Source organism: Platichthys flesus, chromosome 8, assembly GCF_949316205.1.
Source record: "Platichthys flesus chromosome 8, fPlaFle2.1, whole genome shotgun sequence".
NCBI classification, from domain to species: domain Eukaryota; kingdom Metazoa; phylum Chordata; class Actinopteri; order Pleuronectiformes; family Pleuronectidae; genus Platichthys; species Platichthys flesus.
The window spans coordinates 19,483,152-19,546,852 of NC_084952.1; the positions used below are offsets into that span (position 1 = coordinate 19,483,152).

General features: G+C 41.9%; 3 protein-coding genes across 4 annotated transcripts in view; 2 read left to right on the forward strand and 1 right to left on the reverse strand.

The window, feature by feature from the left end:
• Positions 1-750: 750 nt before the first annotated feature.
• Positions 751-36,821, forward strand: psd2 (pleckstrin and Sec7 domain containing 2). Of its 2 annotated transcripts, XM_062393526.1 has the most exons (15): positions 751-1,091; positions 9,536-10,088; positions 11,144-11,896; positions 26,184-26,381; positions 26,603-26,683; positions 28,201-28,313; positions 29,128-29,186; positions 31,061-31,150; positions 31,262-31,305; positions 31,426-31,616; positions 31,751-31,821; positions 32,266-32,423; positions 33,014-33,158; positions 33,466-33,609; positions 33,934-36,821. In XM_062393526.1, exons 2-15 carry the CDS (start codon positions 9,622-9,624, stop codon positions 34,162-34,164), a joined length of 2,745 nt encoding a protein of 914 aa, XP_062249510.1. In that variant the 5' UTR covers positions 751-1,091; positions 9,536-9,621; the 3' UTR covers positions 34,165-36,821. The 2 variants fall into 2 exon arrangements, with proteins under 2 accessions (XP_062249510.1, XP_062249511.1); XM_062393527.1 differs by lacking the exons at positions 751-1,091; positions 9,536-10,088; positions 11,144-11,896 and adding exons at positions 18,819-19,993; positions 20,087-20,257.
• A 3,439-nt stretch (positions 36,822-40,260) lies between these two features.
• Positions 40,261-46,934, reverse strand: purab (purine-rich element binding protein Ab). The gene has a single exon (XM_062393640.1). The coding sequence runs from the start codon at positions 46,749-46,751 to the stop codon at positions 45,906-45,908; it is 846 nt and encodes a 281-aa protein (XP_062249624.1). The 5' UTR covers positions 46,752-46,934; the 3' UTR covers positions 40,261-45,905.
• A 3,697-nt stretch (positions 46,935-50,631) lies between these two features.
• Positions 50,632-63,701, forward strand: part of LOC133958357 (pro-neuregulin-2, membrane-bound isoform-like) — a 49,176-nt gene continuing 36,106 nt past the window's right edge. The window contains exon 1 of the mRNA XM_062393103.1: positions 50,632-51,336. Coding sequence (XP_062249087.1) covers positions 50,925-51,336 — 412 coding nt within the window. The 5' untranslated portion in view covers positions 50,632-50,924. The remainder of the gene's footprint in view (positions 51,337-63,701) is intronic.

Here is a 63,701-nt window from a genome sequence, read left to right on the forward strand (position 1 = left end):
TCTCTTAAAGTTACATTGCAGAAATAGTTTAAAATTTTGACCTGCACTAACTGCCTATAGAGCAACTATATTAAAAGATAACAACAACCAGCAGGTCAAAGGTCAAGGTAGTGTGCTGTGATAATAGCATGTGGAATGAAATAGAATTTAAGCCCCATCGTAATTTATTGGTACCAAGTCAAAGCTGAGCTCCCTGTTATTTGTTATAATGAATGTATGAATATAAATGTAATTTATGCTGAACACAGTTAACTCCGGGTCGAAAGAATCCGGGTATTGACAGTTTGATGCATCATGTTTTCCCTCATACACCAAATTCCTATCTACCCAAACTAAAGTGTGACCAATAATGCTCAGTGCTCCCGGATATGACAGCTGCAGGACTTTAGACCTTGGACAGCACTATTTGGCTGTCTGTAAATCATCTTCCCCAAACACACACACAAAAAGCTAGACAAGTTCCAAATCTGATGGAGGAATAAAATCTATGCTTGTGAGGACATATATTGGGATCCTCTCCAGGTGGTTTGTGTACCCTTGGATCTCAAGTAAACATCAGTTCCTATGGGATGGAGCTAAAGTTGAAGCGGTTACTTGAACACACTCCAGGTCTGGGACAGTTATATGAGGAGAGTGACGGGTGTCAACACAGCTGCTGCTGCTTGGTGTTCTTTGCAGGCTACAGTGCACCCCCCCCCCCCCCCCACACACACACACACACACCGCGGAGGAGAGGAGAGGAGGAGGAGGAGGAGGAAGAGGAGGAGGAGGACGGTTCCGTTCATCCGTCCATTCATCACTACATCAGCTCCCCGCCGCCTGGACCTCCTGCATGCCCCTGCCAGCCTGCGCGAGACTGTGCAGGCTACACCACGCGCTCGGGTCGCTGTGTGGCGGCGGCGTACAACGGTAGCACGCGCATGCAGTTGTGAGGACGTTCAGCGGGGAGAGAGACAACAAGAGCTCGTCCGTCAGTGCTTGTCCCCCGGTGTGGATGTGGAGACCCGGCGGGGGGAGAGAGAAAGAGAGAGAGAGAGGACCGCGGCTGTAAAACTCTTCATCCTCAGCCTGTGACGGAGCGCGTTTCACCGGTGAGTGGAGACACGATGCGTCCATTTGATAAAGCACACACGGTTACAGTGTTGACGTTTTCAGCGAGAATGCCGTTGTTGGCGTTAAAACAGAATTTAACGGCTGATACCGACGGAGGAATATAAGCTATGTTTAGTCTATTATAATGGAGGCTGCGTTTAACGTCCTGCTGGTCTTTTTTTAATCTGACACCAAAAAATGCTCTGTCTCACAAACACACACACACAGACACACACAGAAACACACGTGCACACGCACGCACACGAACACTCACACACGGGCGCAGGACAGCAGTGTTTGTGGAGTTCTCGCAGGCTGAAAGATACGCACCGTGCGGGCCGTGGGATGTTGCGGTGATGTGTGTGTGTGTGTGTGTGTGTGTGTGTGTGTGTGTGTGTGCGTTTGTGTGTTTTTCTCCTCTTTCCGTGCCCCGAGAGGAGGAAAGAGAAAGAGCGGTTAGTTCCTGTCCGCTTTCAGGGAGGACAAGCCGATCTTGAAACGCGACCAAGGTCTATTTTGGAGGAAAAGAAAGACACCGGCCCCATTTGAGCCTGAGCCGTGTCTCCCAGCCATCCTGTTGTCATGGTTACTGGCTCGAGGAGGCTGGGAGAACATGGCTGTCTCGCGCTTGCCCCCCCCATCCCACTTCTCCCTCTCTCTCCCTCTCTCTTTCTCACACACACACACACACACACACACGGAGAGAGACAGACAATGAGCCCTGTCTATCTCCTGTTTGTTTATGTCTTTCGAAGTGTACTGGGAGACTCTTTGGGAAAAGGAGCAGGCACATTAACCTTTTAAAAAGCAAAGTGATTATTAAACAACACAACCCTTAAAGAGCATTGCAATTTCTATAAAACCCAGTGATGGCTATACACAATCTTACATGTGATAATATAATAGAGGCATGATGATTTCGTTTTGGGCCGAGACTTACTGTATCCTTGCCTCTTCAGGATGTGGGAGGCTTCTTTAAAACAGGTGTTTGATAGCAGCTTATTTTTCATCCTCAAAGCAAAGTCGTTATTATCTTAATTATAGACATTTACACGTCAAGTAGGTACATCGAGGCACATTCCTGCCCGATACAGCGGAGGGCTCTCCCAGGCTCAGAGTGCAGCTCCCGCTCCGGTGGAATCAAGTTGAAGTCAGTGTCAGACAGAGTCAGACACACCAGCAGCAGCACACTCCAGACCCAACTGTCTATCGCTTTCTCTCGCCTCTCGTCTTTCTCCATTTCATCCCTCTTAGTTATTTAAAAAAAATCATTGTGTACGTTGATAGAAAGCATTGTGCACCTTCAAGAAATTCTGAGAAATGTATTATTTGGATTACATATAAAATGAATCAATACTTTTTTAATATATACAGTATATTCATGTTGAAGTTTGAAAATGTTTTTTCCAACCATTCAGATGCCAGACAGGGTATGTTGTGTCTTTCTGTGTGTCATTACAATACATTTGTATGACAAAATTGAAGTGCTCAGGAAAAAAAACCATAACAAGATGAATCTCCATATAAACCCGTGAGCCTGTATTTAGATGTGGACATTTAGAGTGATAAAATGAGAGCGGCCGCTTGACCTTGACGACACAGAAGTGACATATTTGGGTGATTTGGGGGAGCTAGCCGAGCTGTTCTGCTCCAGTAGGCCGACGTGGCTGGTTGGAGGCTCTGCGTTATTGCTGGTGTGACTCGAAGGCAGACCAGGTTGAGCAAGGAAAGCACCCTGGACGTCTTCCAAGTCCACATTTTCCTGCACTTCCTGTCACAGGCTAACAAGCAGGAAATGATTCTTCTTCCTCTTCTCAGTCTGCAACTGTGTTTGTAGCACAACAGCATTTTTGAAAGGTGACAATGTATCTGAACCGCGTGTGTGTGTGTCTGTGTGTGTGTGTGTTGGGGGGGGGGGGGGGGGGGGCTATGGTGCCTGTGCCGCATCCAGCCTGTATATTATGAACAGGGTCAGTAGGTCATTCAAAGTATGAGATTGCGGCGTCTCTCAGATACAATAGGAGGGGCTGAGGAGTATGCTGAGCTGATTATCATCCATCAGAGTCCAGCTGAGTGCTTCATTAATTCATTTTGATTACTAATTAGCGCTTGATGAAAACTATTTAGAGGGTTGTCCTTCTGGTGTCTGTGGTTAAGGCAGCACCACTTGTAGTAACTTTGAGTGATGCCTTTCAATAAGAAACCGTCATGGTGGCACATGGCACAAACAAAAGAGCCGCCCAAATATCTCAGTTTAAAATGAGTGCAGGCATCATTACAAACATAATGAGGTAAAAAAAACAATAGATAGATAGATAGATAGATAGATAGATAGATAGATAGATAGATAGATAGATAGATAGATAGATAGATAGATAGATAGATAATTAGATAGATAGATAGATAGATAGACAGATAGATAGATAGATAGAAAGACATTACGGATAAAGGAGATTAAGGGTTTAAAGAGCAGAACATGAATTTCTATAATATTATGTTAAGTCTATAATTTCATAATTAGATTGTTTCAGAAAAGCCACAACCACATTTTCTATGCTATTGTGTAGCTCGGCCATTTGTTAAACTCTCAGGGAATCCTGGGTAATCCTCTCTTCCACTGCACCATCTTACATTCAGTCACTGCCAATAACATCTGGCCATGGTGCAACTCCACTTGAACAGGAAAGATGCCAAGTTCCACAAAAGTGTCCAGTTGTTATATTTTACAGGGTAAATTCATGGCGTTCGAAATACATGAACTATTTATAACGTTAATGCGTTTAAAAGTTCACATTATTTGGAGACAGAATCTGCACAGTTGTGATCCGTATTAACAAGGTCCTACCAATACACCGATTAACCCCATTTGTTTTGCCAAAAATACAGGAAAGCTGTACACTTCAATATACATCAGTGTGATAAAGTCTGCCTAGAATGACAGAGACCATCATCGTGAAAAATGTATTTGAAAAAATGGCCCATCTGTTAACATGGAGGAGGCAGAATTCCTGACCTATACTGCAGCCAGCCAATAGTGAGGTTTTGACTTCACTTTTTGGGGGCTGTGATGTGGTCCATCTTCACATACTATACTTTAAAATGTCAGTTATTGTCTTATAATGATAAATGCAGACTGAATCAGATAAACAGGTAAACCTACTGTTGTGTGGGAAAGTACCTACATTATTCCAAGCTGGTTATCCCCACTGATAATTTAGTTGTCTTATTATAAGAGCCTCACTGATATTTCTGTCAGTGTTAGCCTATCACAGATCTAATACTATCGTTGAATATGTTTAATAATATGTGTGGTTATCAAAACCTTTTATCTTAGAGTATAAGACAGAAAAAGATTTACTATAGAAATTGTGTCCAAATTATTTGCCCAGTAAGGAGCACAAACTCCTCTTATACTTTATATTGTTCTTATAGCCTTTGTTGTCCCTGTGCAGGAGAGAGAGAGAGAAAACCCATCATAAATCACCTCCACTGTAAATGGAACAGCAACCAAAAACAACCTATATAGATAATATTGGCTGATATAAAAACAAATCATTAACAGCATCAGCTCCCAAAATCCTGTATGGGTCAGACTCTATATACGGTATCATATTAATGAGTTAGATTTGCTACTTCTGCTGTGTCAGGTACTTGGAGTTTGTGAAGCCACACTCAAACTATGCTGACATGAACATCTTTGCAATCTTGGCTCCTCCAAGCTCTCATCCAAATGTTCCTAACCTGTCTGTTTGGAATGGGCTCTTTGCTTGACCTGTGGTTTCGCTGGTTGAAGCTTTCTTTCTGAAACTGTACAAGTGACCTGCAGCAGTTGAGCCGCAGCAAGTAAAGACTCAGTCCTCAAAACCCTGAAGCTGCACAAAAGAGCTCTTCATGTAATAGTCTGGCAATTTAGATTGTATTTGTCAGGCTAAATTCTGTAAGTGTTTTCTGTTTATCTGTTACATCTCTGTTGTTTATGTTTGAGTTGTTTTCATGTTTGTCCTCTGTGTTTCTTTTTCCTGCTTTATTTTGTAGTCTCTGTTCCTTGTGTGTTGTGTCCGTCTTCACTTCCTGTCGGTGATTGTCTTCCCCAGTCCTCATGTGTTTCACCTGTGTTTAATTGGCCCTGCCTTCCCTCTGTGTATATAAGCCTCTGTCCTTCCCTGTGTCCTTGTCGGATTGTTCTTGCTGTCCTTGTTCTGGTCCCTCTTGTTGTTCTTGTCGATGTTCCATGGTGCTGTCCTATCCTGCCCTGTCCTAATCTCCTGAGCCTCTTGTATGCTTCCTTGTGTTTTTGTCCTCTTGCTCCTGTCTTTCTAGTTTTTCCAATCTTTTAGTGTTTATGTTTTGTGTTTTTGGCTAGTTAAGATTCTTTTTATATTAAATACTCTTTTTGTTTAAAAACTCTGCATCTGGGTCCATCTACTTCCACATAACTGTAACACTTCAGCTGTTTATTCGAAGTTGGATGAAGCTTGACTCAGAACTCAAAACCCAGTTGCCATTGTCGTGGACGCGCCCTGTTGTCGTGATGGATGATGCAATTTATACTAATATTTAACGTATTGTTTGTCCAAATCACACCAAATTCAACACTGACCCTCGTTTTTAAAATCTATCTTTTATGGATTTGTCAACTTTCTGAAAGTGTGTTACTAAATAGCCAAGAACCATCAGTCAGACATGGCAAAGTTAAGTTAGGTTGCCTTTAACCGGTGAAAAACTTGAACATGAGAAGCAGGCTCTCTATTCCAGTAAGCATACTTTCTCTGAAGAAGTATTGTCTCTAATTTCTGAAGCTCTCAGTCTGATTACCTCAGTTGTCTTTCTCTGGTATCGCTGCTGCCAATAGAGCGCGGTCATGCTTATCGCTGGAGATTCCCAGTGGACTGGGGCTCTGTGTCTCGGAGAATCAATAAATTACACCATAATGTGTGTGTGTGTTTTTTGCAGCGTATGTTTGTGTGTGTGTGTTTCAGTGTGTGAGACCGGCAGAACAATAGAGAGAGATATACAAAGCATATGAGGACAGAGAATAGCTATTTAATGGCGACTTTGCCTATTATCCAGCATCATCCACTCTGGATTGCTGGTTTATATGGCTGGTTGGGCCATGATTTCAGAAATGTGTGTGTATGTGTGCGTGCGTGCGTGCGTGTCTGTGTGTGTGTGTGTGTGTGTGTGTCTATGCAAATGTGTATGGGTGTGTTGTTCACATGATTGGCAGATGGTCCGATCACAATCAAAGGAAATTGATAAGGCTTAAGAACCCCAATCTTCTGCTGACAAAGGTATACACTATTGTATACACAGAGAAAAAAAAGACTGACACACACACTGACACGCACACAGTTACACACATACACACACACACACACACACACACACACACACACACACACACACACACAGAGACACTAACGCTATCTCTAACATTGGCAGTGCTTTCTCCTCATCCTTCCATGTGGGTCGTCTGAGAACATCTGCTCCCTCTCTCAGCAGCAGTCGGACTCACAGTGCAGCCTCCTCTGTCTTCCTTTTTCTGCTGGCTAAGATCCATTTACCTCAATTACTGCAATTTAGAGGCTTAGACAGAGAAAAGAGAGAGCGGAGTTGCACTGTGAGAAAAACAGAGGAGGAAGAGAGAGTGGGGGTAATAACAGGACACTTGAGAACCAGAGAGGCAGTGAGAGAGACAGAGAATTCCCACTTTTCGTGCCGCATTTCATAACTGTTCCCTGTTTCACCGTTTTGTTCGTGTGTGTGTGTGTGTGTGTGTGTGTGTGTGCTTGTCTGCATGTTAATATGTGCAAATGTATCTTTGTGTAATGGCATAAATGGATGCAAATGGTACGTGTTTGCATATGCTGAGTAGATGTGCACGAGCGTGAGCTGCCAAAGACTCAAGTGGAAATATGTTGCAAATATTCTCTTCCTGACTTCAGGATTATTTGAGCTCATCCGAATCACAGAATGATCCATGCAAATGACTTTCAGATACCAGTCTCTGAATTGCACTTTTCCTTGTATGTCATCATGCAGTCAAATAGGTTATATTACCATGGATGATCCAGGCTGAACTGTGCTGAACTGTGCAGAATGATGATGTTTTTTGCAGATGGAATAAACTGAAACAAAATGTCTAGTCCCGAAAAAAATAACAGCAATTATTCCCATGCTCCTTTTTATTTTAAAAGTAAAAAATAAACAAGAATGAACGAGCCAATCACAGATGTATTGAAGGATCAGTCAAAGTATCCTTTGAGATTTTCAACAGCATTCAGAGTGAGAGGGAGTCTGATACTCAACCCGATTTCAGTGTGTGAAGAACAATCCCTTCACTTATTCAGACAAGGTGTTTGCTAGCTTGGTCTTGAGTCCTAAAAAAAGCAAAGGTTAACTGTAATTTGGTGACACCTCTGAAATAAAGAGGAAGTTCCTCTTAATTTTTGGTTCTGCATAATTTGCATCTTTCCTTTTAGGACCTGTGATAAAACATTGAGTGGGCCTGTGGTGTCCTCGTTGCTCTGCAGATAATCTAAGTCACTCCCAACATTATAGATTGGCTCACATCCTAATATGCAAAAAAACAAAGATAAAAGGCTAAAGATTTTCCCTGAGAAACTGCTGAACTTTGTTTAATGTGAGTTTTGTCCAAACCAAGCCCTTACCTTCCTCTACATGCTGTCAGAAATTATCTGAATCCCAGTAAATATTTAACTGCAGTTGTGCTGCAGGTCCCCTGCTGTGCATGATTCAGCAGAGTAGGTAGAGTCTCTCAGGACTTTGTTTGGATCCGGCAGGCAGGGCTGTGTCCTGGCTGCACTCTGCAACAGAAATAGAACCCCTTCAACTCAGAGATCTGCTTTTTTAAATATGTGTCCCTATTTTGCTCAATTTACTTTATTTTAATAAGGGTTAGGGTTAATAATTAATGCCAATACAAAATGAAGAGTAAGAATGCCTACTCATACTGTATATACCTGCATTTCATAAACAAAGATTAAAAGATGAGATTATAAATTAATTATTGACTTTGAAGATTGTGACTTAATGAACTCACCTGAACAGATACTTGTTGAGATTGTGTTGAAATGTCGCGTCTTGTTGTGCTTATTGAGCTGCTGTTAGCAAGGTTAAGATAAAAACTCTGTCAGTCAATTGGAATATTTTCTATTCTATGTGCCATCATTTATCGCAATTATATCTCTATAATGAGGATACATACCCACTTCCTGTTATAATAAGGAGTTTGATTTAAACCATAACCATTATCAATGAATCTGTCCTTTAATTATATTAAGTGAGAATGCCACAATCACAATTTCTTAAGGGTCAAGAAAAATTCTTTAAATCTGTTTGCCTAAGAGTTCAAAACACATTCAGTTTACAATTTAGAATGCAGGACAAGATGTTGAATATACATTGTACACACCATTAGAAGGTGTTAATGGCCACCAGCAGATGTTGGGTACATAACGTTAGTTGTGCACCTTAGCGTCATCAAGTGTTTTGGGCTCGTAATCGGTGATACTTGAGGGTAAACTGAGGCTAAAGGTAAATCTGAATGGGAATAAATCCATCATCCATAACATGCTGGAACGAATCAATATTTTTTTTACTTGAGAACCCTTATTCCATCATTCATCAAAATTGTTGGCAAATTTCCATTTTGCACATACAGTTCATCAGACTGAATCTATTCCACCTTGTATCTTGTCTTATTTTCCAGAGAAAATAATATTATATCAAACACCAGCATTAACTCACATAACTAGTTCTGCAGAACAGTTATTGAGAGCTTCTCATGAGCATTTGTCCTTGAACCTTAGTGAGGATAGAAGACGATAGAAGAAGACCTGCTGCCATGATTTCTTCTCCAAAAGTGCAAGTGAAAATCGCAGAACACCATTAGGACACATGTTCAAATCTCACGGTACTATGTTGCATTTATCCAAAGCACAACCAGAGCAGAGCTGGAAACATAGTTAGTTATTCAGCTGTGAAATCTTCATTCAGACAGATAGTGGATGAGCTGGTAGGATCATTCTGACAGGAATCTGTGGGGCTTTATTAAACCAGTCTCTCTCTATGGCTGCCTGCATGTGTGTCTCTGCTCCTTTCTGCTTTATCTACCTTTTCCTGCCCTCCTTTCAGAGGTGTTTGGGATCATCTGGTGCAGAGGACAAATAGTTCCAGCCATGTGCATCTCTCTGTGTGTAACACACACATGCACACATAGAAACACACTGCATTGCACACACAGCTGTTTGTTCAAGGTGACCGCTGTGACTGGTAACTAAGACAAGTAATTATCAAAAGACTAAATCAGCACCTGCTATAGTCAATGAATGTTCTCAACTGTAACACCTCCTCGGAAGTTTAACTTGGTGCTTTGTCTTCATTTCATGCTGATTTTCTTCTCTCCATTTTTACCCTGCAGAGAGTCCTCTCCAGGTGCTCATCTTGAAATCTGGCCCCCATCTCGGGCCTGAGTGGACGGGTGCTCCCCCCTCAGTAAAGAGCACCATGACCCAGGAGGGGCAGGCTCTGCCCTCTCCCACCCCATCAGAGAACCCAGCAGAGGCCAGTGCAACCACCACCACCGACTCACCCACAGAGACCCCCAATCTGACTGAGCAGGACAAGCCGGGGGCCGAGGAGGGGAAACAACAAGAGGAGATCAGAGAAGGGGATGAGGAGGCACAGGGGGAGACACATGGGGAAGGAGAGGGGAGAGCAGAAGCAGAGGAGGGGGAGTTGAAAGAGGTGAGGTTAGATAGCAGTGGAGGTGAAGATCAGCAGACAGATGGAGGGGTGGAGGGAGACAGGGAAGGCACAAGAGTGGATGAATGCAGAAATTCAGAGGCAATCTCAACAGGGGAAGAGGCAGCAGCACATGAGGTGGAGGAGATGAAAGAGGAAGAGGAGGGGAAAGAAAATGAAGAGATGCAAGGGTCGACAGAGGAGGCAACACACCCTCAACAAGCTGGGCGGTCAGTTCACTAAATCTTCTTTACTGTCGCACTCTCTCCAAATATATTCTGTACTGCTGTCAGGGCATGGGAATCTTGTGCCTATATCTCTTTGTGACTTATGTCAAAGTGTGATCTAAAATTATGAAACTGTCTTACCCCTTGGTTAATTACAAATGAGCTGTTAAATCTAAGATTCATTAGCTTTTATCCCAAAAAAGTGAAAGATAAACCCACATATCCACACCTTGTTTTCTTACAGATGACATTATATAGTAACCCGAGTCTTTTGTGGTTGTGAAGACTGTGTTAATGTTTTCCACTGACGTCTCAATACATGCCACTTTTACAAACTGAATATTTTCAATGGAATTTTATTTCCTGACTGTGGTTTTGTAGTACATCATTAGAGTAATAACTAAATGGAAAAAAAGCCTCAACTGAAAAGAAAACAAACAGAGCAAAAATGCTAATTTATTTAAGCTGGAAGATCCAGTCATCAATTTTCGAACCGCTTTAAAATAGCAGTGTGTGTGTGTGAGCATGTGTGGGTGTTTGTGTGTGCGAGCATATGTGTAGGGAGAGGGGAGTTGAAAATTGCAACTGTGGCAGAAAAACAAGTCTGTTGGCTTGTGCTTTGCTGAATTACATGAAATAACAAAGCATAGAATGAAATAGCATAAGAACATAGTATAACATAGCACAGAATATTTGACATAACAAAGCATAAGGTAGTGTAAAATGTTTTAACGTCAGCAGCAAACACACTGAAGCTTTACAAAAGATTCACATTCTCTTAAATGAAAGGTATGAAACAGCGGAGGGCACATAAGCTTTGCAGCTATACAAAGATAGACAAATTGGACTGTGCTTTTTCATCTCTCATCTTGCTTCAGGTGTCAGTGTGGCTATTCAAGCTGAAATATTTGCCCATTGTGCATTCTCCTGAATAAAAAATAATTTCAGCAATGAATATCTTCTTTACATAAGAACCAGTCTCAATAAAGACTCTGCCATATGTTTAACTCATAAGCTAAATATAAACCCCCTTGCTTTTATCCCTCTTGTTGATACAGGCTTGCAAACGGCATAGGTGGGAATGAAGACGAAGATGAGGCTGGTGAGGAGGAAGGAGGAGATGAAGCAGGGACTCATACAAACTTGGATGCTTTCAGCTCTAACTTTGAGATGAATGTAGAACAAGCTGGTACAGAAGTGGAGGAAGAGGAGGAAGAGGTCCAGACAGAGGGAGATGGAAGAGGAACCCAGGACAGTTTCAGCTCGGCATTCGAGCAGATTGTTGAGCAGGTTGACGTTCAGGAGCAAGACGAGGAGGAAGAGGACAGGGAGTTGGAGGAGGAGAGGGAGAAAGGTAGGGTGGACAACAAAGATGGCTTCAGCTCCACGTTCGAGCGCATCGTGGAGTCCGCCCTGCTGAGGGGGGGAACCTGCTACAGCAGTCTGGACTCTCTGGATGTGCTGTCACTCACAGATGAGACAGACAGCTGTGTCAGCTTCGAGGCGCCACTGACACCGCTCATCCAACAGAGGTCGCTGTTACAGGGCCCTGAACCTTTGGAGCTGGAGCTGGAAACCGTCCAGGAGCAAGAAGGGGCTGAGGCTGGACCAGATGCCCCAGGTGCTGGAGAGACCACTGTCCGTGGAGGTGGAGCTGTTGCAGCAGGAGGAAGCCCACTGAGGACCACCATAACAGGGAGCAGATCAGAGTTTGTGCTGAGCCAGCCTGGACGCTGGGCTATCCCTAATGGATACCATGCAGACTCCCAGGGAGCCATTGAGGGTTGTGGAGCCATGATCAATTCTCTCAGGTAAGGAGGAAGCCAATTCTTGGTATGATTAGATATTTTACGTTTTTACAGCGTCCAGTGTCCTTAAGCAAAAGGTGAGTTTTTAAATCAATTAGAAAATCCTAGTGAAAATTAGTGCAGTTTACTCCTCCTTACCAGGTTGGATTCAGTGGAAGGTAGAGGCGATGCTATCAGCCCAAGTAGTCACCGAAGTAAGAAAATGGTCAAATCTTTGGTCTACGTAATACCAATTACATTTCTCAACTAGGACCTGAGGGGATCAAAACCATGTGGATGCTCTTACTTGTGTTGTGATGCAAATAACAGGAGTTTGGTTTTGCCTTATATTAGTCAATGCTTATGAATGGAATCTAAGTTATATGGTTATATGAGGTTTTGGCAATATATTTAAATCAATCATTGTACTGTTATTGAACCCTGGGATTCTTTTAAGTCTTCCTCTCCTTTTCTTTTCAAATTAGAAATACAGATTGCTCATTCAAAACTCTAAATCAGTTCCTTTATGTCTTCCAAAGCACTTAATGTGGACAAGTTGTATTGTTAACGTTTCACTCTTAGAGCAAAATCTTGATACTGGGTTATTAATTAATTTGCCTGGGTTGTTCACCTCACAGCATCACCACTGTGCTTCAAGCTTCTTCTCTAAAACCCATCTGAACTGGACTTTTAGGAGAATTAACTACATATCTCTCCTTTTAATCACGGACGAAGGTTAATGTAAATTGAACTACCCCATCACTAATGGCAGATTTCAGCGTGCGTCCTGCTGCACGTGAAGTCCTATAAGATGACGTGCCCTTGGCTTAACCAGCAGGTGGTGTGAGGCCAGCTGTGAGCCCTGAGAGAGAGGGGGCAGGGTGGTTAGCTGGGGGGGGTGTTAAGGAAGAGGTCTTGCTGTTCAAAATGAAGTAGTTTGTCCATATGTGCAAACCCAGAGGTCAGAGTAATGTTTGCCAGGAAAGGTAAAAAAAAAAAAATCTCAGCTCATGTTACCCAGGAGCAGCCGCAAGGAGAAACAGTTTAAGTGCACGGAAGGATAGGTCTGTGCACTCATGCATTAACGCTGCACTGCCACAACAGACTATAACAGCAGCAAGCAGACAGGATAGCGTTTTACATTTCAATTTTAAGTCAGTGGGCCTGTTTAAGGTCGACCGTTGCATTGAGGATGGAACAGCGTTGAGCCTGATAAAGACCTCGCGCAGCAGCAGCCTCATGAAGCAGCCCTGCACATTGTCACGTGGGTATTTGCTTTATTCAACGATTTTGCTCAAAGCAAACTCGCACAATTGTGAGAGATAAGCCCAGTGCTGTTAAATTACACAAGGTTTATGCTTGAACATGGTCCTCCTGTGACTGGAAACAGAATGTGTTGGACTAGTGTGGTGGTTTCACGAGGGAACTAACATTTATAATGTCTACAGTCGTATGGAAATAAGATTCAGTGCGCCTGTCAGCGTAATGAATCATCTCAGCAAGAGTGTCGCTCACTTTGTCTCTGATAGCCAGCTGATATATATAACGGGGAGAATTTTACGACACTGGGATATCTAATCCACTCTATCCATCTTTGCTTACACCCTGAGGAATTGTGGGAATACAATAACAGCTGACAGTCCTTTTTTTTATACATTTAATTATCTTAATTGCACTAAAGAGGGTTTGAAGAAGACAGCGTAGAGCCACCACAGATGAAATTGGTAGCAGGGGCCATATGGGAAAAGCCATGTAGTTTGAAATACAGCCGTGTGAGATCCCTGTGCCTTGTTCCCCAGCACTGCCCCCCCCCCCCCCCCCCCCCCGCACAGTTTCTACAGCTACAAAACTACTGGAATGTCAAATAGATGCTCAGACCTCCGACATGATCTGCTCAGATAAATAAGATCCCTGGTGCTTCCACAGAGCAGTTGGAGCTATGAGTGGACTTCAGGGTTTTGGACGTCGGCTCCCCTTCTCTTCCCTCTCTCTTTTTCTCTCTACCCCCCACCCCAGGCTACATATGTTGTCCCTTAAGCACGGTCTTGCTTCCTGACCGCCAGTGCCAAGCTGAATGAGCTATTGTTTATGTCATGACATCATCGTCTTCAGCTTTCCTCCGCCCAGCAGGGTCTTAGAGTCAATGTGTGTGTGTGTGTGTAAGAGAGCGATTATTACTCTATACTAGCCAGCTTGCCAGACATTTGAGCACTTAAGTCTAGAGTGGATACATCTGCTAGTCCGTCTTAAAGGGACAGCTGTACTTTCTAAAGTATCCAATTTAATCCATTTAGGTTTTTACGACATTGAAAAGGGAAAAGTAACAAGCATTAGTACAAATCACAGTGTACTTAAAAAAAAACCCTAACCCAATTTTTTCATGCTTATCAAGCTTCAATTTAACCTCTTTTTATTAGAATGAGATCAACACTGCATTAGCTTTTACTTCTTTTACGGATTTTGAGAGCTCAGGCTTCCAACGAAAATGAAGTAGTATGCATGTAGCTTCTATTTTATAATTCACACCTTAAAAGCTGTTTTGGTTCCTCGTCTATAAGGTGAACAGGTGTTTCAAAGCAAAAAGTATTACTTATAAAAGATATAAAAGCTGCCTGCTGTGCTGTGTTTCAGCTAAATGTCTACTACCATCATCCATTTGAGTGTATAGATGCATTTCCTTGTGTTCCATCTCTCTTTCTCTCCTTCCCTCTAGGTCTCTCCATCTCTTTGTTTGCTCCATCTCACCTCCTGCCTCTATTCATTTCTCCTCTTTATCTGTCTTATCTCACTCCATCTCATCTCCCGTCGTCCCCCTCACCTTCCCCCTCCTTTTTGTCTTTGCATCACCTCCTTCATTCCATTACCCCCGCTCCCCTGTCCCGCTGCTGCCACTGTTTCTTATCTTTCACTCCTCTACCTCGCTCTCTCGCCTGCGGGTAACCGCAGAAATGGCACTGTTAGACATTTTGGCACCTCGGCATCATGGACAACTAGTTATTTGTACTGCAGGGCAGAGCAGCTGCAGGGCGATGGATTCAAAATGGCAAGTCAGTCAGTCAGTGAGCTTTGCCGACATTTAGTCTGTTTATGGATCAATCAATCAGTTTGTTTGTCTGTCATTTAAATTGATGTTCAGTTTTTATTTTCTCCATTCGTCATCTATGTTTTTCTGTCACTGCTTCACTCATGTGGTTTTTTTTGTATTACATTTCCCATTGAAGTTTTGGGTTGGAATGTTACCATTTTCCTCCAACCAACTTTTACCAATTTCAGCTTAGCATTTAACACTGCTAATTACCTATGAACACAAAGTTCAGCTGATGCTAATTGTACCATCATTCGTTTTTGGAGGTACTAGTGCGGTGCCTGATAAAAGCATGTCTATTAGGTCTGGGCTGTATGCTTGGCCTGTGGTAACGCTCGCTGCCGCTTTCTTTCTAAAACCGCAAAACTGACCTGTAGTAATTGAGCTGCGGCAAGTTAACACTGGCTGCTCAACTCAGTACCCGGAACCCAAAAGCAGAGAGTGAGTTGCCTTCACCATTGTTGGGAACACGCGGATGAAACTGAACTATAGGATGAAGTCAAATTTAGACCTGGTGACAGCACTGGATGAAAACCGACTAGTTACAATTCTTCCTGATTTGTGTTTGAATCCATTTGCAATAATTATTGTAGTGTGATACAAACTAGGGGACCAACACTGTTGTCCTTACAGCCAAATGGCGTTTGAAGCCTTCCTTTGATCCAATGCTGGATATTCAGTTCAGATAAATAAGAGTCTTAGAACAAAGATAGTGTGTTTGCAGCTCTGACGATGACCACATGATAACAGTGTAACTTTTGACAAAAATGACACCACTGTCAAGACAGAGAGTAGTGTGTCTTCTCAGGAAAGCACTGGCATGTTGAACGGTGCAGTTGGATCAGCACATACGTCAGAAAACACTGCAAATGCTCTGTTAGTGACTCCTCAATCAGTTTGTGAACGTCTTAACATGAATAAAACTGACACAGTTTCCATGTCATACATCACTTATAATTATTACTTCCAGCAAGGAGGTTATGTTTTCACCCCTGTCAGTCTGTATGCTGGTTGGTTTGTTGGTAAGCAAGATTAAATAAAAACTACTGGACGGATTACCATGAAACCTATGCAGTATAGGTCAGGGAAGAATTCACAAAATATTGGTGCAGATCTGGATCGGGCTGATCTAGAATTTATTTCCCTAAAAAATTATTCATGGCTTTTGGTTGAAAGAAGTCATGTTCAGGGGACTGATATTTATGAATCTGGATCTTATCAATTGAAATAAGGTTCTGTAATGGGAACGTTGGGCCTTGGCGGAGGTATGCGCTCTCTGAGTGCCGCCTCTAGTCAAGGTGATGTTTCTTTACAGATTTTCTTGTTTAAATAAAAAGAGGAGTCAAATCTTGGAAACTAAAAGAAACACTGCTGGTTTTCATCAAATCCAAAATATTCAAACTGATTCAGAGGGCTTTCAGACATTGCATTAATGTGTTCTTACATCCCGAGTGGAAGCACACTCTCCGAAATCCAGGCTTCAACTTTCATAACAGACAGAGCTTTGATGATGCCCTGGGTGGAGAGACGAAACCTAATCTTACCTCAGCCAACCTCCCCCTGTAGATGCAATGTCTGCTGATTATTCTGACAATCTCTGGATAAAGGATGTAATGTAGGCGGCTGGCCACAGGGATAAAAAGAAAAACACTAGCAAGTATTGCAGATGCGGCACACATGCCATCGAACACATTTGAATATGAGGTGAAGGTTTTATTTCCACACAGACAATGATGCCGCAGTGCAGGAATCTTATTCAACATACTGGCTTTTTAGTTCCGACGTGTTCCAGTCAGGACATAGTTTATCAGCCTGTCACTCAGTCAGGTAGTACCTCGGTAAGTTTAGTTAGTCAAACAGTCAGTTCCTTCAGATGAGTTATGTCCCGGCTTTCTGTGGAAGCATCACTGACGTTTAAGCTTAACCTTAATCCACAGAAGCTGGTGAAACTGCCATGAAAACACACTGTCTGTCCGTCATACTAACTGTCTGTCTATCTTGCAGCCTACTCAGCACATAGCCAGCCAGATCTAGCCAGTTGAATGCATGTGATAATGGAAAGTGCAGTGTAGCATCCAGAAACACAAACTAGCGCACACAGAGAAATTCTCAACAACAAGGACATTGACACTGAATCGCCTCTTTCACACATCAAAGCGCAAACTAATAAAAGTCATGGCATGTGTATTTGTGTAGAAAACGTGCTGTGTGTAATTGTACGGCCCTCCCCGTAGCTTGTGAGCCCGCCAGATCAAAGCCCAGGCAGAGCAGATAAAAGCCAAACGCAGTTGTTTCCATATCAGAGAAGCAGCTCTGCCGTGTGCCCTAATCTCTTTCATATACACTGTCGAGTGCAGAAACGCAATCACACACAGAGAGAAAAAGGGACACATGGACCAGCATTATGCATGCGTAAACAAAACTGTGCATAACACTCTGGATTTTTCTCTTTTTCTGTCTCTCTCTCTCTCATGCAGAGACCACAGACACACACACACATACAAACACACACACACACACAAACACATCTTTCAGGATGTCACTGTGGGAATAAAACCCTTTGCGTGGCTCTACAACGGTGCTGAAACATCCCGCAGATTATCCTCTCCTGGCTCTCACTTCGGCAGCGATATGACTCACACACACACACACACACACACACACACACACACACACACACACACACACATACACACGCAGAATCACAAGCAGTAATACATACACATCATTTTCCCCCCTAACCACAGACAGACAATCACCAACTGAATAATTTCAGCACTGACAGATTTATCCCTGTGTATTTATAGCTCGACTGAATGTTTCATGACACATCCCACTGTCTTAATATTCCAATGACTGTTTTGGCTGAATGAGGCTCCTCAGACCACAGGGTTCACTTGTCTGAGCCGTCTGTCAGCACTTCCTGTATGCATTCAGTGGAAGTTGAGCCAGCACTGTAAAACATTTGCGTCTGACTTCATTTTGAATGCTTTTCTGGTTTAGCTGTATGAATCTGTTGATCAGATTTTTGTCAGATCAAGATGTTGTTGTCGTGTTCAGTGTTTCAGTCCCACACCTGAACCCAATTTGTCTGACTCGGCTGAAAGAGGTCACCATTGTCTATTGTCTGCCACTTTGTGGGTGTTTCGGGTTCCTTGTGTGGGTGTGCGTGTGTGCAATAAGAAGACAGAGAGAAAGAAAGAGAAAGAAAACAAACTATACTGGAATATTTAAGATTAGTGGTATCTGGCTAAATTAAAAAAAGCTTTGACAAGCCTTAAGTCTGCAGTATAATATGTAACTTATCTTAAATGAGTTGATTTTAAACATCAGTAGTGGTATTGACTGTAATATTACAACTACATATAGCAAAAATAGTTAAATTTCTCTCCCCTTATTAGTCATTATAGTTGTAATATAAGGTTAAATAATACCGTAAAGTGTGTTTTACCTCTGAACATGTTCTGAGGAAGTCAGATGTTCTGAGGAAGGGAGATTTTATGAATGGTGACACCTTGAAAAGAATGAAATGGACACACTGATGACAGTCTGTCAATTATAAAAAAAACATTGTGAGTTTACTGACATGAGAGGTGCATGATCAGCTACATCACAAAGCTTTAATGACACTATATCTGTCTGCTATGGAGGTATAGGAACATCATTGTTGCTGTTGTGAGTTGTCTTCCGTGACTTGTTTTGTATTGACTTTATTAGTTCCTGCAGATGACACATCTGGATGACCACTTCAACTACTTTCTGATTCTAGTTCTGGCAACATGAAAGCATGCCTGACTGACAGGGAAGCACAAAACAAGGACTCCTTTTAATAGGATGCAAAAAAACATCTGTCTTGTGTGTCCTCTTGTGGGTAACTGCAGAGGCTGAATCAGTTTTTCCCTTGTGTTGGCTGCTATGAAAAGATCACATCTGTGCAAGTACAGGTTTATAAATTCTGCTGTCCACGTGTACAAATGATAAAGGTTATCCATAAGTCATGGGGGTAAAAACACTGATGTGTTACCAGCGTTCAGGAGAGAATTCAGAACTCATTTCATCACTAAAGATCTGTGTTGTTACCGTCAAGGAAATGTAGTCATTGTTGTCTGCTCCTAATCATCTGCAGTCTTTTAATCAGGTTGCAGTGAATGCCTCATTGAGGTCTGAAAATCCCTATGAAACCTTTGCCTCAGTTACATCCACCACTGACTAAATGTTGTACTTTTGACCCTCCAGCAGCATGCATGCTTTTTCTGTTGGAGCATAGTTTTAACTTTCATTAAAAATAGGTAGCTTTGTCTTTTACAGTGCAAGGTAGCTTCTGCCGGTCTATATCACACACTGTGTATAAAGATTGACGACATGTCTACACTTCCTTCCACATTCCAGAAATCAAACCAAATATCCCCGATACGAACACACTTGGTACCATTGAATACACGATACACGCACTCAAACAATCCGTCAGTCTTAGCTGTCAATCAGGACATTTCGCCCTGTTTTCAATGCATGAAATAACTAAATAAAATCAAACAAACAAAGAAATGACATATTGGAGAAAAGAGATTAAATGTGAACCGCTAAAGACCCGTTTCCAATGTGGGGGAGGTGGGATTTATGACCTGTACTGCAGCCAGCCACCAGGAGGCAGTTAAAAGGCTTTGGGTTCACTTTTAGGGAGCACTCAAGTCGTCCACCTTTATATACCTATGGTCTACATCTGAATCTTGTGAGGCATGATGAATGAATACATGTCAATGATGCACAGAAATAGCCTCGTGCACTGATGGCTGGAGAAAGCAGCCTGTTGAGGGAACGTCAGGAAACGTCCCGTTGATATTGACCTGGTCTGCTCGCAGCCCCTCACTTTAACCCAGAGGAAGTGCTGTTGGCTGAGACACACTGGGCCATTGTGAAGCCACCACTACGAACTAATTCATCAGGAAAAAGTCGCTCCGCCCCTGACATCCTCTCCTGCGAGGAGCGCTCACCCAGCCAACTAACTTCAAGGAAAAGAACTCCACGCTCCTGCCCTGGTGAGGCTGCGGCGGATTAACGCAACACTCCGATCGATCATCACCATCGTTTATTGGCTGTGATTACACAATGAGTTGATTTCCGCTCTGTAGACGTCAGACCTGGCCTGAGGTGAAGTAACAGAGCGATGCAGTCTTTAGCGGCGGCTGGAGGATGAGGCGCTGGATCCGTAGCGCGCATACGACCGCTGATCCAAGATCCTGAGAGACGATCATGTGGAAAGAGGAATATGACGTTCACTTCGACTTTCTGCTGAATCTCCTGTGAGTGTTACACGTCCTCACACCAGAGGCTGTTGTAGGTTTCGCTTCCAATGGGAGGGAACATTAATGTAATGCTGCGTGGCAAAAAGGAAACAGTGAGGCAGCTATAACTTTACTCTGAGGAAAATCTATATGGTACGTCTACAATATTTCTGTAGAGACTTTTACCTTTGATGTCTTAAAAGTATCGTTTTAGTTCACAAATTACATGTCATTTGATGTATCCATAAGAAAGAAAGAAATAAAGAAAGAAAGTTCTTGTCAATCACTGCTGAGGATTTAAAGAAAATGTATCATACGTTTGTATGATACATTTCAGAATCAGAAAGATCTTACTTGTCACTATACTTTGGTAGAGAGGAATGGTAAGAGATAGATTTATTTTTAAAATAAAGAAAAATATAAGCATCTAATAAAAATATCCTACAACGAGTAGTAGCGGCAAGACATTCCATCCTATCTTGATTTCATCATATCTTTATCTGTACTTATTGGACTGTATTGCATGTAATAATGAGTTATGGGATTCATAAGCACTGCATGTATTACAAAGTGATACAGAGGTTAGGGGTACAACTAGCAATTATTCAGAGTATCACTTATTCAGTTGTTTTTGTGATTAATCCATTCTATGAACATTCACGTAATTGGTGAGTTCATGAAATGTCAGAATATAAAGACTAGTACCCATCACAAGCTCTTAAAACTCAAGGCGATGTCTTAAAAAAGTCCAAACAACAGTTCAAATTACAAATATAACGTTTATTATTTATTAGGTTTGATTGAGTTTATTAAATCCTCTGTGTAATTTACTTTTATATGGGTTTTGTAAATTCACCAAAGAAGAGCACTAATGTTGTATTCAGTGCTTACAATGACTATATTCTGAAAAGGATGTAAAAAAGATAAATACAATCTTTGATTTTGAGAATATGTATGTATGTATGTATGTATGTATGTATGTATGTATACAAATCAGTGTCTTATTCATATACTGTTGAAGAACTTATTTAGTCAGTTATTGTTTCAGCTTTATTATGGATTTGTAGCAATACTCAACCTAGAAATTTCCTCATTGCTCACAAACTACTACTTTTTATAGGGATCTTGAATATCTTGAACTGCAACTTGCAGTTTTGAAGACAGTAAGACTATAAAATACAGTTTGGCCTTGCCTGATGTACCATCACTGTCAACAGCTCTCAAACAAAAAAAAGACCCCGAACAAGATGCAAAAAACTAAATGTGCTGGTAATGTCATTGGTTGACCATCAGTTAACCAATACAGTTGGTTCAATGATCAGAACACTAGTTGAATGTAAGCCAGAGTCAGATTTTGTCACTGAATTTGTCTTATTTTACATTTAACAGTCCAGTGTTGCAACAGTGTTTTTGTGTTGATTGTACGTACAGGCCGCAGCAGATAACACAATTTAAAAAACTGACAAACATGAATGTTTGTGTTTCGAAAGTATGTTGACAAAACTCTGTTGACTGCGAATCAGTGTTTACGAAAATGAAAGAAACATCTGTCATCAAACAGAGTTTGATAATCCAGGTAATCCCGTAATTGTTGATTACGCTTGCAGCCAATGCCACTGAGACCCTCCCCTTCACACACACACACACTCACACACACTCACACACACACACACACACACACACACACACACACACACACACACACACACGGACAGACACACACCTTGCATGCAAGACACACCTGGTAGGTGTGGTTGGTGAACAGCTAAAAAGATTAACACGTGACTCACTGGCATGCACAATCATGCTGCCAATCTCTGACACACTGGCGCACACAGACTGTGGTCACAGTGGCGGCGGCAGCGTGTGGCCTGGGGATATAGAATTGCGCCTTTGGATGGACAAATAGATTTACTGTGTGCCACTTGGCCGTCAGTAACGCCAAGTGCTTTGACACAAAAAGCTCTCTCTAGATAACTGACACTTCATATTGTGTCTCTCTCACTAGAATGTTCTGTTTGCGTTTCATAGTGTGTGTATGTTTGTGTGTATATTCTGTTTCTGCCAGACGGGTGGGGGGAGCATCGGGGGAGCCCTGCATCGTTTTAGCCTCGTGACTGATATGAGATCTGAATGATTTATGAGGCCTATCCGAAGTCTAGTGAATTAATACAGTCAGACAAGTGAAAGCAATTTCACTGCAGACACACAGCCAGATATTGTTTTGACGGTTCACCACTCGCTCGTTTTATTTATGCATGTATGTGTCGGGCATTTGTGTAACATGTACAGGCTATATTCCTGTCCATCAATTTTTCTAGGCTTGTCTGGGTCTCGAGGGGGATCCTGCGTCTTTTACCCAGATTAGGGCCGGATATGCAGTCCATTGAGCATGTTATGGTACTGCCCAGGGTTCTCCTCTCTGTGGGACGTGTCCAAAAGACCTCTGGAGGGATCTGTACAGGAAGCATCTTAATCAGATCCCGAGACCACCTCAGCTGGCTCCTTCTCCCGACCAAAAAGCAGTGAGTTTACTCCTTCCGGATATACAGCACAAGCCCCCCACCCTGTCCCTGAGGATGAGCCCTGGTACGCTGCAAATCGCAAATCAACCGGCTGTCCCTTGACTCTTAACTTCAGTCTGGTTGTCATTCTTGGCAGCAGTGCTCAGCCACAATATGGTGGAGGAGTTTGTGCGACCCACCTCGTCACAGTTGAGGGGCTTATGTGTCCACCTGACCCTGGGACCTGGGTTGTTGGTGGCAGAAGAACATTACGGGGTGTCCCAGGGCAAATTGCTCCAAGGTCAGGGGCCACATGAAGAGTAATTCTGAGAAGCCAATGAATCAGCCAAGACAGGGAAGTGTAACCTTGCCTAGAGCAGGGGAAGCAGGGCCCTTTGAAGAGGTCAGCTTTAAGGATGTTGTGCATAGTCAGCCATTCAGCATGTGAAGGGAGGGGCCTGACTCCTGACCATGACAACTGACTTTTTTTGTGTTTTTTGTTTATTTGCAGCTTTTTGCTTTGTCACACCAGTTTGTGAATAACAGCATCGGAGTACTCGACTGTGATTCTTTGTAGTTGTAGCACAGGGCACCTTGGTTTCCGCTGTATCCATGGTAACCAGCAAACTCCTTGCAACAGAAGCGTGTAATGTATTGAATTTGCTAGGGTAATGCAATTGGGCTGATCAAATTATGCAAAAAACATCTGAATCATCTGGTGGGATTGCTGACAGAGACACACAGATGCACACTCAGATAAAACAAATGGGGAAATGGCTTTTAGACTGATGGAAGTGAATAAAGACAAAAATTGGCACTTTTGAGTTTATCTTAATTCAGATTCTTTTTACCCTGTTTATTAAAATGATATTTCTTTAGCCGCTGATTGGCCTGAATGTGTAAATAAAATGCAAAGGTTTTTTTTTATAGTAAAAATAAGATATGTGACCTATTGAGGCAATAAAACTTTGCTCGCTCCACAGAAAGTGAAATGACAGACATACCAGAACATTTAACCTTGTAATCAAAAACAAACCCTCTGCAATAAGGATTTAAAGTCAAAATAAAAAATGCTAATTGACTTCCTACTGAAGTAAACAACGTGATGCAGAGCAGCGGACGAAGCCCACACGTCTTCATCGAACCTCCTTACTAAGTCATAAATAAATAAGTAGGGAACTAATTAATACTCTGCATCGATTCTTTCAGTTCTATTGATGGCACTTAAACAGTTAAGGGAGAGTGTGAGCTCTCGTTGTGATCAGACGGTTCATCGGACTGTGTCCTGTAGTGCCACACTGCAGGGGTGGCCTTATTAGCTCCGCCGTGGAGGTTTTCACCCCTGTCCATTTGTATTTGCCCAAAACAATTGGAAAGGAAACTTGGTGGAAGGATGTGGGGCTGCTTGATTGAATATAAGGGGACTGTTGGGTCTTGTTAGAGGTATGAGCTCTGATTAGTGCTATTCTAGTTTATCTATGTAAAAAGGGCCATTTCACTAGTTGTGACTTGAGGATTAGTACTACTCAGCCAGTGAAATCTAGTTGTACCGTATAAGGCTTCCTGTGGCTCTGATTTTTGTGTTTTGAGAAAATTACCCTGCTCAGGGTTTGGCTCAGTTGGGGCATTGTATTTCAAATATATCACACAAAGCATGTGTGACTGCAGTATTTGAACCATGTGAGCATTTTCTAATTAGGGTGGATTGAATAAAATATGGTTGCATCATGGGAAATGTAGGATGTATAGTTTTTGAGGCTTGACCCATACTAGAGACTAAACGACAACCATAGATACACGATATATTTCCACTTCCTGTTACTATTCAGAGATGAAACCAAAATATCCCAGATTTGAACCCTGCAATCTCGTTCATTTAGAGCCAGAGTATTTGCAGTAGTTAGTGGAGGATGTAGGGAGGTAGTGCCGATATAAACACTTGACAAGCCAGTCAGTTTATATGGCCTCAATAACTTATTAATGCCGTCACGCTGTGTATCTTTATATACAGTCAATGGTCAGAGCATGTACGCCACTGCTGATTCAATAGTTTGTTATCCTTTGAGTCTCACAACTTAATGAAGATCCTAATTCTAAAAATAGTTTGTCTTGAAAAAAAAAGCTTTTGTTTGTTTATTATTAAGCAGGATTACACAAAGTCTACTGCATGGATTACCATGACACTTGGTGGAAGGATGTAGTACGAGTCAGGGCAGAACTCATTTGTTGTTGATCTGGATCAGGATGGGATCTAGGAATTTGTTTCACTTTCTTTAACATTGAAACATAGGATGTTTTTCAACATTTTCAAATCAGGAGTGTTAAGGAGACTGCTATTTATTGTTGCATGTAATGTGGTGCAGATCCAAATAACAATCTGGACCCAGTGAATTTAAATGCGGTTTCTAAGGGGAATGTTGGGCTTTGGCCGAGGTATGAACTCTACTGACTGGGATTTTAGTTTCTATTCAGGTAAGAGAGCAAGTGGAATCAGAACATATTTTCTTTTAATGTTAGAAACTGCTTTAAAATAACATTTATTGCAGCTTTTAGAAATCTAGTGAAGCCGGAAATAACCTGGACAGAGGCTGTTTACGTAATCATCACTAGGTGTTTTGAATGCATTTCACTTTGAGACGTTGCTGTGTATATTGAAAACAGTTGCAGTATCAAAGGTAGACATTATATCTTAAAGTACAAAGAGTTTGAGAACTTCTGTCAATTCATGCAGACTGTGCAAGTCATTACTTGGCAGTGGGAGCTGGATGCTGACTCTCATGTCCTCAACTGCCTGGAGACTGAATTTCTCTTTTCTTTTACCTTAACTAATCCTGCTGGGATTATAGAATTGTTCGGTCTTTCATAGAAAGGCCCTGCCGCTTACTCACACAGATACACCCATTGCCATCCAATTATAGTCAATGAGCATGAAACAAACAATTAACTTGTTCTGTAAAAGGTTGGGTGATGTGCTTGGAGGGAGGGGTATAGGGCTTGTTGAAGCCAGACAGAGAGAGAGCGAGAGCGTTACTTGGGACCTAAAAAATGAAAAGCGTAAGCCTCAACTTCTCAGTGACATTTGCCTGAAATAGGAGGATGGAAGAGAAGAAAGGAGCGATTAGTTTTTATATCACAGTACTTAAATTCAGATCATGTTGGAGGCTAACAGTGCGAGATTGCAGCAGGTTAAATCTGTGTCAGCATTATACTAATCAGTTCCACTGCATTAAAGCAGGACATTAATTGACAGTGAAAGTGGGTCAGTGTAAAAACAAGTGATTTAAAGCTCATTCTACTTTTGTTCTGTGTCTATGTTATTGAGTTCCACTCTCAGCAGTTTTCTATTCTTAATTCAATGTGCTCTATTCATTAACCTGGGCACCTTGCTTGTTTGTGTGTGTTTGTGTATGTCTGTTTGTCTGTCTGTCCCCCTCCTCTAGTGATGCCAGCCTCACAGACGGCCAGTCTGACTCGGAGGAGTGTAATTTGGGCAGTCTGGAGCATTTGGAGCGCGGCAGCACCGACACTCTGGCCAATGGCTGCCGAGCCGACTATGAGGCCGCCAAGAGGCTTGCCAAGCGCCTCTATCACCTCGAGGGCTTCAAACGCTGTGACGTGGCCAGACACCTGGGCAAGAAGTGAGTATGCACTAACACACACAAACAGAAACACAAGAGCACATTGTCAGCCAATAGACTGAGAATTCACCAGAAACTGGAGAACATGTTCAATTTTTACGTAACTGTTCAATATATATGAGACGCAAAGATTTAAAATGATAGAAACACTCTCTCTCTCTCTCTCTCTCTCTCTCTCTCTCTCTCTCTCTCTGTGTCTCTGTCTCACTCTCCCCTTGCAGTAATGACTTCAGCCAATTGGTGGCTTCAGAGTACCTGAGTTTCTTCGATCTCTCTGGCCTGTCTCTGGATCGAGCACTGAGGTAAAGCCATAAACTGTAAATTTGTTTTTTTTAGACGTGACAGTGTGGTTGGTACTGCTTTCAACTTGTGTGTGTGTGTGTAATGTTTATGACATTGTGCCATTTATCACAATGAGTGTCTAGCTGTGAGGTTTCTGAAGAAATGAGGGACAGAACAGAAAAGCGTGGGTGGGAGGTAAACATCGTGAGAGGGTCAGCTATGTGTGTGTGTGTCCTTTGTCGCAACGGTGAGCCAAACATTTAGCTGGTGTGTCTATATTTTATCGAGTAGTGTCGCTTCCTCATCTCATCTCCTCCGTGACGTTTACACTCACACACAAAGGCTGGCCCCGCCCCTTCTCACTCACACACGAACAGTGACGCAGGGATGAGGGAGAAGAGGCGGTGAACGAGGGGGGGGGGGGGGTATGTCGAACAGTGGTGACAAAAACTGTGAATACAGAGTTTCCACGACAGACAGATTATACCAAACGAATTGTGCCACTGCTTCGGTATGAGAGCAGACGCAGCGGTTGGTTTGTGCCATGTCAGAGTCTCTGACTGAGTGTCCTCGCTCCACTCTCCATATAAATAATAAACACCAACAGTAATTACACGTTAATAGGACCTGAATACCAACCTAACACAAGTCAAAGCTCTTCTAAATCATAATCCTCTTATCCTGTTCACTAAGAAGGTCACATAGAGCCAAGAAGTCAATTTTATTTACAGTTTTGTTTATGTGTGGTTAATTTTTTAATTTATTCAGGATATTTTAATATTTTTAATTCTCATTCAAATGTTAGACTGAATATTCTTTATAATTTAGTTAATTGTTCTTTCAAAGGATGAACTTGCATGATTATGCTATAATATTATCAAATCAGTGGTAGAAAATGGTTGAAAAATGACAACAACATTTAACAATAACATTTATTGCAATAGTTTCTGGGACATAATTTTGTCCCAAAAAAATTGTTGTAGTGACAGGCCTACTTTGAAAAACCTTTTTAATAACGCACACTAAAGCAAGGTAGAGTTCTTCTTGCACAATTTACAACTTTAATTTTCTGAGAACTTCTTTTAATCATTACATTTATTTCTTCAAATTAATTGTTAAACTGCGGCTGGGAGTGTATGTGCCATTTAAGATGTATTGTTGATGAATCCGTTCATTGATCAGTCTAGGAAATAAAAAACCAAACCTGTCCAAGAGGATGTGTTCACTTCTTTTTATCCAACCGAACATTTAAAAGCCCAAAATATATTACTTGCATGGAATGACGTGTAACATAAGATATAGTGATGTATAACAAACATCAAACCTTACACACAGAGACAAAAATACAAATTATTCAATCACCTTATAGCAGTAAACTACAGCAACTATTGCTATTTTTCCCTAAGTACAATATTTCTTAATGTCTTTAACAAAACTGTTAGATCAATTCTCAACAGAGCTCATTTACATTGATAAAGTCATGTATGAGATGCATATCTGGGAAACATTTGACCTTCTGTTGTTGATTATGTGACAGAAACTTCTTGAAGGCCTTTCCACTGATGGGAGAGACCCAGGAGAGAGAGAGGGTCCTGGTCCACTTCTCCAAACGCTTCTGCCTCTGCAACCCACACACATCCTCCTCAGAAGGTCAGAGCAGTGATGATGATGACGCATTAACCTTAAATAATAAAAATGCCCCAACTCTGACTATTTTAGCATGAAGGGTGATGACATGAACTTCATGTCCTGTTTTTCCACAAGGACTTCTATTCAGCAGTAGTGCTGTGTGCGGCCATTAGCGTGAGATGCTGGACCTGTATTTATGTGCATCAGTGGAGTAATAGGATAAAAATTCATTCAAATTATTATAAACTGTTGTAATGTGTGTTTACATGTACTTAGCTTTGACATTTGATCCTGGAGGCCTTAGATAGTTGTAATATTACAAATTGAAGACTGAAAAGCCTCATTACAGATTTAATAAATGTAATGAGTTGGAATATTCTAATGTAATTTGACCAACAAGATAAATGTGAAGGTTGCACCAGTTACATAACTTTTTTGAAGTTTGCAACTCATATGATCCGGATATTTATAAAACCCTTTTAGTTTTACAATACCGTCACAATTTGTTGCACAATTTTGATGTATTTCCAAAAACTTTGCTCCGTTAATGCTCAAGTTCTGATTATTACACCTTTTTTTATTGTAAGCACCTTTCACAATCAATCCCACTTTTTTCCTTATATTGAATCAAGCATGTGTGTCTTAAACATGTGAATGTATTTAAAGGAAAACACTGATGTTCAATGCAGCTCTGCAGATGTGCTTTGTCTCTGCATTCATCATGAAGGAATGCGTGGCATTGCATTTCCGCGTTTGTGTGTTTGTGTGTACGTGCGTGCACTTGTGCGTGTGTGCAGTATGACATTTAACGGACCTCGACCATTTTCCTCTGCAGATGGAGCCCACACATTAACCTGTGCTCTCATGCTGCTTAACACTGACCTACATGGACATGTACGTACTCAACTTCTTTATCTTTTTAATTCAGCAGGTCTCCTTGTTTTTTAATCTGCACATAAAACCACACATTAAGACAGTTCGTTGTAAGAGTCGGCATTACTCCATTCACAACTTCATTCCACTCATCCATGTCCTTTCCCTCTCTCTCTGTCTACCCTTTCCTCTGTCACTCTCTATCCCTCTCCCTTCTGCGGCCTACTTTCTGACCTGTTTCTGTCTCCTCTCTCCTCAAATAGTCTCATCTGTTCAGTTTTAAACTGGAGCACTGTGGTCTGGGCAACACAACACTCCACAGTATCATTGGTCCTGCTCTCTGGCTTTTCCTTGACCCTCCCGCTCTGTAGTACTTCTAGAGAATGTCCCTCCTCTAACTAATATCCTGTCTCTCTTTTCAATTTCCCTTCCCTCCCTTTCAAACCCTTCCCCCTGCTAACCAAATCTGGTCCCTGGTCTCTATCTGCCCCTGCAGGTGGTAAGTATACCTAGAGTCCTAACATCTCTGTTTCTCCAACACCATTTAAGTCATACCTTTAAATGAAGAATACCCTTACATTCATTTTTAATCATTGTTGTTCAGTGACAAAGAAACATTTGGGTATATAAATATTTTTAATGTTCAGCTGCTGAGTTTGCTGATGTAAGAATTAATTGCAGTATTGGTACCTACATTATAAATTATTATATAATTATAATACTACTACTACTAATAAAAAACATTAATTTCATGATATAGCGTTTTTGGCGTTTCACAGATTACTCAAGTAGTCAACTATCAAAACCACTAGTCGACGAAGTGCTTCATTGTAGACTAGTTGTTCATCTCTGGGTTTAGCACGGTGCAGTAATGAAGCAGCCAACAACAAATCGGCTGCAGGGGGCGCAAGCAGTTGACGAGTCATAGTTGTCTTGCTTGACCTTATCACTGAAGTGTGTGTGCTAAAGCAGCAGACATGTTGATAGAGCAGTAGCCACAATGAAACATGGTCGTAAGACCAGATTCAGATGCAGTTTGAAAAATCAACAGTTTGGAAATATAAGATAAAACCATCAGCTGCAATATATGTATAAAGTAGTTCATCCAGATAAAATAAAGCTGTTACATGTTTGTGGTTATAAACTGAAATATTTTGGGTGTTTTGTAATTTTCCTAGAAAAGGGCTGTAACGTGGCTTCATCAGAAGAAAATGTGAATAATAAGGCCACAAACCAAATAAATGTTTTTCTATTAGGGGTGAAACAAATCAGTTTCAGTTCCACATCTGTTGTTTGTTAAGGTTAAAGAGCTGCTTCATGCAGAAAGATGCAGTAATACAGCCCCTTTAATGATGCATTTTAATTAGATGCATCATAATTAGAGGCTAAAACACAAAGAAAGGTGTGGAAATCTGATACTTACAAAGCTCAAACTGAGGCCCAACCTCACCCAACAACACTTCTATTAGACCTCCGGCAGCATATGAGCGCCATTCAGTGGATGTTTGCAAAACTGCATCCAGGTCACTGCAGATATAAGGGCTGAAATCATCAGGTGCTGGAATTTGTCGTCTGTGAATATTGTGCCAAGCAAACATATTTTTTTTCAATTTGGCTGCATGTGCACCCAAAAAGTTCAAGGCAAAAATTAAGTTGAATCTTTATGTTGAAGTGTCCTAAGCCTCCACAAACCAGAATTTGGGGGTTCAATCTCAGTCTCATAAACATGCCAAATTGTCCTTGGGCAAGATACTGACCCCCAAATTGCCCCTGGTAGCTCTGCCTGCTGTATGTGAGCTTTGAGTGTAGACTAGAAAAGTGTTCTATAAATACAGACCATTTACCATAAGTGATTGTTTTGATTGTTTGTTTCTGTTGGTTTCTCCTTACTTCAGAACATTGGGAAGAAGATGTCCTGCCAACAGTTTATCAGTAACCTAGACGGCCTCAACAACGGCAAAGACTTTCCCAAAGACTTATTAAAGGTACAGATCTCTTCCTGAGAGAACACGGCTGAAGCAAAAATCGGTCACCTTCACCCTTTGTTTGTCTCTACATATTCAAATTAACAATTAATTACGGCTTCCTCTACACAGGTTTTATATAACTCAATCAAGAATGAGAAGCTTGAGTGGGCAGTGTGAGTATAGCATTTTGTTTATCAACAGGAAAAGTCTTTGGCCTTTGCAAGTTTTCAGTAGTAAGCACCTGTGAATATGCGCTAATGAGGTTTATCTGATGAGTGTTTGTGAATCTGCAGCGAGAAGGAAGAGCTGAGGAAGAGCCTGTCGGAGCTGGTGGAGGAGCAGTGCGAGGGCGGCTGCAAACGTGTTACCAGGGTAACGGACGGCAATAACCCTTTCATTGCAATCCCCATTTTCTTGAACGCCGTCACCTACAAACACGGAGTGCTGACCCGCAAGAGCCACGCTGACATGGATGGCAAACGCAGTGAGTTCATCTATAGAAACACACACACACACACACACACACACACACAAGGTTGACTTTTCAACTGCTCAGTAAAGGTAATGCAAAAGTTATTTAAAGAAGAGTTTTTTTGATCACCTTGTCCTCCCCCCCAGCCCCGAGGGGTCGCCGCGGCTGGAAGAAGTTCTACGCGGTTCTGAAAGGGATGATCCTGTATCTCCAGAAGGTATGTCCTCTGCTCCGTTACCATAGAAACACACCTCCTCCACCACTGTCACTGCGGTGGTGGAGGCCTCTAGCTGCTCTTATTTGTGTGTGTGTGTATGTGTGTGTGTGTGTGTGTGATCCAGACAGTGTTAAGAGAGGAAATGAGGCATGGCTGCTATAGTGTGTGTTTGTCTCCCCCTGCTGGTAGGAAGTCTTCACCGTCCACATGTTCTCGAGAAACGTTCAACCAGAAATAAATGAAAAAGCTTAACACTGTTTTCACTATATTTTACTATGGATTTGTGTTTAAAGCAGTGTTTGCTTTAATTTATAATCTTCAAATACACACCAAGTCAAGCTGCTCTTCTTGAGGTCTCAGGCCTGTTTATGCTGTCATGTGCCAGCCATGATGTTATGAATGAAACATAACACCTTTGACCCACAACTTCTCTTGTCCTGCTAGGATGAGTACAAACCAGATGCTGACATATCAGAGGTGGACCTGAAGAACGCAGTGCGAATCCATCACTCGTTAGCCACTCGTGCCACCGACTACAGCAAGAGAGCCAACGTACTGAAGCTAAAAACGTCAGACTGGAGAGTGTATCTGCTGCAGGCCCCGTGAGTAGCTCAATCCATCACATAACAAACTATTTAAACTTAGGAATTTATCTGGTGTAAACTGGATACATTTGTCTTTCTGGTGATAAAAATGTATTTGCTTGGTTCAAAGACCAAATCTAAAAAGGGCTTTGTGTATCATTTCCACATAAAATAACTTGCAAGTTCCAATTTTAGGAATAAAACCCATGGCTTTTTATCAATAAGGTTTAAATTTTGAATTTAGGAACACAATAAGAAATGTACCATCCAAATGTAAATATGAACAGTATTTTATAATAAACAACCTGCAAAAGAAATTGCAATAAATGTGTGTTTCTTTATAGCAAATATCAGTTTGTATAGATAAACAGAAAGTGAGGCAAATTCTCCAGTTAGCCATAATATGATTACATTTAAACTACTCACTGTGAATTGGAACATTGCTTTAGTTGTCTTCATCTATTTGAATCCTCCAGTTGCTTTGCTAAAAAATGTACAACTAAAGAGAAAGCAGAGTTTCATTTTCTAATCTCACTTCCTCACTCACCATTTATCACCTTCTCATGCTCCTCTCTCTCTCTCTCTCTCTCCACCCTTACTCCATCCAGGAGTGAGGAGGAGATGATGTCCTGGATCTTCCGGATAAACCTGGTGGCGGCGCTGTTCTCAGCCCCAGCCTTCCCTGCTGCAATCGGCTCCATGAAAAAATTCTGCCGACCAATCCTGCCTTCTTCATCTACCAGACTCAACCAGGTACACACACACACACACACACACACACACACACACACCAGAACAGAAGCAGTTGCTCTCTAGATATAAAATATACTGTTGTCAATACTACAATCAATAGCCACAGGTGATATATTTTATAGATTATATATATTGTTTATTATTCATTGTATATTACCCTGGTATATCGTTGCAGCATGCACAATACTTACAAAAAACTCTGCACGGAGTTGGACAATTTAACATATTCTATTTGTGTCTGCATACATATGTTTTGGGGGTCCCTGTTTTCATTTTTTCGTCTTTGCGTCTGTTTCGATTGGTGCAGGACGAGCAGCTGTTGAGTCACGAGAACAAGATGAAGCAGATGAGCCTGGAGCTGGAGGAGCACCGGAAAAACACACCCTCAGTTGACCCCAAAAGCCGGGAGTGGGAGGAGCACAGGCTCAAAGAGCACTACCTGACGTATGAGGTACATGCTCTTTTCATTGCTTTTATTTTCTATCCAGAAAGCAGCCAAGGGACTAAGAACCAGGACAGAGGCACATTGTCTGATGTTTTCTCCACATATATGTGCTATTGTATTCATATGTTTATTAATTTTTTTACCACTATTATAGCAATTTAAATGTTTGAAGCTGCCGGGCTTTATGTATCTGTCTCAGTTACACAAAAATTGAGCAAAACCCCAAAAGAGTCACTGGTCTCTGTGTTTTGACGTTTGATTAATTTTCTTTCGGGCTTTCCATATTAAATCAAACATCTATCTCTGCTCCATCTCTCCCTCTCTGAGCAGAAGACACGGTATGAGACGTACATTGGCCTCCTGCAGGCCAAGCTTCGTGCTGAGACGGACGACCTTGAGAAGATCGAGGCGAGCGTGATGGGGGGCCTGATCATGGAGGGTGGCCTGGCCGGCCGCGAGGGCCACCTCCGCAAGACGCAGTCCTCCCCCTCCATCAGCCAGGCTCACAGCGGAACGAACGGAAGAGCCGCTGAATGCACTACCCCAGGACAGAGGAGCTGAGGGGAAGGAGGAGCAGGATGCGCCATGGCCCGCAAACACAACGTCCCTCTCAGCCAAACAACAGTAGTTTAATAACTCCTCACTGGGTTCTTTGTTGGTGTTCCTCCCTTTTACTTACAATAAGAGAGAGTGGGCAGGAACAGGAGAAACATCTGTCACTGCCCCTCCCAGAATTGATCAACCCCGGTGAAAGGTTTCTGTCTTTGAGCAATAGATGAAGAGGATAAAGAGCCCAACCCCCCCAATCCCCAACAAGTGACCCTGTCAAACCTCACTTCTTTGAACATTTATTATTGCACATGAAATCGATCATAACTTTGATCTCAAAACCTTCATCAGTATTATTTTTAAAACTCCGAGCGATGCAGCTGTCGTTGTTGACACTTTCTTTTTGTTTTTGTCATAAGTAGAAGTTTGAGTATTTTATTACGTTTTAGTTAAAGGCCAGAAAGAGAACAAAGAAAGAGACCGACTGCTTTCTGGCCTGTCCTTTATCAGACAGAGACTGTCATGGACAAGGTGGACATGGTACTACTGTAGCATTTGGCCTTTTTCCCACCCATGTAAACACACCCCAGCCCCTCACAGGCGTATGTATGGACCTACACGTGTGTGAAGACACAACATATCTGTTCCTGGAGTTACGAAAAACGCTCAAGAGAACTTCTCAGAAGGATCGAGTCTCTGCCATGTATAGCATATTTATTTATTTATTTAATTATCCTTTATTCAGCCCAGGGAGAGTTCAAATAGAGTGGACACTCCATTGCCACAGTCGTACTGTTACATACAGTAAATCCCTATACATAACGGAGCTGCCGCGTGTATCCATGGTCTTAACTGAGCTGCTTCACCAGAGAAACTGGAGGTTGAGTGCCTTACCCAAGGGCACCTCGGCACTAGCTGTCACACACTCGTCAGAAAGAACACAAGTCTGCCGTTGCCCCTAGATACTGACACGTATCCAATGATTCTCCTCTGAAAAACCTAAAAATGATGTGAATGAATGAAAGCACTGTGTCATTTATCCCACAAATGTCTCTTCTTGTCTCAGCTGATACATAACAACATAATGCTGTGTGTGAGGTTTCTAAAGATTGACGTGAAGTGCAGAGCAGGAACCTGTGGGTGAGAGGTATACAGTGTGAGTGGGTCATCTTCTGTGTGTGTGGGCATCTGCTTGCTCATTACAGTAGATGAGCTGTTGCAGCTGTAGGCGACAGGAAGAAGTAAATATAGCAGGGTCATGTCTGAATCAACAATATATTGAGCATGTTCGGTCAGAAAGTGTCCAATGGTCTTATTCTTCTGAATGAGACTGTCGTCAAACCCGGCCTGGATCTTTCAAAAGCATCTTCAGCACAAAGGCAGTCGTCATCTGAGCCTAACCCTCCCTATTATAAGATTGTGTACTGTCATTCAAAGCTGTTTATTATAAAGTATTAAAACTACCTAGTGTTGCTTTAAACAGAAAATCTAAACGACAACTTCTTTATTTACAACACGTGACATGGACATATTATAGCTTGTTTGGACTTGTATTGGACATTTCCTGGTACCGGTGTTTTCCTCCTGCTGCCATCATTCCCTGCAGATGAAGATGTTTTTGAGAAAACAGGCCCCGGTCTGTCTTAGACAGTGATTGGCTGATTGGCGAGTGTAGCAGCAGGATTGCTTGGGCTTAGCGTACTAAAGTCAAGAAACCTGTCAGCATTGTGTAAAGCAGAGAGGAAGAGTAGCAAAACAGCTCCACATGGGTGACGAAGAGGAGAAGGAGAGACATGTTTTTTAAGAAGAAGAGACTGGTTAGGCTTTCTTAGTAAGACCGCATCTGGCAGCCAAGAGGAGGCAAAACAGACATCCAGCTCATTTTTCCAAGGAGAACGTGTTAAATGTTCAGAGGAGCTGGGGATGGGGTGGGAGGGATGGCTTCGGCTGTTTGTGAGCACCTTAATTGATCCTTACCCCCTCCACCATACACAAACACACACACACACACACACACACACACACATACATGCACATACCTCTTTCTACATATTTTGTTTATGACACAACTGTAGACCATTGAGCTTAGTCCCCCCCCTCGCTCAGCCTCAGCGTGGCACAGAAGCAATTACCAGAGCTGTGGATCCACAGTGAGAATAATCACACAGTATCTGGACGCTGTGCTTCTGCTGCTTCGAATATCATAGTATTAGCGACCAATGGGATCTGAGATCCCTTTGAGACTTGGCTGGAAACCTTGGAACCACAACTGGAATCGTTGAACTGGATCCTTGTACAGACCAAAATGCTGAAGCAGAGCGAAGTTTTGAAAAAGGAAGTACTGTTTTTATAAAGCTGTATCGATAGAATAAAACCGCTTTCTTACAGGGAGACTTCCCCTAATATTCACTTTGCCTGTTGTGCTAACCATTGTTTCCCAATGTTCTAGGATAGGCCTGTGCCGTAATATAGGATTGTGACAAAAACAGTTATTGATTGTTATGTTTATTTAAAAAATGACAACTTCGGCACTTTGATGTCAGCAATGGATCCTTCTGTTGGTTTTGTTTGTATATCTGAACTGTTTTTGACAGGATGCTCATACTATGTAAAGAACATATTTACTGAATATTTAGTCTGTGCTTCATAAAGTAAGCTTTTATACAGATGATCGTGGTTGTGATTTATTAAGACTCTACTCAGGGGAAAAGCTTTGCTAATCCGGGTGTTTTAGACATCTCGAATATTGTGTGGATAATATTATTTTTTTTAACTTTTTCTTATTCGTTATATAACACAGTAGACATTTGGTACAATGGACAATTGCACTTTTTGGAGGACGGTCATTAAATTGCCTGCAGTCAGGAGCTCATTGTCAAGTACCGAATCAAACAACTGTTGTACCAAAGTTTTCAAGTACCCAATAGCCACAGACACAACAAGCTGAATTTGTAAGAGCCTACATCGCCTTTACAGTATGTATCACAGTGAGGAGCTCAGCTGCAACCCAAATCAGAGAGCGAGCATCAAACATTAACCTGTTTTCTTTGAATGCATCAAATCTAAACGTATTCTTATCTAAACTTAATTAAGTCAACTTGACTTATACAAAGCCAACATATTGTAGCTTTTATGTTGTTGCTTATTTAACAACATAATATTAGCTTAGACATCTCTGGATTGGCAGAATATCATGATGTCCTGTTCAACTGTTGGTATATTAGTGTAGCACAGACCATGCATCCATTCTGTTTTCAGAAAGAAAAACATATCCACATTTACAAACATATTTAAAGTATTCAATCTGTACCCTGCAAATAAGGATGAACCCAACAATCTGTCAGAGAATTTAAAGGGATAGTTCACCCACAATAGAACATTTACTCATTATTTACTTACCACTATGCCGTTAGGGGTGTGGGTGAAGTGTTTGAGTCCACAAAACACTTTTGCAGTTTAAGGGGTAAAAAGCATTGCAGAAAAATCCAATACAATTTAAGTAACTGCTGACTGATACTTTAAATGTAAAAAACAACAGATATAAAACCCCCCATGGGAATAGTGGCGAGTAGATTTTTGTGTGAACTATCCCTTTAAGTTTGCGTGAACTATCCCTTTAAGTGTCCACCCTGACATTACTCACCAAGGACTATGTCTCATTGTAACTTATGGTAGAGGAGGTTCAGTCATAAACAGTCTTTGTAATGGCACTAATTCTTATTATCCAGAACATATTCAGTCATTTGTCCAGAGAACACACCGAGTAAAAATCTGCATGACACTGTGCAACTGGCCCTTGTCCCAAAAGTGGGTTACTGTTACTTTAAGAGAGTGTTGCATCATGGGCTGTATGTACCTGTAATGTTGCTACGCTAACCAATACCTGCTAGGCTAAGTGTTTTAGCACAAACTTAGTTTTCAGCTCAGTCTAAATATATATCCTACAAAAGAGTTTAGCTAGCTTTTGACAGGGTTCCTTCTTTAATGGAGAACAATTTAATAACTACTAACCATCTTTAGTCTTCAAAGAAGTTATAAACAAATACAGTGCCGCTTAATGAAATGATGAGAGATGCTAATAGTCAAGGAAAATCTGTCCTTTCTCCTGAAACTGAAAATGAAAGATTATCACACACAGGTGAGATTTACTTACTTCCTATTTTTACTTGGTGTAACTTTTACCAAAGAAATGACTCCACAGCTGAAGGCTAATTTACCTGAGTAAACCTTTCTTTCGTCAATAAAGTGCGGGTCAAAGTTCAAATCCTACATTTAGCAAATATTGAGTGTCAGTCTGTTTAGACAGCAGACATTTTGACCTTTCACAAGCAGGTGGTGCACAACTGTAGCTCAAAACTCAGACTGACTGAATGTGTGGGGCCTAAAATGTTTTTGTTTGTATCAATATCGATCAATGTTTACAGCTGTTCTTAGAATGTCAGTTGTATAGAGGCTTTTTGAGCTGTTCTTATGAAACCTTTGGAAAAAAAAGTGATTCCCGCTGACAAAATGTATAAATTTAGATTTTTTTTGTCATGCGTTGGTTTTATTGCTTCTTTATACTGTGTTTTGTGGGATTTATTGTTTTGGACAGCGCCACTTTGAATACTTTTCAATAACCCACCAAAATGAAGTTATGAAGCTAGTTTGCTTGCTAGCTAGTTTTAGAGAATAAGCAACATGGCCACATACACATCGTTTAATGCAACATGCCTCATGCGTACAGGACCAGTGTGCAATATTCAGTGTCATAGAGTTGTTAGGTTACAGGTCACCAACTAACCCCCCCCACACCCTCCCTTTCCTTGCAAAGGAAAATCTACAGTGGCCTGCAGGTAACATAAAACCATGAAAGGCCCACTTCAGAGCCAGTGTTTGACTTTCATTCTGGGTGTGTGGTGTAGCATGGCAGATTCTGTTGAAGAGAAACTCCTTTTAATGAAGACATGAAAGGCTAATTCCATGGATATAAAAACACAATGATTCAGGGTTTCAATCTAACATAAATGAAAACACAATTCTAAATGTTACAATTGATTTCTGACAAAAGATCCTCCTAAATTCTTCACATTGGACTTTTCATTATATCATTTTTGTGCAGCTTCCTCTGTGAATAAGAGAGAACAACAGAACAATGTGTTTCTGAGATTTAAAAATTACCCCAGCTACCTTTTAATGGGGTCCAGACACTAGAGGAAATAGACAAGCCCAAAGTGTACTTAAATGTAATCTAATATTTGGTTCTCTTTAGGTTTTAATTACATTTGTTTGATACAGCACAAGTGACTATAAATGCCCACACATTTCAAAACAAGGAATGACAATACCTGATATATTCTTTCTACTCTGGACTTGTGAGTGCATCAACTGAGGTTCTATGGAAATCGATTCTGTATGTGTCAGACCAGTCATTTCTTCAACCTTCCGTTTTCCCACAAGCTCTTTAACTTATCTTGACAAAAAAGTGTTAGCCCATTTGGTTCCTCGGACTCAAAGTGTTTCTTACATCACAGCAACAAAACATGCTTCTAATAACACAAATGTGTGGTGCCAATATTTTTTATGATTTTTATACCTTTTTGATACACTGAACACGTTGCCTCCAGCAGAATTAAGAAATCCTCACCTGGCTGATGATAGTTGTTACTATACTGTTCATAGTATATTCTTTCCTACTGTGGCAACACTATGGCAGTGTTGTTTTTTTCCACAAGGAAGTCAAGAGCAGATGTCAGGGAAAACTCCGATCTTTGTTTCCATCGTCTGGAGTTACCCTCCTGTTATGTCTGCATTTTTTATTAAAAGTGTGAAGAAGCTTTCCTTACACAGCTGACTGTGAATCAGGTCTTCTAAAACTTTAAATGATTGCAGTCACTTAGCAGTATGAAAAATTAAGCAAAATCAAATTCCAGTCACATATATACTGTATATATTGCCTTAATACAAAATAATCACTATACTTCAGAACAGAACAGAACAGCTTCAATTTACGTTAAGTAGACATGACTGTTGTCACAGTATTTAAGAAGTTTTAATGTTTTACATTTTGAGCCCAGCCCTGCTATCTGGGTGCCTGTACAGTGTTGAGACAGTTGTGCAGAGACGGGCACATGTGGAATGACTTTATTGCGCAATTAGTCATTTATTCAGACAAGGCTCCCCAACATTAAAACAAAGAGCAATGTACAAAACAGCACACCTTTTTTGCCATCAACAGAAAATTTAATAAGGTAGCGAGAGTACATAACAGAAAGTAATGAAGTGTGAGGACGCGAGTTATGAAGACGTTGAGATGTATAGGATGAGCTTGATGTCAAAGCCAAAGTAAGCACCATCATCATCATGTAGTCAGGAAAGGCCATATTTCAGTAAGAAATATTCTAGAAGGGGTGAGGAGAGGTTAAACATGATATAGGAGGGTTGTTATCACAGTTTTCAGACATTTTTACCAACTAAAAAAAGAACAATATCGGTGTAGCACTACTTTATCATGCAATTTACTTAAGTAAACCTTCTGACACACAGACAAAATATACTTCAATAAGTAGAACTCAATACATCTCTGTCCAGCAATAGTCACAAAGCCTTTAATTTACTCTTTGAATGTGAGATCCCTATCAAAAATAATATGCCGATTTTTATTTTCTTAATATATCTAAAGTGCAAGTATTCATTTTATTCAATGCTTTCTGTAAGTATAAAATACAAAGGAACAAAAACAGCAATATGTTTTTTCCTGTTTACATGTTATATTTTTCTGAAAGGAGGAGCATCATATATAACAAACCATATATATATTTATATATATACACACACACACACGCACACACACACACGCCACAGATAAAATATTTTGAAAGATACAACACATTATCTCATATGGGGATGGTAAAGGGATTTAGACCAAACTGTGACATGGGATATGTTCATTGTGCATTGACCCCACCCCTTGAAATCCAGGATCCATTTCCCAACATCTTCAAATCATCAGAAAGAAAGTCTTTATATCTATACGCAACAGTAGCCTATACAGTCTGCAAACATGATGGACCCTTCTACTAGGTGCGTGTGCAAACACAAGACATGCTGAATTAGCTTCTCTGTCAGTGGTTTGTGATGAGTCATATAGTGCTTAGCTTTTACCACAGGCTGCGATTGGCTGTGTGATTAACGAGGGACTCTGAATGGCCAATGAAAGAATACAACACTAAAAACCAGAAACAGAGAAGATTTGGTTGTCTGGGACCCCTTAATGGAAGTTTTGTCTGTTTTCAGTCAGTACTTGTACAGTTTGGTAGAGGCGTGTGGTCACCGCCCATATTTGATTTCTGTGGAAGTTTGCTGTTATAAGTTGTGAGCATGTGGCTGGTTGAATGTAGTCATAAACATGTATAACCTCCCTCTTAAAGCCAGGAGGAACAAGCAGACGAAGCACCTGCAGCTGGGAGCCACCATAGCAACCTGACTCTGAGTACATGCAACAAGTGGCTACTGTTGCTATTGCACTGAATTATGTCCATTTAATTTGCTATCTGTTTCCATTTATTGAAACATGCAATGAATGGTCTGGACACCTTGAGCAACAAAAGAAACCTCTTTAAATAAACTTGACAAAAATGAACACCAGCAAAAACAGACAAAAGGCAGGGCAACACCATGATTAAGGACTGTTACAATGGCAACCAATGTATAATAAATGACAACATTCTTGTCAATGCTTACAGCTTCAGTGCATCTTCACCCCTATACGCTGAACTTAGCCAGAGCAACTGAGGACGGGACACAGCTGGACTACTGACGCTTCACATGGGGAACAAGATGGAAAAACATCTGCCTACCATTTTGCATCTGAGTCCCAGAAATGGATGACAATGTGAGCACAACATGGCTGCAAGGTCACTGCAGGTTTTGCTGTGACACCGGGTGAGCTCTCATAAACTCAGAAATCAGATTTGATCACATTGTTTTCGGCAGAATCACGAGTGCCCTCCTGCACCCAAAATGGATGAGTCATGTTTCATAACAGAATCACATTTCTACACTAAAACACGACTGATCCAGTGGCACCTGGCGACTAGTCTATTACCATACAACACAGCTTTTACTCTTTTTTTTAACGTGTGTGTGTCACAGAGTTAGGTATTCACAAATTTAACTCCATGAGCAGGCTGAGGCTCTCCCTATATTTGGCTATTAGGGTGAGAGAAAGAGACAGGAGGTGTTAGCATAGCATGACCCTCCTAGAGGCTGACATGGATTTAAGCTAAAGGTAGAATGCTCACAACAGGTTCCACACTCGTGCTGAACTCAAGACGAACTCAGAATGACCTCAGATGTGCTTAGCCAGGCACATAGTCATAGGTGGCTTGTACGTGAGTTTAATGGAAATGGGCTTTTTAACATTCACAGGGTAAAGTGAGGAAATATAATCTTCTGTGCAAGAGGAGAGAGAGATTTCCTGTTCCTCTCCAGAACTGAGAACAGTCCTAACTGGGTCTGACTGTTGGCCGGGTCAGTAGGTCATGGTAGAATGCTGCTGTAAGCCCCTACAGTGCAGTGCCAGGCTTCATCAGGCCTTTCACCAACACTCAGAGACAAACCTGAGCCAAAACAAGTCTTGCGAAGAACAGATGGGATTTTCTGGAACATTTTTCTTCGCTCAAATGCCACAGGCATGACCAGTCAAGCACAGATCAAGCACAGATCAAGCACAAAACCTTTTAGGGAGGGATTCAGTAAGATGTCTGTTACTTTCTTTGACCAGGTGTTCTTTGAGTATATCTGCTTCAGTCTAGCCTCAGATATCCAACATGTCGGAGAGAACAGGGCTAGAACATAAATAGCTTTTTTCCAGCAGAGGCCTCTAAAGCTGTAGTCCATGCAGTCTGTGTTTCCCCTCCATGTCAGCTAGGTGGCACGCAACTCTAACAGGGCGTGTGACTTGGTTCAGTAATATAAGCCATTGTAGGCCAACCTGCTTTAAATAAAGCTGATCGGTGGAATAACCACTTAAAACATGTTGACTGTTAACAAGCACTTCAATGTAAGCCTACAGGTCGATCAGGTCAAAAGAGGGAATGGACTGCATTGCGTGTCTGAATGTAACATACAGTTTCGCTGCCTGGACAATGAAAAAGGAGCCTTTTTGTGTTATGCAGGGACTCCTGACAAGCAGACCTGAGATCATAGTCTGCCCGCATCAGAGAGGGACTGTATTCCTAGTTTTAAAAACAGCAACAGACTCCTCTGTCCTTTGGGTCTGCTGCAGCTAATCACTAGCTCAAGTGAAATCAAAGACAAGTCAAAGTCAAACTGAAGTTCAGCTGTCCTGCAATCGGCAGTCCCAGGTAGGAGAGGGGGTCGCACTCAGGCTCCAAACTCACAGTTTCCTTGATTTTAATGAGAGGAGGCCTTGTGCAGTTCTAGACACCATTCAAAATACTTGAGAGGCCTCTCAAAGACTCAAAGAGCAACAAGAGGCCTCAACAGGGGGAGGAGGGAGACGGTTTTCTCTGGACTGACTGTAGGGGGACGTAAAACACCCAAGCGAGTCTATGCGCACTGAGAGACAGACAAGGCAGCCTACTGGTTTACAGAACGTGACAGGAAAGATACCTCACTACTAGTCTGACTCTTATTTCACTTTGAGCAGTTGCTTGAGAAGAAAGACTTCACATTTCGGAAATGTAATGAAGATGCATCAACCTCATTGACATGCTTTCAAATATCTACTGATCACATAGCCTATACATTTTTTCGTCTTTTAATAGTCTATACAGATGATACAATGCCACGATTGGCACGTTCACAATATTGCACACTAAGATGAAATATCCTACACAAGCCAGTGGATTCCTCTCTGCCTGGGAGGGAAAAAACCTGACACGTTTTGGACAACACAATGTGGAGAAAAGAACTTTGACGAAAAAAACGAGTATAAGAATAACAGTAATGCAAGAGTGACATATTCTGAGCGGTGATACCCCGAAGGAGAGATCAAGGGGCTGTAGCACCATAAAGAGATAGATACTGCCTGGACCCTACACTTCTAGGCCTCTACATCCACTGGACTGCACTCAGACTGACTGTATGTGGCCGGCTGGCCTGCCTGGCTAGCTGACTGCCTGGCTCTCTGACAGCATCCATCTCAGCTCTGACAAATTACCTCATCCAGCCGCTCCTGATTTAGTTTTTTTGCTCTTGCTGTTTTTTTTTAACATCATGGTGCATATGCTGTGCAAATCCACCCGTAACATCTCCAGCTGAATCTCCCCGCTGACCACCAGTGCTGCCATAGGCGGTAACATCCAAGGTTGCTTCCTGTTCTAGTGAGACTTATCTCGGCTCAGTGAGAGGCCACCCAGCCAGGTGTGCTGCTAGGGATTCTGGGCCCCAGGGTGCCATAACACAGTGAGGCCTCCACCCTTTTCCAAAGTGTACCAACGCAAGCACCTCATCTCTCTGCGGGGCCTGCTCCAGCTTGGAGCTTTGTTTAAACCCTCTACCACTGTTGGCCTCTAAGCTCCCAGCAGCCTTCACCTCATTTTTGGTGTTGCCACCCATGCACCATAAACTGCAGGGGTGTAAATCCTGCAGTGATGGGGAGAATATATTTCTGCCTACATAACAGCACTCGTAAATGAAGACGTACAGCAGTCGAGGTCACAGACCATCCACGTGAGAGCACGTAGACGAGTGGAGTGTATAAGGCACGGGTCGTAATGACGTCAGAGAGGATGGGTTGCCTCGCCGCGCGCTACGCTGACGCGTCTCTTTTTTTGTTTCCGCGACTTGCGATCCCACAAGTGGACCTTACCCTTTTGCATCCCCCAACCCCCAGAGGAAAAACAACGAAGTAAGAAAGAAACAACTTAACCCACAGAAAACGTGGGTATCTTAATAAGGATTTTTTTTTTTACAGCTGATTCACAAAATCATAATTAGTACATCTAAGTTAGCACTTTTTTTTCTTTAAGTTTACATGGACATGGTGCAAGAGGGTTGATATTCAATATAGTAGCTCAGAGATAAGTGTATCCCGTTTGTTTTTGGCCGGTAAAATAGGATTTGATTTCGAGTCTCAACCTTTCCATAATGGCATGATAGAAATGCTTTAATTAGCCTACTATGTTTTAGGTCAATTTAAAGACTGCAGCCTACTTCGCCAAACGTCTTGTCAAAATATGAGTCTACACGCATGCTGACAGGTGTTTACAGGCCTGTAGTGCCTTCTGCAATTCATACACTTTGAGAGCGCTTTCATATTTATTCTGCGTACCGTTATAATAAACTATACATCTGATATCTGATTTTGGTTTCATAAAGTCCATGATATATTCTCTTTGTGCTGATGTCAAATATTCGTTCTACTGTCATTACAATAATAGACCTCTGGTTTCGTTTTTTGATTACATTTTAGCACATTACCAGCTTGAAAACATTTAAACATTTTTTTTTCGAAATAGCTTTGATGTGTGCAAAATCTGTCATTGATAGAGATATAAACACTCTGTTCATTGTCATTTAAATCAAGTAGGAAACAGTTCATATCTTACAGTTCAATCCTTGATAGCAGCGGCTTACTGTTACATGGGTGGTAAGTGGGGGTGTCATCCAGTTAAATGAGCGAGGAGACAGCAGATGTGCTGCTGTGTCTGTGGAGGTTGTGTGTGTGGGGTGATTCCCTTGGAAATTATCTTTCTATTTTACAGTTATAAGTCAGTCGTTTCATCTCTGCTCTCCCAAAATCCACGTCAGTCGTCGTCACCGTCGTCTCCAACGTGCGGGCCCTCTGGCAGCAGTTCGGAGGCCCGCTTCTCTCTACTCCTCTCCTGGATCTTCCTCATCTCATCCGCATATTTACTGAAGGTGTTGCCGAATTTGGACCAAACTTTGCTCGGAACAGTGATGGAGTTCCGGTACGTAGGCTTCACCTCGCTGACCCGCATGAAGACCCCGTACTTATTGGAGCCTACGTCGAAGAAGAAGCGCTTGTTGTCGACCGTGAGCGAGGTGCCCTCCGGCAGCTCCGCCGGCTCCTCGTCCACGCCATAGTCGTCGATTAGTTTGGCCAAAGCGTCGCGGAACTCGATGAGACCCTGAGCCGGCAAAGCGATGGTCTGGCCTTGCGCGCTTCCCAATCCGGGTCCCCGATTAACGGTCTGTCGGATCCTCAGGAACCGCCCCCTCTGGTTCTCTTTCAGATCCATGTAATATTTCCGATTCTCCCGGACCAGGAATTCGCTCTTGAGCGCCCGCCGGGGCTCATCCTGCACAATGTCCGGGTTGGACGGGCCCAGCTGAGCATAATGTTCGATAAAGTCCCCGAGATAATCGCGGAACTCCACGGCAACCGACATGGAGAGAGTGAGGCGGCTCTTGTTTCCCCCAGCCCCGACCTCGGCTATCTTTAGGAAGCGGCCTTTCACATTCTGCTTCACGTCAAGGTAGAAGCGCTTGTTTTGGATGTCGACGCGCTTGGAGGCGAGCTCCTCGGTGTCGTGCTGCAGACGGGACATGGCGCCCGTCGCGCCCGGGGGCAACGAGCCGGGGCCTGCGGTGGGCCCACCGTGGTCACTGCCACTGTCTCTGTCCGCCATGATGCTGCCTCCCTGCTTTACCTTCCACCGTCTCCCTCTGCCTGCTGCAACCTCGACTGCCCGTCAAAGCACTCCGCCGCTCTATCGCGAGAGGAGAGGAGGATGAAAAAATGAAAGTATCTGTAGTTGGTGTTACTGTGCAGGCTGCGTTCAACACACCCGCGATGTTTCTGCAACGTTTTACAGAGTTCTCACTCAAGCCTTTGGTACAGCGGTATATTGCAAGTGAAAGTTAACCCCCACCCATGTGAGGGTAAAACACTGCAGTACTAACACCAACAGTCAACAGAGACAGACAGACAGAAAGATAGAGATAGATAGATAGATAGATGGCTTTATAGATGGATGGATATGTAGATGAAAAGATAGATAGATATATATAGATTTATATATATGTATATAAAGATCACACCTGTCTGCACACTGTCTAAAGCCATTTAAAGACAAAAACACATGAAGCAGTAGTTGTTGGTTTGAGTATTTCAGCACCATGGACAGTTGTTTTGGGGGGTTTCAGCACCACGGACAGCGAACCTGGTCAGTCCCCGTGGAAGGAGACGGGGAGCTGAGTGAAAACAGAGCTTCCTGAATGAACAGAGGATGATACACTGTGAATTATCATGAATCATTATCCTGTGATCAGACTCGATTGTTTGTCACTGTTCTTTAGTGGATAGCTACTGATGGTCTTGAAAATGTGAAACAGTAGAAAGTACCAAAAAGCCAATTATCGAATTCAAAGAATGACAAATTGTGAGGATTAAAGAGAAACTTTAGTCATTCAAAAATAATAATATATCTGACTGTAAAACTGGGGGGAAGGTCATTAAGATAGAAGATTCAAGTATAAAACAGTTTTAAATTTTTTGAGATATACATACTATCTGCTAAGTCTGATGTGGGGTTAGTGTGTATCCTTAGTCATTTAAAAATGACTAAGGTTACAAACAATTGTCATCAAAAAGCTAAACTTTTGATGATTCATCTTACTCAAATCAGATGACTTGCTGCTTTTATATATTGTTAACATATAAGTATATATAAACATATATTTTAAAGTATTTTGTGGATTTGGAAGTTTGAAAACCTCCCTTGTTTTTATAATCGAAATGATGAGTTGATTAACATAGAAAAAATTAATTGATAGAATTTTTTTTTTTATTCAGGCCTCTTTGTTTTACATCATTTGTTTGTCTCATTAAATTATTTTTAAAGTTAGCAATTGAGCTGAATTGGGCTGTTAAAGGTCATTTCAGGTTGGAGAAATAGCAGCAGCAGCGTTCATGTGGCTGGAAGGGAGGGGCAGGCCTCTAGTAGAAGAATGATGTGGCAGACTTGATAAATGTCAATGGGATAACTGCTTAGTGAGATTAGAGGGCTGTTGAATGCTACCCATATAACTAGGCAGAATCTGGGAAGGGAGCACAGTTCAATTTTAAAATTATTTATGTAAAAAACGTAATTCATTTAAAACTGAGGAGCATATACACCATTTTTACATCAATTAAAGAATTTAGACATGAATCCTAGAGTTTTCTGACTGAAAAGAAGGGCAAGAGAATGTGTGTTAATCTTGTATTGAAATTGTGCCATGTATTTATGTTTATTTTTTGGAATGAACCAACTCATTTACTTTCTGGTTTGAACAGATACGTCTCTTTTTCAGAACCATGGACATCTGCCACAAAAATGAATGGGATTTCAATCATGTCAATGGGCAATGCTGGTTATGGGAAAGATGTGGCTTAGGAAGTGCAAAGAATAGATTAGTGTACTACGACACAAAACCATATGTCTACATATGATACATGTAAAAGCAGCTGCTGTGACCTTGACAGTAGAGTATGTTTGACCTCGGTAATGCCATGTGACCTGATCAACACCCTACTTTAATGAAGAAATATCAAAAACAGTCATTCTGATAATTCATACACGTTCTACCCGGTGAATAATGGAGGCATTTTGCAGCTCTTCTCCTCTGGTCTGTCAGCAGGAATTGTTTTTTATGAGTAGTTGAAAGAATGAAGGAGTGTTGGATCAGTGAATGGGTGGACAGAAAAAAGGAGGTGAGGGTGGTTCACAGGATGGATAAGAGTTTCTGAGGGGCTGTGTTTGCCTCAAGAAATGCTGTGGTGATCCCAGAATTTGAGAAGCAACTTTAGCAATGGGGAACTATCATCATCTAATGCAATCATGTGTGTTTGATAGTATTTAGCACCAGTGGCAAAACACAGGACTGAAACTTACACTTCTAAGTCAAAAAGGTTGACTCCTTTGATTTGGATAACATTTGACTGTGAAGAATGATAAATGCAGTGAGGAGACAGACCTTCATTGCAGCATTTGGTTCTGGCCCTCAGTCCACATGAGGTATCATGTTATGGGCCTGCTGGGACAGAGCACTAAACCTGTCAAGGCTTTCAGCACCATGGACAGAGACTGGTGTCTGATGAGAGGGCCGATGGTGGAACGGTGGATGAGGCCAAGGGGTGGGTGCACAGGGTCTTCTGTGATGAAATGGCCACTTATACATTTTCTTTATCATCCCCGCCTATGGTGAAAGACCTGTCCATGTGTCCCCTATATGACATTATATTTCATCCCTTTCTCAGGATGGACAATGAAAGGCTTTCGACCTCTAGCGAAGGGCACACAGCTCCTGACAGGGAGGGAAAGGCGAAGCTTATGAATGGTTTGATTGATGGACAGAGAGATGGAGGCAGAGACTGGTTTGGTGATGGTGGGAGGAGGGGATACTTGTTGTCACCATAAAAAAGCCTCAGCATTTCTTGCAAAGCTCTGGAGAGATATTTTAAAAAGTGGGTTTATTAACTATAGCTGTGAGGGATTGGCAAAATGTTGGGGTAGAATGTGTTTCCACCATTACACCTGATGATTATGGTAACTGATGCTTCCACGTGTTGCCTGACAGCCGTTCAACTGAACAGTATCCCCAGGCAACATTAGTGAACTGCAATAACTCGCATAGCAGTGTGCAAAGTGTCAGGCTTGGGGTGTGCTCTTGCAGGGAGTGGATATATGTCTGGAGTCTGAAACTGCCTGCTCGCCTCGCCATGCTGAGGATTCCATTGAGAGAATTTCGCAGCGTTAGTCATCGCAACAACTATCCGCAGTGTGTGTAGTAGTCGCCTATAGCCTCTCTTGCACCTCTTGCATTGGAGATCCACAGTGGGCGCCTGTGCAGGGCTTGGCTACAGACGCACTCTCTGCTGCGTGTCTGTGCACTGCGTGCGTGTTCCCCCTCTCGCACCCACCCGCAGAGGTTTATACTCAGTCGGCCGGCATGCTCACACGCCGGTTGGGTCGGTGGTGGTGTGCAGGTGGGTGCCCGGGTCATTAGGGTGTTTGCGCAGGACGTGGCGAGCCGACGCCATTGACCGGGCAGGTGATGTTTGCTCACGTAAGTCGCTCGCGTTTGATGAGGGGCGCAGGAGGATGCGCGCTACTGTTGCATCGCCTCAACGGATAACCGCTGCTATCTCATCCTGTTCGTCTGTGCCGCCCCGGGGTTCTCTTCTTCGCTTCTTTTTTATTTTTTTTGCATACAGAATAGCGGATTTGCAGGAGAAGGACTGTTTTGACCAACACAAAAAAGTGGATAAAGGACCCGACCTTGCGTGTGCGTGGAGTGCGTATCGTTTCTTGTGACTTCCCTGTACGCGCAAGCTGCTTTTTCCCTTCCTGAGAGGCAATGCGCCCACCCATGCGATGCTAGCCTATTAGCTGGAGAGAGAGAGAGAGAGAGAGAGAGAGCGAGAGAGAGAGAGGGGGAGAGATAGAGAGAGGGAGAGGGAGAGAGAGAGACAGAGGTTTGAGGCTTGGATTCGAAGAGGAGGCTAATTTACGAGTCTTGTTTTGTCTTTCAGGAAAAGGGGAGATACGAGGGGGAGGGTGGTTGGTGAAGGAGAATGCAGCATTCACATTTTTAAGCATGCAGAAGCGTGCCGTTTCCGGTTCCTAGGCTGGTGTGTCCCCCCCATCCGAGGCCAGCAGCCGTATGGGGAAAGCAGCGGCAGACACAGATGGCATGGACACTTCCACAAGGTCTGCCGCTCTGCCCTGCCTGCTCTGCCGGAGCCCGTTCGCCGCCGTCTCTCTCTTCCAGCTCGCTCCGCCGCCCAGCAGCACTGCAGCACAGCACAGGCTGACGGCATGAGGCTTGATCCAGTACATTTCTCCATGCTGGTCATCGGGGTCTCCTTCGCCTGTTACGCCCCGAGTCTCAACTCCCTCCAGGACCAGGCGTACCGATCAACCGTGGTCATCGAGGGCGAGGTGCGCTCCTCCCCGGAGAACGTCTCCTCCCGGGAGCCCTACAGTGTGAATGTCAAAGTGCTGGACGTGTGGCCCGTCAACAGCGGCGGCCTCGAGAGGGAGCAGCTCGTGACCGTCGGGGACTTCGGTTCCGAGGCCCCGTGCACCACAGTGGAGAAGGACCACAGATATATATTTTTCATGGACCCGACCGCCGAGCCCTTGGTATTCAAGGCATCGTACGCCCCTGTGGACGCCAGCGAGCCGGAGCCGAAGAAGGATGTGGACAGAGTGTTGTGCGAGGACTGCGGTAAGTTTAAGGCTTCTCCGTGATACCTGCCATACACTCACACCGCACTATAAGGGCCACTGGAGCTTCCATGGTGGTGTAAGGAGACAGCCACTGCTCTCTGGCTGCGCGTGCATGTGTGTAGTCTATACAGTGTGGCAGCGTGCATACACATATGCATGCGCGCGAGCGATTGACACCTCCTCCATAACCCGGTCACCCATAATGAAATGAGAAGCGTGGCAGAAAATGTGTGTGTGCATGTCGTGTGAATGGAAGTGTGTGAGGAGGAGGAGAGAGAGAGCGGAATATGTTAAATCTAAGTTAAAGTAGAGGTTAAGCTACAGCAGGTTCCCCCTGATGACCTGACAAGCTTCCGGCACCGGTGAAACTCCACTGTAGCCTAGATTCCAGCAAGATCTGCATGATCACATCATTACACAGAGGGAGCCTGCATGTGGAGACGTAAGGTGGAACACAGGCGAAGCTCCAGGCAGCTGTTCCCGTGTGTATGTGTGTGTGTGTGTGTGTCACAGAGAAAATGAGAGGGTTAGTCCATAATGTGACAGTCAGTATCAGATGTCAGATGTGCTGTTGCTTTTTTATCCGATTTTTTACTGTACCTTGAAAGTACCAGTGTTGACTGCAGTGACAGTCTGTGGGTGGGGGTAATAGTTCAAATCTCCCGACTTGTTGCCAATTTCCATCATGGATCTCTCAAACTTTTGTTCTTGCCTACACCAGAAACTCCTGTGTCGCCTCAATATTACACAATTCTCCGAGATGAGAGTATGCAGCAGCTGGACAGGTCAAAGTACCGTCTTTATGTATTCCCTTCTTTCCTGACAGCGAAAAAGACCTGACCTGACCTCTTTTCTTTCCAAAGGTCTTTCAGAATCAGGGACAACTCCTCATATGAACAATGCGCTTGGAAACTGTGATTCATGCACATTGTTCATTATTTAATCAGCTAATTGCAAAGGTTCCCAGATCTCTTACTTTACTCTCAAAATGACAATGCTGACATTTTGGCCACTAATATCCACATCCTCTCCAGCATTTCAAATGTTTCACTGCTTTCAAGACAATGTAACTTAATTTGCAGCATCTCCTACGGTGTTTGAAGCGCCTGGGTGAAGAAATACAGAAAATACAAGTTTCCTCTGCTGCACAGACGAGAGAATGATGAGATTTTAACTGTGTCAATGCATTTCTCATGTATAAACTATAATTCAATAGCCTCCCAGTCAAACAACTGGAGTTTATCCTGTTTGTAAAAAAAATGTGAGGAGAAAAACCCATTGAAACTATGTGATAATAAAAGCCCAAAGCTCATATTTAATTTTTGAACATTTCAAATCAACATAATTTCCACCTGAGAGTCAACAGTGTTAAGAGAGCATCAAATCTTTTGAAGAAACAACTCAGACATCTTAGCAAAGGGCTCATCCAGCATTTGAGCTACCAATGCGATCTATTTATACCTCTGTGACATGCTAAAATGAGCAAGTCATTTATTTATGACAGTGCTGTCGCAATCAGGCTACTGTTTAAAACACATTTACCAGGCAGGGATACGAGTTCAGCAGAGGAGATACCCGCAATCTGAACGGATTTATTCCACATTCACATCTCTCACACACAGAGATGCAGGGAGAAACACAACCTAATTAGACACTTCAGAATCCGGCTTAACATGTTACGTGGCAACCAGAGGCCTCTGAAATGCCCACAGCATCATGATAACACCATTGTCTCCTCCTTTAAGACAATGTCTAATCTAATGTAATGTCCAGATATAGTCATGCTGTTAAAGTAACACTTCTCCCAAATTAATACTTTTCTTCATGTGGTTCTACTATGCTGAAGTTGAGTAGGTTTAGTAGGTTTTAGTAACAAAAGCAAACGAATAAAAAAGCATTTTAGCTCTCTTCAGCTTAATGTATTGACTTGTATGTTTAGAACATGTCACACACATACATGTTCAGTAAAGTCGTTTAAAACAACCAACCCCCTGTAACTGTCTATGACCCAAGACTCCTGCTGAGCTGTCACTTACTCTCTGTCTCTTCTCATTGTGTGGATACAGTCTGAGTGAATGAGCAATGACCTAGTAGGAATCCTGGCCAGTGAAGAGTTCAATTTCAGGCAACAGTAACTGCAGCACACAGATTGGCTGGCAAGAGGTGTGTCAGCAGACACACACCCTGAGCCGAGCCAATTGAATACCAAATTCAACACAGCCAGCCAATCACATCCAAGCTGTTGGAAAACCCACCCCAAAATTACATTTTGTCAAAAGCAAAATGTAATTTAAGTGTTGCTTAAAGCTATGTGGCTGATGTTAAACTTTCTTCATGCACAACCCAGCAGAGCTTTTCAAACTTATCTGGCTTTATTTCACAATTTGCTTTCTACTTACTGGTATATATAAATCCCAACATTTTGAACTTATAATTTAAAGTAGGAAGTAGTAGCCCCTTAAGAGATTATTTAATCAATCAATTAAATCGTATTTGTATAGCCCATACGCAGGGAATGTAGAATCCTCAGCGAGAGCCAGATGTGAGGGATCCCTATCCCAGGACTGACAGGAGTGCAATAGATGCTACGATTACAATCTTTACGGCATCGATTAGAAGAAACACCTTTTAGCACAAGGAAAAGGTGTGTCAATGTTTAAATTATTCATAAATAGGAAAATGTTTCATAGAAATTAAGGGAGCAGCAATCACAATTGAAATGGAGGTTCCACCACAACGATGCATAATCCACCACCACGATCCACAATCAGCTTCCACCATGATCATGATCCGCCATTACGATCCATCACCACTGTCCATGATCATGATCCATGATCACGATCCACAATCAATCATCACGATCCACGATCAACTTCCACTATGATCACGATACACTATAACAATGTTTGTTTCAAGATCCACCGTCAGGATCTATGGTCCACGGTCACTATCTATGACCCACTATTATTATTACCACTTCCTTTGTTTATTCTGGTAAAAAATTAGTATAGCTTTACTGACGCTACCATTAGCTAGTCAGTTTTACTAGATTTGTTAAGTGTTCATTTGAATTGGTATAAGCAACTAAAGAGAAGCTGCTATAGTTTGTCAACCAACCCGTCTGACCTGCTAAATTTCTGATGAAGATCTTTTCTTTATGTTTCTGGGCCGAATGAAATCAGCATTGTTCACAGTGACACAGACAATAAAGCTACGTATTGTTGCTGTTTGAGACTGTTTTAGACAACAAATTATTCACTGTCTTGAGATTTAATAAAGACTTTTTCCTGGTAAATATTGATATTTACATTAAGCTACAGTCATAGCAACAGACCTGCTGCTATGAGTGAAATTATGAGACAGTTAATCTTTTTCACACTATAAAAGATAGCAGAGCTAGTTTCCATCTTCCAAAAGCAAAGCCAATGTTGATTAAATGGTGAGAGTGGCCAGGTTCCCTCTTTCTGTTTATGTTATTGAGTTGGCCGTAGCTGCTCCATAGCTCCATCCCCCAACCCACGCCTCTGACCACAACACAAGACTCAGCTCTTGTGGGGCATATTTAATGGCAGCTGATGCATCTCATCAGATGTGATTTAGGTAAAGCAATGAAGTAGTTATGTCTTAACCAGCATTCAAGCTGATAAGAGTTGAGTAGTATTTATCTACTGAGCTCAACTGGCTTTCACTGCATTCCCTCAATACTCCCTTCCCGTTTAACTCTGAGAGAATGTTAATACTACATCATTCAGATGTGAACCACAATGTTTAACTGTCTATGTCACAAACCTATTTCTGACACATCTCAAAGTAAAAGCACTCCAGCGTTTCGCTTTTTCAATCCATTTATTTATTCTGACGGGGCTTTGATATCAAAAGAACGGGTTAGGGAAGATGCATGTCTTCATACCGTATAGTCCTGGTGTTTATTTAAGTACATAAGTGACTTGTGTTTGGAGGAAATGCAGCAGGTAAACCAGCAGCTCCACCGCCAGTAGCACGCACGTGTGAACAAACCGACACACAGCTGATCTGCGCCCCAACTGCAGCCTGTGAGACCAGAGAGTTCTGGGATCTACAAGAATACTGAAAAAAAGCTGTTTTCAAACAAAAACGTAGTAATACGGATGTAATCAAAGTGTGTTGACTGCTCAAACATACTTAAAGGATAAGAAAATAAAGTCTTCTTCTTCTTCTTCTTCTTTTTCTTCTTCTTCTTCTTCTTCTTCTTCTTCTTCTTCTTCTTCTTCTTCTTCTTCTTCTTCTTCTTCTTCTTCTTCTTCTTCTTCTTCTTCTTCTTCTTCTTCTTCTTCCTCTTCTTCTTCTCTGTTAAAAAGTAAAAAAATCTTACATCCCAGCATAACTTAAGTGTTCTCTGATCATTGCTGAGATGCCTTTTGAGACACATTTGACAGTTTCTTCCTAAAATAACTTTATCTGATGCCCTAACATGCTCCTGTCACTGATGCTGTGTGTCGTGCTGCATACTTCAGCTCTCATGCTCTCTTTCTCCCTCGCTCTCTCTCTGTTCTGCTGTAGGTGACTGTAGCTGAAACATGTAGTTCAACTTATGCCCGGCCGCCTGTCAGTCGCCAGCCACACAGAGCATGAGAGAAACACAGACATAGAGAGAAAGAGGGAGTAATCGATCTTTAGCTTTGAGATTAGGAATAGAGGCCGCCCTAACGCATACTGTAAAACTTCCAGTAATAGCCGGGGCCTTTTTTCCCCTCATTGAGTTCTAGGATAGTTTTATTGTATCTAGAAAGCCTAAAAATGGATTTACTGCTATTCGGCAAAATACTCTTGTGCTACCTCCCTCTAATTTAAAATTATCCTGCTCTTTGTGCAGGTTTCTCTAGCAGCATTACAAAAATAGCTCAACATATTAGGATTTTTTCCCCCCAAGTGAGTTTTGGATGATCAGCATCAATCCTGTATCAGACTGGAACTGGCTGCAGGCTAACAATGTAAGGTGGTTCGCCTTACTCAGCATGAAGACTGAAAGCAATGGGGATTTCCTAGCTCAAAGTCAAGAGTTCAAAAACTTACCGTTTAACCGCTCTAAAGCTCACGGATTGTTAGACTGTATCTCCTTTGTGCAACCCTTATATTCTGTCAACAGTTTGTTTATGACATTTATTCTGCTTCGGAAAGGGCTCTTTGCTTGGCCTGTGGTTATGCTGGTTGCAGCTTTCTCTCTGAAACTGTAAAAGTGACCTGCAGTAATTGAGCCTGAATCTTCACCGCCACTGCTGCACAAAGAGATGTTCACCTGTTATTTCAAAATGCGGTGAAGCTCGACTCAATATGAAGTACCTCGAACTGCAGAATCGGTTGTCGTTGCCTTGAATATGCGATTGTCGTCACACATTGATGAGTGCGAGCACCAAATTTGACACAGCACTCTCTTGGGATATCAACAAGTGTGAAGTCGAAAAGATGAACATTTCTTATGATACATATGCGTTCCACAGATAGACAGAAAGACGGACAGATTTCTGTTATAATGAGCCGTCAGTGAGAAAAATAGATTGTTTTATTTGTTTGCTTTGTGGGATGGCATGCTTATTCACTTTGTCCAGCTTTGTGTAGACCTCCGTTTCATGATTAAATGCCAACCTAGGCTAACCATGTCTTGTCAGCACTGGTATTCAAATAAGACGGGTATCAATATTGTCTCACTTTCTGAAAGAAAGTGAAGGAGCATACTTCCAAAATTATGGAACTGTATCTTTGAAATTACCATTTAAGGTCATTACTGTCTATGACATTGATCTCAGAACCCTCACAATGCTCAATGCTTGTTTTTGCTAAAAGAGAATAGATGCACTTAAATATGAGATTGCCTGCTAAATCTGTTAAGTACTCTTTGTATGCGGAGTGTAATTATGGGTCGCACATGCATGTGAAACTAGATTGACGCAATAACATAATACTTTGTTTGCATGTGTGTGAAACATCAGCAGTATAACTTCTCGGAGCGTGCACTGCTGTCTCTCAGCTCAGCCTTACGTTGGTGTGTACAGCAGCTGGAGGGCAGAACCACTGTGGCATTGATCTCCAAATCCCAGAATTAGGAGATTTTCTTTGCCCAGGGGCAACACATAAAAACAACAGGAAACATATCCTCGGCCACACCCTTGAATAAATCGTTAAGCCATTCCGGTGAAGTCACTCTTTCATTATGGTTTTCTGTGGTGTCACCACATTCAGGTCTGTAGTGAACCGTGGTCAGGGTAGGTTGTAGAGAAGTAACTTCTCTGTAGGGGCTGTAGATTTCCCAGCTTCCTCTCTGCGATAGGGCTGAGCGATGTCAATTTAATGCTCGTACAAGGAAATTTCAATGATATAACTTGAAAAGGGGACTGCATCTGTTTACATCCTCCTCTCAGACCACTGTCTCTTGCAGCTCCAAATGCAGACTGATATTCCTGGGCTCAGGTACCAACTTGATGCAAGGGCAGTTCAATGATCAAAATACTCAACATATTCATGTAGAAATAAAGATACATAAAATATTTATTTATTTCACTGTAAAGGCCATGTTTTTAGCCTAAATGTGTCTGTAGCTTCCTCATCTCATCTCACGAGAATTTGTAAGTTTCACCAGAACTTGTAAGCAGTAACTAGGATAAGGATATTAAGGCTAAAAACATGGTGCAAATTTGTTTAGAGTTGAATTTGGATAACCCTGGCTCGCTGACTCTGTGTTAACTAGTTACCTCAACTGTATTGGATTTGGCTGCAACGCTGTTTACCCTTTAGACTCCAAAAGTGTTTTGTGGACTCAAACACTTCACCTGCATCATTAAAAATGATCTTTATTGAGTAATTGCAGCATTGTCCGCTACTAGCTTTCTAACTTGGTACGGTGGCGCCAATCTGTGCTTGGCAGCCCAACCTGACTTTAGCCAAACGTTAAGTATTCATTTTTTAAGCAATTTGTGTTTACAGAGCCAGAGAGTCCATTTTCTTATTGTATATCTCTCTCTATTTATATATATATATATATATATTCTTAAGAATTAAAGTCAATTGCTTTTTATGGGGGGTTATTATTTTCATGCTATAATATTACTATTATATCACAGTGGAATGAAATGTTGAAAAAAAATCTAAGATTTTCCCAACAAAGTTTTTTTTCATGACAGGTCAACTTATTTTAAACAAAGCATCTTTAGGTTGCTGAACATGTCTTTCATACCCAAGCAAAATTGGTAATTTACCATGAAATATCGATATTGAATCGAATTGGAGGTTGAAATCGAATCAAGACCTTGTGCATTGGAGTCGTATCAATTTGGTAAATCAGTGGCGATACCCCGCCCTAGATGGATAGTATAGGTATGAAAGAGGCTGTTCCCTGTTTTCAGTCTGCATGCAAAGCATTTGACAGTCTATTAGTATTCTTATTAGTGTTCTTCTATGTTGTTGTTTCTGGTAGTTGTTTTATTTTACTAGATAAATAGCTAGCAAGCACAGCTACCTACAGTATTTAGCATTTGACAGATTGCTAGCGTTTATCACTGCTCACTCTGTATAAAGTTAACGTACTTGGTCAAATAGTGCTCGGCGTAAAGTTATCATTCACTGTTAATAGACATTTAATGCACTACTATTTAAATTCTTAAACATTACCACAATATCAATAATTATTATGTACCATGGCTTAGTAGACTTTTCTACTGTGATGCATTCTTTAAAACTTGGAAAAATTCTCAACACTAAGTGCACTACACAAATTTCTAATTGCCCACCCAGTCTGAGCAGTGTAGACTCAGGCCTGATGGTGGGTAGACAATGAGTGAGTTTTTTTTATTTTTGGGTGTACTATCCCTTTAAACCAGAGCAGAGGTGAGACTTAGACTTATGAACATACTTTATGTTGACATGTGCATCCAGGGAGATTTACTGGTTGAATCAGCCGAGACTCTTATTGTGTGTGTGTATGTGTGTGTGGCAAAAGGTATCTGACTTGTCCGTCTCATCCTTTTCCCCTCTTTGTGGCGTTATCTGTGTCTATTTCCGTGTGTCTCTCTCGTGTTCCTGCCTCCTTTTGTCTCTCTCACTGTCCTTGTCTCCTCAAAGCATTATACCTCTGTACACATACACAACACACACACACACACACACACTAACACCGACACACACACACACAGAACCATGCCAGTTAGCTGTTGCTGTTGCTGCTGTGCTGCAGATGCCCCAGTGTGCTGTCATTAGCTGGGAGATCTGGAGCTGCTATAAATTATGCACACTGAATAACAGAAGGCTGAGGATTTCTCTCCTCTGCTGCCTCTATGTATATATATATATATATATATATATATATATATGGATGTGTGTGTTGGTGTGTGTGTTTGATTGTTCGTTTATGTTCTCCCAACATTATACTGATCAACTTTGCTTGTTGACGCGTGTGTATGTCTACTTTACTGCACTCTGTGCTTCAGCTTACTCACGACTGCGTGACTCTCGTACATGTCCTTCAGTTATGTAGCGTGTGTGAGAGAGAGTGTATATGTGTGTGTCCTCGCTTGTTAATAATGTATCAGCACTCATCTTTTCCAGCAGTCAGCCTTAGTAGAAAAGTCAGACACATGCTTCTTAAAGGGACAAGGCTGGTGCCACATGGCTCAGTTTGTGAATGAGAGAAGTCTTTGTATAACCCTGCTTTAGCACACATGCACGCACACACACACACACACACACACTCACACATGCAGATATATAGCACACACCACCCACACACTCATGCGGCTGCTGCTGCTGCTGCACACACCTTCCACAGTGCCTCAGCAAAGTGCCTGCTTCAGACAAGATGGATTTGACTGCTGCTCTCTCTGTTTTCAGTTATGATTTTTATTTCCACAGGATTAGTTTAGACATCAAATTCAGAATGAAATAATTATAAATGTTTTTGCCAGCAACTTGTCAGTTGTAAGTCCAGATAAAATATCTGAAAAACGACTGTTTTGATTAATCTGAGGCATCAGACTCTTTTCTTGGAAAGCTGTTTTCATCTTTGGCATTCCTCTCCATAAGTATCCCTGCTGTGCCAGAATGTAGGGTTTTGGCATGCAGTCAGTTACTGCCTGATATTCACAAAGTTGTAAAATGACATTTTCAACCGTCACTCTGGGTGCACTCTCGCCTTCTGATTGCTTTTGATCTAGGCAATGAACTCATGAAATCTGTTTCACATGAATGTTGATCAGTAAAACACTATGGCTGTTTAATGTGCATCTAAACACAACACATAGTTTGACTGAAACAGTGAAAAATACTCAACGCAGATATATTTTGGGCAAGTAATGGGTTAAAACATGCCTTTGGTTCTATAAAGCAGGCTATCTTTGGCTCACAAAGGTGGGCTATCTTTATCTCGCTTTTGTTGTGGAGATCTTTGATGGTGACAAGTAGAGTATTTTCATCTGTCTTCCAGATGTCCTCCTCTGCCTTCCTGGATGTTATCTTGGAACTATTATAGGTGTGCGGCTGATAGTTTTGTATTTATGAGACAGTATGTTCATGCCGGCATCTTTTTATGCCTCAGTGTGTGCACATCTTGAACCGCACAGAATTAGTTTGTATTTGTATTTTCCGAAGGAGACTTGTGCTCATTAATTGGGAAGATGTGGATATTTAATACTTTGCCCGATTCTAACATATTCAATGATATTTAAGCATTCCCTGTCAACACCCATCAAGATATAAACGTTATTTTATTAGTCTTGTTCTCAATTAAGTTACAAATCGAACAACTCTTAAGACTGATGTGGTCAAATTTCTATTTGGGTAAACTATTGTAGATTTGGTGCTGCATAGGACCAAAGCTCTAAAATTATAGCATACTATAACCATTTTCTAATTTACATCAGAAATAAATAATGTGGCTTTAAAGTAAAAGTACATGACATGCTCCTTTTTAGCCTGTAGACTAAAAATAAACTATTCTTCCAATCCCAGCTGACTTTGGGCAAGAGGCAGGGTACACCCTGGACAGGTCATCAGAGCATCACAGGGCCAACATACAGAGTCAAACCCTTCCTACAGTCCATTTAGAGTTTACGATTAACCTAAGTCCAACTAGCATGTCTTTGACTTGTGGGAGAGAGCCTTCGGTGCCTACACAGAAAAAAAACTGTCAACACCACCTGATCACCCTTCTGCCAGTTTATATATTTATATATAAAAAAAGACCAGAATCAAGATTACATTTAATCCAACTCTCAGTACTTTCCATTTTCTCCATCAAGTATGTGAGACTCCATAACATTCCTCTTGAATACCTGGGTCTTTTAACACAGCTTACAAATATATGATTTGTTTTTAAAAGCTCTGAATTACTCAGGACCCAGGACGATGGATGTGAGATCTACTAAAATGGGTCAGTCAAAAGTAACACATCAGTCAGCGTAATGCTGGAGCTCATTACTGGGTTTTTAATAGATTTTAGAAAACAATGTCACACAGATATAAGCAATATCAATATCTATTTGTGGATGAAATGTATGTAAAATATCACTGTATTGCCAGTTAATTATGCACAATTTCAGAATTTATTTTATATAAACCATTTGGCAGGTTATGTTCATATAGCTCTCAGGATTTTTGAAAACATTTACCCATTTCATTTATATACGGATAGTTAATTCAGTCATTATCTATTCGCTACTATGCGATTGAGGGGTGTGTGAATTGCTTGAGTCCACAAAAACTCTTTAGGAGTCTCAGGGGTCAACAGCGTTGCAGCCAAATCCAAAACAATTGAAGTAACTTCTGATTGATTCTTCAAACGTAAAAAGAAAAATATAATTTCCTCCATACTGCTCCTCTGGTGTCATTTAAGTGTCTGTACGCCCTGACATTGAAATTTGGCGCAATTTACACGTTTATATCTTAAATATCCTCTGATATCCTCCTCTGGAGCCACGCTCACCTTTTACACTGCACCTGCATGGAAGAATCGCTACTTCCAGTATTGGTCATTTAGGCAAACAATTTTTTGTAAATGACAGCGTTTCGTTTGGGTCCCCCAGTTACTTCACGTGTATTTGATATGGCTGCAATAGTGTTTACCTGTTTTGTGGACTCAAGTACGACTCACCCATCTTTCCATCGGCACAGTGGTGAGCAGATAATGAGTTAATTTAAATTTTACGATGAACTATCCCTTAACGATGAGAACATGCTTAGAGAACTCATTACAGAGGGTAACATAGCTCAAGGTGCATGTGACGATTTATTCTGCTGTATTCAGGGTCGTAGTCCTTCCTCACAGTGGCCCAGGACGTCAATACCTTTATTAACCTCATTCACTAAGGTCTACTGACTGTCTACATTAGTGTCAAACATTTATCTTCCATGTGTCTCCTGGAAACCAGCACATACTGTACATTTCAGCTTGGAGGACAGATTTGTACCTCCTCTGTTTGACTCAACGGTTAATCAGTATTTATATTATCTGTAATCATAATCATGTTGTAAAATAAGCCTGAGTTGTCCGAGATAGACTGTGCTGTACTGAAAAAGGAGGGTTGAGCGAGTGCCATGATCTATTCTCTTGTTCCACCATATCATTCCGACTTTCATAAATTATTACTGAAAGATGATCATTTTAATTAATTTTACAGTAGCTAACAATTGTAGCACCCCCAATTTCCTCTGAACCGGGTCGGGAGGAAGTCATAAGTCAAATAACTCAGTTCGTCTGTTCTTGAACTGTGTTACAAACCAGTCCTAAGCTAGATTTGAAAATTCACCATCTTATCAGCCTTAGGAAAATATATGGTCTTTTAATAAGAAAAAGAAAACAACAAAACACAGCTTATAACAGTTAAACACAATCAGCAGCAGTAAATGAGCACTCTATCCATAAAAACTTGGGCTCTCTCATAATATATCTTTTCTTTTGTGTGATTTATTGGAACAGAGGATCACAGGCTGAACAGCGGGAGGCAGTAATCAGTTTACTGATGTTACATTACAGGATTTATGTGAAATCAGCCTCAAATATCGAAACTGGACATCCTGTCACTGCTATTGGGTGCAGATTTAATCCTCAATAAACCTTTTTCAGTGCATTTCGTTCATTTGAGTGGATAGGAGAAAGCCAGTGGGACTTCAATGCACAGTAGTGCCAGTCACACAAACGGCCAAGAGGCTAGTGAGACTTCATTTTCCAGGAGACATTTCTGCTCCAGTGAACAAGAATGCAAACTAGAAATGAGTCGAACGCAAACATACGTACTGTACGACTGTACTAAGAGCATTTACCTTGAGATGAGCCTGTTACCGTCCACAGGTGATTCCTCTCTTTGCACAGTTAGTATTAGGGATGGGCATTCGATTAAATTG

What these genes read in the sequence shown, in the direction of transcription:
- psd2 (XM_062393526.1), top strand. Translation starts at nt 9,622, where the DNA reads ATGACCCAGGAGGGGCAGGCTCTGCCCTCTCCCACCCCATCAGAGAAC. An exon ending in TGACATGGATGGCAAACGCA is followed by an intron (nt 31,617 to 31,750) that starts GTGAGTTCATCT and finishes CCTCCCCCCCAG; the next exon opens with CCCCGAGGGGTCGCCGCGGC. An exon ending in TGATCCTGTATCTCCAGAAG is followed by an intron (nt 31,822 to 32,265) that starts GTATGTCCTCTG and finishes TTGTCCTGCTAG; the next exon opens with GATGAGTACAAACCAGATGC.
- purab (XM_062393640.1), bottom strand. Translation starts at nt 46,751, where the DNA reads ATGGCGGACAGAGACAGTGGCAGTGACCACGGTGGGCCCACCGCAGGC.